Below are 72,089 nucleotides of genomic sequence, written 5' to 3'. Positions count from 1 at the left end.
TGATGGAAGATGTCGCGTGTATAGGCGTCGTGGTGAACGTTATGCGGCAAACTGCGTGCAGGAAGTGGACAGATTCGGCGGGGGTAGTGTCATGGTGTGGGCAGCCATCTCACACACTGGCAGAACTGACCTGGTCCACGTGCAGGGCAAACCTGAATGCACAGGGCTACATTGACCAGATCCTCCGGCCACACATCGTTCCAGTTATGGCCAACGCCAACGCAGTGTTCCAACATGACAACGCCAGGCCTCACACAGCACGTCTTACAACGGCTTTCCTACAGAACAAACAACATTAATGTCCTTCCTTGGCCATCGATATCACCGGATTTGAACCCAATTGAGCATCTATGGGACGAGTTGGACCGACGCCTCCGACAGCGACAACCACAGCCCTAGACCCTGCCCGAGCTGGCAGCAGCCTTGCAGGCCGAGTGGGCCACCATCCCCCGGGACGTCATCCGTACTCTGGTTGCTTCAATGGGCAGGCGGTGCCAGGCAGTTGTCAACACACGCGGAGGCCACACCCGGTATTGACTCCAGATGACCTTGACCTTGGTGGTGTGTCCTATCACTTACTCACAATGGACTAGAGTGAATTGTGAACAATCATGCAACATTTGGTAATTATCGGACTCACCATTCAATAATTAAATCAATTCTCCAAATGTTACGACAATGTGGTTTTGCGTTTCTTCTTTTGAAGAGTATATATGCACTAATTAATTAATTCATTAATTCATCCATTCATCCATTCATTCACTAATTAATTCATTCATTCATTCATGCAGCGGCATTCATCCATCCATCCATTAAATCACTGATTTATCCATCCATCCAATCACCCACCCACATATCCATCCTTTGAGCCAACAATCCATCTATCCAACCCATCCTTACGAATGTGTGTGTGTGGAGCGCGCGCGCGCGTGTAATCGCATGCGTATATCTATGCTTAGGGGCCTGTGTATGTGCGGTTATTTGTCTTCGTCGATGCCATCCCCCCCCCCCCACCCCCCCCCCCCCCCCCCCCCCCCCCACCCCCACCCCCCCCCCCCCCCACCCCCCCCCCCCCACCCCCCCCCCCCCCCCCCCCCAACTATTGTGAGTATTTGTGAAACATCCCTTTGATAATAACTACATACAAAACAGGCCTGCACATTGAAAAAGCACGCTTTGTTTGTTGGCTGAGTTTTTTTTGTTTTTTTTTAAACTTGGTGCACGAACATCCTGCAAAATCAAGATGTTAAGGATCATCTTCCTGTGAAACGTTTCCCCGTTGGTTAAAAATAATAGGAGAAGATAACTCAAGGAGGATAATATTTTACACGAACGCCCAGAAAATATTATTTGTCATCAAGCAGTAAATGACATTACCGATACAAATGTTTAACGGATGAATTCAGAAATTTTGAAGTTACAAAAAGGATATGTTAATGTATTAGACATCCACTCCGACAAATTGATTTTTGTGATGTGGAAAATAGTTTTTAAAAACGGAAAACCAAACTAAGCTGGACGGATATAATCTTACAACTTTCGATTTCAGACAGAATTAATAATTTCTGATTGGATGTAATCAATATTTAATCAAAATGGAATGTACAGTTTTGCATGTGAAATGTTGACAGAAAATGCTGAGTGAAAATGTCAAGGTCAGTTATTTTTAAATTGAATAAAGAACACATCTCTGTAAAACTTCATACAAACTGAGACAAATCGTATTTCAAGAATAAACTTCAAGGTTTATTACATCTGATTTCTATAATGAGTACAGTTGTCATGGAGACGCTTCAGGTGTGCATTGTGTTTTGTTGTACCTGTATGCTGCAGGTTTTCGCGTGTCCGCAAGAATGCATGTGTTCAGAAACACACGTCAACTGCTATGGGAGAAAACTCCATAACATTCCTCTTGACAATCCAACAGATACAACAAAATTGGACTTTGGAAATAACGAAATTGAACGAATTGACTCCACGAGATTTGTAAGCCTGACAAAACTACAGGAGCTGGTGCTAAAATACAACAAAATTACCTCACTTGAACTGGAAACATTTAAATATTTGAAAAATATGGAAAAACTTGATCTTGGAAGCAACAACATACAAATTATTGAAATAGGTGTTTTTGATGATGTTCCAAAACTGAAAGAAATCGATTTATCGGAAAATTTCATCGAAAATATCGACAATGTGTTTCGTGGTTTACAAAATTTGGAGAGAATTGATCTAGGCAGCAACAAAATAAAAGTAATTACCAAAATGGCATTCAGGGATTTGAAACATCTCAGCTACCTTCTTCTACCGAACAACGAGATAACCAAAATCAACCGGTTTGCCTTTCGACCTCTTCAGAGCTTAACATGGATCACTCTGACGAGAAACCCGTTAAAAAATGCAAACGCTCTATTCGTGAAAAACCAACAGCTTTTGTATATTGATCTGACGCAGTGTGCCCTAACGCGCATCCCAAGGAAGTTCCCGCCGTCAGTTCAATATCTACAGCTGGGCAAAAATAACATAACTCGAATAAAGGCGTGTGCTTTTTCCCGTAATACAAAATTAAAGATTTTAGTGCTTGCCCAAAATGAAATAAATGTTATCGATAAGGGAGCATTCGGGTCATTGAAAGACCTGTGCGAATTGCGGTTGAATGACAATAAATTAACGAAATTCCCATCGCCATTTCCATCAGCCGTGAAGTCTGTCTATATATCCAGAAACAAAATCCAGCAAATTTCGTACAACGATTTTCCTGCCAATTCCCAGCTTACTACCCTGTTACTTAAAAGCAATGAAATTTCAAAACTACAACCAGGTACATTTTGGAAGCTAAAAAATCTACACAACCTATATTTGGACCAAAATAAAATTTCAGTCCTGAAAAATAAAACATTTTCCGGACTTGATAAACTGTCTGTTTTATCGCTGAGTAAAAACATTATTACACGTATTCAAAATGATGTTTTCATTGGTTTAAAATCATTATCAAAACTCGAAATGGCTTTCGTACCGAAAATGGTTCAAAGAACTAAAATAGATGGGAATATTTTTTCAAGGATACCAAATCTCATTTCACTAAATTTACAACATAGTTCTGCGATAGCAAAACAAGTGGTTGAACGTGACATGTTGTCGTCTGCAGTGCATCTCAAGGATATTAACCTTATGGACAATAACTTATCCACCCTGAACCCGCAATTTCGTAAATTCTTGAAAGACGCAGATGTTGTAAGAATTTCTGGAAATAAGTGGCACTGTGATAGGCAGCTCTTGTTTCTAAAGAAATGGATGAACTCAAATCTAAGAAAGTTTTTTCTAAGCAGTCAGATCACGTGCTCCTCACCAGACATTCTTAGAGGGAAACGAATCTCAGAGTTAAAAAATAAGGAATTTGTTAAGATAATGAATATTCCACAACAGACCACAGCTATAACAACAACGACTACAACAACAACAATTACTACTACTACAACTACTACACCAGCTAACTCTTCCTCGAGAACTACAAATATAAGAACTAACAAGAGAATGGATGTTTTTCCAAGCGTATCAACGATATCTACATTAAAATCCCTATACTCGACAAATCTCGCTGTAAACAAACAAACAACTTCCAAACACGAAGTCGAAACAAAAGTGTTTACAACTAATGATTCTAAAAACACCTTATCTAGAAAAGTAACAACAGTGACTCAGAAGACGAACGAAACCGCAAACAAACAAAAAGAACTGAAATTTGACACAACTGTAAAACTTAATACAAGAAAGCAGAATAATAAAGCAGAAAGCTCACTTAGAAAAGTAACCACGGAAACTCAGAAAAAGAAAGGAAAAGCAATTGATCAAACAATACAGAAATTTGGGACAACAAGACAACCAAATATACCAACAGATAGTTCATCTACAGAAGTAACCATGGTAACTCAGAAAAGGAACCAATTGCAGGAAGCACGAGAACAAGGTGTACAGACATTTGTTATGACTACAAACATGCATAGAGAAACACGTGATATGCAAACAGAACGCCCACCTAAAGAGGTAACCACGGTCACTCTCAAGTCAAATGATAAAACCATCAAACAAAACGTACTAAAATTTGGGGAAACTACAACCGTGTATGCAAGCAAATTGAATGTAAAAACAAATAGTTCGTCTGGAGAAGTAATAATGGTGACTCAAAAGACGAAAAAACAAGCAACTGATCAAGGTTTACAGACAACTATGGCAACTGTAAATTTGTATACACGAAAGCTGACTATAAAAACGGAAAACCCATCCAAAGAACTAACCACGGTAGTTCAAAAGATGAACACAAGTGCAAATAAACAAACTGTACACAAATTCAAATTAACTGTAAAAGTGTATACAGGAAAACCAAATATAAAAACAGATAGTTCAACCATAAAAACAACAACGCTGACTCAAAGGACAAAAAAAAAAGTTCCGAAATTTGGAACAACTGTAAAAGCGAATACAAAAACATTAAATATAAAAACAGAAACAATTCGACACTCGACTAAAAGCGAAAAATCGGGCATTTCAACTAAGCCAACTGACTTATCACAATATACAACAGAAAGCTCAGACATTAAAACAGCTACTGTATTTACTGACAACAAGGAAACAAAATCCGGAAATGTTTTGGAATTAGTGACGACATCCGCTAATCTAGTCGATACAAGTGATAAAGGTATGGCTTCAGATCCAACAGTTTCTGTGATTCAGGATGAAGGTAGCTTTAAATTACCCCCTGTCAACAGAAGAAATAACGAGAATAGCGTAACATTACCTTCCATCAGTGGAAGCAATGACGAGAGTAACTTAACATTACCTCCCATCAATGAAAGAAATAAAACTCATCAAACATTGAACATCCCAGAAGACGAAGTATACTTTGATACTGCACACACCAGTGAGAACGGTGAGAAAAAAGAGGGAAATGTTAACATAAATAATGGTCGCAGGAGAAACAGTTCTGATTTTCCAAACGACCGGTATCCATTCCCCAAAGAAATCCCGACAAAGGTATCCGGAAACAACGAAAACACAGACGTTATTGTCGTTTTTACTTTTGTTTCCATATTTACGCTGATAGTAGTGGTTCTCGTGGGCGTTTTAATGCACAGGGAATATGGCGGCTTAACCAGAAGAAGTTATGTTCCATCAAGGCAAGTGTAGCGACAAGACTGAAGTGGTTTTTTATTAATTTAAATATATATATATATATATATATATATATATATATATATATATATATATATATATATATATATATATATAATTTAATTTAATTAATTTAATTTAACATTAAGATTAACATTAAATTAATTCAAATTAAATTTAATTTAATTTAATTTAAATTATTTTGTGTTGTTATTTGGTAAAACTGTAAGCACTACAACGAAAACAGACCAATGGCACAACAGATGAACTGTAACACGTAAGATAACACAGTTATGTCCCTTGACATAAGATGTTGATAATGATATATAGAATTGTGTCCCTTTATAAACATTATGGCGCACAATTATGTCCCTTAACATAAGATAACTATGCTAGAATGATCAAATATGTTTATGTACATCAGCCAAATATTTATTCAGTTCATTGCATTATATCATGCAATATACCAACAGGTACATATAAGTAAGTGGAATATAATACACATTCATTTCTGCATTTATGTGGTCAGCTGATGAAGAAAATCGTTTTACATCTGCCTTACAAAAACCCTCTATACAATCCCAAATAGATAACTTACTAGAAATTATACTAATACTCAGTCTGTTGATTCTGCTGTAGACTCTCTGACTTATTATATATAATATATATATATATATATATATATATATATATATATATATATATATACACACACCACACACACACACACACACACACACACACACACATATATATATATATATATATATATATATATATATATATATATATATATATATATAAACGCCGCTAATATTGCTGGCTTAAAACGAAAGAAGCAACGTAGGACCAATTTTAAAGAGAACTCAAACAAACAAAGCAGAAAATCAAAACATTGGTATGAATCAGATTGTGCAATCCTTAAGAAGAGTTTGAAATTATTATGCTCCAAATTGCATAGAGACCCATTCTCTCCTCAGTTATTATATGAAATCAAAAACTACTCGCTCTAAATATAAAAAAAATGCTTAATAAAAATAATTTATATCGACAAGGTATACTAAATCAACTTAAAACTTTGCACGAAGTAAACCCCCCTTTTTTCTGGAAATTATTCAGTAAACTAAAATAATTGAAAACCAGCACTAATTCAAATCCATTTCCTATCGATGAATGGGTTACTCATTTTAATCAACCTATGGAGAAGAAATTAACTCTTGACCAGTGACAATTCAAATAAGGATAAAATATTCAATGAATTAAATAAATCTATATCTATACTGAACATTGTAAAGGCTATTTCAAACTTAAAATACACAAAAAAGCATGTGGTCGAGATCTTAGTTTAAATGAAATGCTAAAAACTGGTCAATCACAAATGGTTCGTGTGCTGTGTAAGATCTTCAACCTCATTTTGGTGAACGGCATTTTCCTAAATTCATGGAGATGTAACACCCCTTCATAAAAAAGGAGATAATACAGCCTAGTTGATTACAGAGGTATCGCTGTAGGAAGCAATCTTTGTAAGCTGTTTTGCAGTATCTTACATAATAGGTTCCGTGATTTTGCAGAGTCGCACAATCTAATTCCAACTTCTCAAGATTGGTTTAAAAAAACAAAGTCGTACAGCTGATCACATATATGCATTAAAGGAAACATGTCACGTAAACCATATTTGGCACCAACCATGTACAATTAATTATAAATTGAATCACCTAAAAAAAAAAAATATAAAAAATTAATTACTTAAAATATCTCCATAAAAGAACCCCAGATACGAGCTCTTAGCGGAAATTGCCGATCTTTAATGAGCAGGGCAATCACGAGGTCCGTGACGTCAGAGACGCGTCGCTTGATCTGAAGCCTTACACTTAAAAGCATTAGTCCGTACCACTCATAAAGAATCTAAGACTTGCACAGCTTACCAAAACAATGAGTGTTCATTCGCAAAACGTTTTTGCCGTATCAATATGAGCTGTTAGTAAATGAAGAAAGACACACATTTACTTACAACAGTGATACTGAAGAAAAAAACGGATAGCGAGTCGGAGGGTGGAGAAACTGATGGTGCCAGACCAGACCGGTCGATCAATTTACAGCCCGGAGCCCGAAAGTAACCGGAGACAAAATCAAAACTCGGATGCTAATGCCGAGGTGTATACTGTTCATATTTAGCATAAAGATACACCTCGATATGATGTATTTAAATATGTAAAAAATATAAATGTAGGACAAAAAAATTTGGGTGTTTTTTTTTAGAAAATATCGCATTTTTTATGTTCGGGCTGTACATAATGAAATCTGTATGCACAGTGTAAACAAACGCTCTAATTTACGACAAGGCGCTTCACTTTCATTAACCTGGCTTGTAAAACAACATATATGACTTGAGAGTATAATCAACTTTTAAACTAAAATTATTTCTATTTGCATCAATAGAACGAAAATGGGGTTATAGTATCTTTCTCTCATAAAAAAAAGTAGCATATTATTAGGCCTATTGGTAGGGTGCGTTAGAGTAAAAAACGACCACTCACGATACCCAAGTGATAATTTTCTTTTCTTTGGTACTACGTAATTGGTCATTTTGTAATTTAGATTGGAAAGTCTACTTAATCAAGGGTTTTACAGCATTATTTACAGTAATGAAGCAGGCGGCTGATAATGTCCATTAACATTGTACTATAGTCGCGACAGGTTACGCCACAATACCCTGTGATCTTAAAAAAAACTGGCACGTATTTTGTACGTATGTCTGGACCGTGGTAATCACTTACCTGGTCGATACCCTGCAATATACACCTGCCAATCAGGAATCACATGTGCAGGCCACGGAAAGAAAGGACCAATTAACTAAAAACAACACTCCGATTCTCAAGTCAGCCCGTGGATGAAACATAATAGTTATTTCGACACCGACAGTAGTGGGGTTTTTTTTGTATTGAACTTCGTGTTGCTTTGGGGCTTCGGGCGATGAGGAAACGTTTTTGTGACGTATTCCGCCCGAAGATTAAAAACATTATTTAAAATTATTATTGTTTTCTACACATTTTCTAAAAAACATATTTAAATACATCGTACTGAGATGTATCCTCATGCCAAATCCCATGTTTGTATATGCCATATTTAATTACTTATTGACGTTTCCTTCTTCGGACGGTGAATACAGATTTTGTTATGTAGGCCTACAGCCCTAACATGAAAAATCTTTTTTTTCCAAAAAAAATAAATAAATAAAAAATTCTACATTTTTGTTTTAACATATATAAATACATCATGCTGAGGTGTATCTTTGTGCCAAATATGTACAATGTACACCTCGGCATTCGCAACCGAGTACTGTTTTTGTCTCCGGGTAACGTTCGGGCTCCAGGCTGTAATTAGGCTGTAATTAGGCTGACACCAAAGTACTATGCGGTGTTGGTGTCCAATCTTTTCTTTTGCGATAAAATACACGCGTCTTTCTTCGGATACAATCCTTTGGAAAACCATAAAAAGACAATCCCGATCGTTTAAACTGTTTATTTTTACACCCAAAGGCCGCGCAGTACGGCACTGTTGGACTGAAAAGATCGTAAGCCCCTTACTCCATATATAAACAGTTAACAACAATGGAAGAGTACAGCGGCTCTGACGTCACTTCCCTTTTTTTCCGAACGCTCACGAAGAAATATGCATAAATCGTACTTTGATACTGATTAGCGTAATTTCTTCATTTTAAGTTAACTACACGTATTTTATTCTTATAAAGTTATTTGTATATTATTTTTATATCATTTTTCTTTTAAAATGAGCTATAATATGGTCTCGTGTCATGTTTCCTTTAAGGACCTTGGTTGAAAAATATACTAAAGAACCAAAGCAATATTTATTATGTTGCTTTGTTGACTTTAAAGCTGCATTTGATTCTATATCAAGGGACGCGTTGGTGTACAAACTTTTACTTGCAGACATAGGTGGTAGTTTTTTTTTTTTTAATAATACTTTTAAAAGTTTGTACTCTGATATCCAGTACTCTTTTAACTTAATAATTATCACAGCAACAGTTTCCAATCTAACGTAGGAGTTAAACAAGGTTGCGTATTGAGTCCACTACTATTCAGCCTGTATGTTCGTAATGTACCGGATATTTTTACACCAGTAGCATTGCTTTGTTCGTTTGTTTGTTTGTGGTGCACACCATCCATTGATTTTTTTTGGATTTTTTTTTCCATATTGATTTGTTTCGGGGTAGGTGCGGTGCACCATCATAATTTCTTTGAATATTAATATTGAATATTTTGTGGCGTACATCGTCTTTTGATTATTGATGTTTGAATATTTTGAGTGTGCACGATACTTTGTGTATGTTGAGTATTTTTACATGCCCCTATACCACAAAGATTTCGGGCATTTTCATCCCGGGTCCGGTCTCTAGATAGCCAGTGATTTGACCCGGGGCAGAACCCTGGTTTATGTTGAATGTTTTGGGGTGTTCAGTGTTCGACCCTTTAATTATTGATATTGATTTTTTATTTTATTGTACATTATCCTTTTCTTATTGATATTGAATAAGTTAGGGGTGTTCACCATCCTTTGATTATTGATATTAAAAAATTGTTTGAGTACACACTATCCTTTAATTATTTAAGTCAATGTTTTGGGCGCGCACTACTCGTTTAATTATTTATATTGAATATTTGGGGTATGCGTCATCCTTTGATTATAATCAGTACACTTTTAACTAAACATAATCAACACAAAAATTAACATAACTAAGAACTTTGAAAATGTTTTTACATTGTGTTATTTATGTTGGATTTCTTGAAGTGTGCCCAACCCTTTGACTGTACCAATATGTAACTGTTAAAATGTTTTATGTGTGCACCGTCCTAATCGATTGTTTATGTTGAATATTTTGAGGTATTGCACAATCTTTTAATTGTTTATATTGAATGTTTTGGATGTTCAACGCCCTTTAATTATTGATATTGAAAATTTTTGGGGATGCATACCATCTTTTAGTTATCAATGTTGAATAATTTGGAGTGCACACAATATTTTGATTATTTATATATTTTTGAGATGCGCACCATCCTTTGCTTATCGATATTGAATACTTTTGGGTGCACACCATCTTTTGGTTATTGATGTTGATTCTTTTGGATGCATTGTTTATCGAGATTGAAAATTTTTGGGGATGTACCATCGATTAGTTATTGATGTCGAATATTTTTGGGTGCACATTAAGCTTTATATATATATATATATATATATATATATATATATATATATATATATATATATATATATATATATATATATATATAAGATGCGCATCATCCTTTGTTTATTGTTATTGAATAATTTTGAGGTGCACACCGTTTCCTTGTAAATATTGAATATTTGTGGAGTGCACACCATCCTTCAATTTTTGAAGTTAATGTTTTAGGGTGCACATCATCGTTCGATTATTGTTAAAATATTTTTGTAGTACACACCATCCTTTGGTTATCGATACTAATTGTTGTTTTTTGGGAGAAGGGAACGCACCATACTTTAATTACCAATACTGAATGCTTTTGAGGTGCACACCATCCTTTGATTTTTGACGTTGAATGTCTTCGGTGCCATCCTCTTTATTCATATTAAAAATATATTATATGGTATTAAATAAATTTTGAGATGCACATATCCTTTGATTTTTTTTATGTTGAATGTCTTCGGTGCCATCTTGTTTATTCATATTAAAAAAAAATCATATGGTATTGAATAATTTTGAGGTACAGACCATCATTAGCTTATAAATATTGAATATTTTTGGAGTGCACACCATCCTTCAATTTTTTAAGTTAATGTTTTAGGCTGCACATCATCGTTTGATTATTGTTAAAATATTTTTGGAGTGCACACCATCCTTCAATTTTTTAAGTTAATGTTTTAGGCTGCACATCATCGTTTGATTATTGTTAAAATATTTTTGGAGTGCACACCATTCTTTGGCTATCGATACTGAATATTTCTTGGGGAACGCACCATACGTTTAATTACTAATGTTGAATGCTTTGAGGTGCACACCATCCTTTGATTTTTGATGTTGAATGTCTTCGGTGCTATCCTGTTTATTCATATTAATATATTTTTTAATGTTTGGCTTACCGATAATTTAACACTTTTTAACGATATACATGTAGACAATCGCAACAGGCATTGTAGGCATCAGCAAATGCCAGCATGTGTATAGAAATGGAAGAAGCAGTTATATACAATTCCTTTCAACTGGGACAATAGTTAGAAACTGCAAATCCCCACACCTACCCATCCTCCTTAATGTGACAATTAGTTATTATCTTTAAAAATGTGTGTTTTTTTCTTGTGCTTGCTACTGTTATTTGTTTAACCATACCTATGGACATTTTAAAGTAAGGTAATTTGATATCAACATGGTCATGTCAAGAGATCGAGAGAGAGAGAGAGAGAGAGAGAGAGAGAGAGAGAGAGAGAGAGAGAGAGAGAGAGAGAGAGAGAGAGAGAGAGAGAGAGAGAGAGAGAGAGAGAGAGAGAGAGAGAGAGAGAGAGAGAGAGAGAGAGAGAGAGAGAGCACGAAGCATGTTATTTTATTACAACAATGTTATTAACAGCTGCTAAAGAACTGTGTGAGTTCAGAAATGCATTTGAAGTATTGTAATTAATACTCAATATGTCGGTGTTTTAAAGGTAGGGTCAACTCAAACAAGAGCCTTATGTGTTGGAAAGATGCATACCCGGACCACCAACACATACTGACACTTTAACAAATGAAAAACGCGTAATTTTAGAGTTAATAAAAAAACATGATTATTCCAAACTGGGGGCTACCATTTTGTTTCGTTTTTGTGACGTCCGGTGGTATAGCTTGGGGCGAAGTGATGTCAGCTCCGTCCATCTCCTCTATGCAGTGTAAACAAACGTTCTAATTTACAAGGCGCTTCGCTTTCATCAATCTGACTTGTAAAACATAAATGACTTGATAGTATAATAAACTATTTAACTAAATATATTTCAGGTTACATCAATGGAACAAAGAGTTATAGCATTTTTCTATTTTTAAAAATACAAAGAAAAAATGCATACTATTAGGCCTGTTGGTAGGGCACGTTCGAGCAAAAACGACCACTCACGATACCAGTGATATTTTTCTTTGGGACGACGCAATTGGTCAGTTTTGTGATTTTAGATGGGAAAGTCTACTTAATTAAGGGTTTTACAGAATTACAGTAATAAAGCAGGGCGGTTGGTAATGTCCATTGCGATTTGAGGTGTATCCGTGCTGTTATCACACAATACCCTGTGATCTTCATAAAAAAAGGCACGTCTTTTTAGTGTGTCACACCTGACTAAATATACACCTGCCAATCAGGAACCACAGGTACAGGCCACGGAAAGAAAAGACCAATTAACCAAGAAAACACTCCGGTTATTGTTTCAGTACGTGGGTTAATTTATGTACGAAACATAATAGTTATTTCAACACTTTGACAATGGTGCTTTATTTTGTATTGAAAAAAAAATATATAATTGGTGCTGGCTTACTAGGAATGGAATTATTACAGAACATTGGATGCATCCGCAAAAATCAGGTATGTTTTGTTTCTTCAGTTATAAGACTAATTCCTGACATGACACGTTAAGTATTACGTAACCACCAGCTCGCCCGAGGGCGTATTCACTGGGATGGTACAAAATGGCTGCGCCCGTTATATATAACAGCAGTCACATTTAACCGTTTTATTAATTAACTATACGATTATACTTGTCGATATTAAACAATAATGTGCATTATATATCGTTGAATATGCATACCAGGCCAAATGCCTCAACTGTTCCTTCCTTTAAGGTAAAATGTTTCCAGATCAGCATTTTTGTACATACTTTGGGCACATTTATTATCTCAACATTGATGCAATCAAGCACCCTTATTCGGAACGGGAACCGGAACCGGAACATGATAAAACCAATAACAAAATTAGCTGTACAAATTTTTATTCTCATGAAAACTTGGTGTTTAGCACACCACAATATCACAGTTCAGTGTTCCACATCTACTCACACAGCCCCGTAACGGGTAATGTACCCAAATCCACTCGCCTCTTGCACTGTACATCGCCAAATTCATTTAACTCGTTACCACATATTACCAAATTCACTCTACATCATGCATTGTATTACCAAATTCACTGATTTCTTTATTTTATTATCGAATTCACTCACATCTCGAAATGTATTTCTAAATTCACTCACATCTTTCATCGTATTACCAAATTCACTCTACATTTTGTAATTTACCAAATTCACTCACATCTCGAATTGTATTACCAAATTCACTCACATCTTGAATTGTATTACCAAGTTCACTCGCATCATGTACTGTATTACCAAATTCACTCACATATACTGTATTACCAAATTCACTCACATACTGTATTACCAAATTCACTCATCTCGAAATGTATTACCAAATTCACTCACATGTCGTAATGTATTACCAAATTCACTCACATCACATATTGTTTTACCATATTCACTCACATGTCGTGCTGTATTCCCCAATTCACTCATATTTTGTACTGTTATTCTCAATTCACCCACATTTTGTTCTTTATATTACCAAATTCACTCTACATCTTACAAATCTCTAAATCCACTCTTTTGTACCGAATATTACCATTACAAACTACTTGTACTATATCAAAATCTCCCATACTGTGACAGTCCCAACTTGTATGGCTTTTGTACCACATTTTATAATTCAACCTCTACACAGCTGTGATGAGTGATGAACATAAATTAACTTGAGTGATGTACATAATTGTACTGAACTCTTTTGTGTCATATACATTGGTTACTATGGCAATATACAACACGGTGCTAACTCCTATGCCCACTTTACTCTAGATGCAGTTCAGTGTGTAACACCTATGCACACACATCACTACTGAGACAAATATTATATACTATGATATTTCATACATCAATAATATGTCATTTACAGTATACATAAAGTCTTAACTTGCACATTTTGTACTACGGTACACAACCCACAAAAAACTAAGTCCACCCTTAGTTGGTTTTTCGAAGTTGATTAATTACTCCAGCCCTTGAGTTAAGATCTTCTTACGACAGTAATTTAGTACAGATAACGAACAGCGTTAGACAAATCCACCAGCCCTATCCCGGCAAGTGAATCTGTGGTCTGGGCTATTGTATATTATCATCTATATTACTATAATATACATTATAGGGCACTAACCAAAACTTATGCGAGGGCTTGTGGCTTTCTCAAACATTTGTTGAACACTAACAAAATAAATAGCCTACACGATGATAAAAAAAAAAAGAGAAAAAAAAAAGAAAAAAAAGGCAGTTGCTGATCAATTTCGGAACAGCTGTTTATGGTGACACTGTCGATTGCCATTACAATTTTTCTAGAACTGTTACTTAGCTCCTAGAACCTTTTTTGGCCAGCTACTTTTGCCACTTTACTATGGCAGGTAAACCTCGGCCCAGCTGACCGCACAGTTCGTTTGTGTACTGTAAACAGGATACTTTGTTTAACATTATCTACATCAGTGTGTGATTTTGGTTAAAAACTTTTTTAAGTGTCATAAGGTCTCCCTGTTTGCAAATCTTTAAAGCCTACCACCAACCCAGTGAGCCATGCAATGAGTCTCCAGTAAAACAGAAGACACACTAAATGTTTGCATGAAAATATGGAAAAGATCGCTATTCAAGACTGGTTTCCTAGGATTTTGATATACATGTTGACACTGTCATTTCAAAGAATCTGTATAAATAATTTTTACGAGCTATGCACACTCATATGCTAGGCAAGCTAGAGTCCTATATGATTTTTGCGAGCCTCAAAATCGCACTCTGTACATACATACATAACTGTGATGGGAGCTGTGTATTAATCCACGTAACACTATCAGTCTTTCTTCATGCTTTCAAAGCACTTACAAATTCACAACAATACATGATTTTGTTAAAAAATATTCCAGTCATACATGGTTGCATGAGCACTCTATAATTATTTTAGGAGTGGAGTGGGGAGGGAATCAACTCTTAAAAGCCAAGTGATCTGCTTACCATGCTATGCAATTAAAAAAAGTTATAATATTTTACATTACAGATAGGTGAAATTTGCACTTGGTATAAAAATACATTAACATGCACACACAAATGTGAATTGGTACACGATTTTTCATTTTGGTTTTCACTTTTAAAAGAACGCTGCTTCACTTTAAATAATAATAAACACATCAGAGCCATTTGTTATAGTCAAATATTAGTTTTTTGAGACAGCACATCGGCAATAAAAGGAACAAAATTGACTTGAGGATTAAAAAACCTGAAATACATATATATATATAACATTTTCTTTCAGTAGCTAACACTTCAAGATGCGACTAATTATGTAAATGTTTACTTAAATATACAAAGATTAAAGTTTTATGTAACAACATCGTTAAAGTATCATAATTTATTTTATTTTTGATATTCAATTTGAAAAAAAGCACCTTTGCATCACTTTCAGTGTCACATTATGATTTTTTTTTTCAAATCCTCAATACAGCAGTTTCAGAAAATTGGACATAGACATACGATGACGGTATCATGTAACAATTTAAAAATTGAAGTTTTCTTTAACAAAATCGCTAGCAAAAAAAAGCTAAAGTTTGTTTTGTTTAATGACACCACTAGAGCACATTGATTTATTAATCATCGGCATGTGACACACGTTAATTTTGACAGTCATAGAGAAGAAACTCACTACATTTTTCCATTAGTAGCAAGGGATCTTTTATTTATGCACCATCCCACAGACAGGATAGCATATACCACGACCTTTGTTACACGAGACATGGGGCACTGGCTGGAACAAGAAATAACACAATGGGCCCACCGACCGACAGCGTGTCAGGTGTGCATTTTACCACTGGGCTACGTCCCGACCAAAAAATGGTTAGAGCACATTGATCAACACAATTTAACATCCACAGAGAGATGAATCCATATGCAAAATCCACTGTTATACAAAATGATTCAATAGTGAAATTACCTCAAATTAATGCCAGTACGATTACTTAAATAAACGTTACTACATTCTCCCCTCATATTAAAAAAAAACCTATCTTAACACTACAATATCACACTGCCACAGGCCATCATGTCAATATGGTGTGTATGTATCTTATAATGTCATAGCAACAATGGTTTTTCCAATATCTTAGCATTAAGATACCTTTGAAAATCTGTAGCCAGAACTGTTACTTTAGCTGTTAAAATTTTAATGCTGGTTTATAATGTGTCCTCTAGTGCCAGCAATAGATAAATTAACTTCCAGTGATTGCATTTTAACCCGAATCCTCAATTAACATTGTAGGGCTAGCTCAGTGTCAGCAGAAAATTTTGTCTAATTATCTATTACACTTCAAAAAAAAAAAAAAGTTATTTTGTAACAAAATATTAATTTTTATACAAAATTATTTTGCCAAATTAAAATAAAATTTTCCAATTGTTTTCGAAATTGGCAATAGGTGAATTTAGCAAGTGCCAGAGTAAGCATTGAATCATTGGTAATAGGGCAATTCAGAACAGTGATCGCCAATAGGAGCACTTTATACACTCACTCATTTATATAGAATTCAATCATTTCGTCACATTCAATTCAAAATGTACCATAATTCATATCCCATGCTAAGGTGTTTTACAAGTCCAGACATACATACATACATACATACAGACAGACGTGTCTTAACAATATTTTGTTAATAATTTTTGAAACTTTTCTTCTACAACAGCACGCAAAATTATCTCAACCACAGTAACATACAATTACGTTTTCTATCAGGTTAACAGCAAGTTTCACAACTACAACATCATTACGGGTCTCCTTTTCCGTCTTTCCACCATTTGTTTTTAGTGGAGTGCTTTCAGTGTTGTTTTACCATTGAATACTATTAATAGAACAGTAAACAAAGGACACACACAGTAAATGTACATTTTCAAATGTTCACACTGAAATTCACTTCATACACAGCAGAAAGTATTCTTTAAGATTCTTGTTGTCAAATTCTAGTTCAACTCAGTGAATATACATTATAAAAAATTTGAGAAAAAAAACCCCAACAAAAAAAAAACCCACCACAGCTTACGAATTTTGATCACCTTTTACTGGGATTAAAAAACAATCACTGCACCCACACTGTAAACACAAAAAAAGAAAAAAGAAAACAATCCCCCAATACCCCCCCTCCCCCAAAATGTATTCAAGTCACATTTAAAAATAAAATGAGCTAGTTATGGATGTGAAACTAGTCCATGTATGGTTTTTACAATCTTTAATTAGATTTCTTTACCAGCTTTTTCCATGTTCAGGCCTGTGAGAATTGAAAATGTGCGCGACCCATTTATCTGTTACTCAAAGTAAATCAAGGTGACCCATTTCGTTTTTGCCCAACTTGTTATATCCAAGTAAATGGTGCTCCAAATTTTGTGCGAACAAAAAATAGGTTATGCAAAATTAGATTTGCGTGAACAACACGCAAACAGAATGATCGTGCTTGCAATTTTCAAAGGCCTGATGTTAAATGTATCCACTGTAAATAGGAATGTATAATTATTTTAAAAAAAATCTTTATTAAATATATAAAATTCAAATGTATGCTTTTGAAGAATTAAAAATGAGTCAAACTTGCAGAAATCTAACAAAAGACAAGGAATAAATATTTTAAAGCTATTTTGCTATTAAATTCAAACCAACATTTTAATTTGTGTGAATCTATAGGATTACAGGGTCTAATCGACTGTTAAAAATACTGAATATGAACGGAGGCAAACTAATTTGGCACAAAAATGAACTTCTACTTCATAACACGGCAGTCTTCTTTTCTAACCTGTATTAAATCTCCTTTTGCAGGTAGGGCAAAAGTTAACACTTGTCAAAAAAAGAAGACAAAAAAAAGAAAGAAAAGAGATCAGTTAATATATTTGTATTAAATTTGAAAATATCAAACATTTCCACTATTATTAGTTACTAATTTTTTGCTTATTGAATAGTTTTACTTTATACACACCATTACGCATAATTTTGCGATTAAAATAATGAAAAGATAAGTGCAAGCTTATGTTACAAAAAAGAAAATATTTTTTTTTTTTTTTTAAATCACCCACCTGAAAAAGCTCAATTAGTGAGGTTAAAAATGTAAGATTTTTTGTTTTAGTTTTTTTATTGGGAGGAGGGAGGGGGATTACATCTTGTTTAGAATGGGTTTTGTTATTTTACAATTAAATATGACCATTGAAGCCTCTACATGGATTACTTGTTCAAATCGATGTTGAAAGAACCGTGTAGTCATTCTATATTTAAAGGGTTTTTTTTCTTTTCTTATATCACAAATACCGTTTTTGTTTTAATATTAACAAGTGTAAAAGATCACATTACAATATACTAGATGGACTTATGAGCTGTAGTCAGCTGGTGTACATTAAACAATTATACATGTAAACCACTAAACAAAACAATAACAGTACTTTTTGTTCTTTGCAATAACCATCTTAAACATAGTTGCTCTTGGGTGAGGTACTAATGTATACCGACAACATGGGCGACAAATTTGTAAAAAATGTATACAAAATTCTATATTAAGTGTAATAAGAATGTGATTAAGAACTACTTATGTTAACATAGAGTTACATAGTGTTTAGTAAAGAATTTCTGCCAGAACATTTTAGGGTATGTAATAAAAAATCAGATCATAAGTGCCCCAACTAGGTGGTTGTGTGTTTAAATAATTTTTAAAATGGAAAAATTTAAATTGCATTTCTTTCACTATAATCTATCTAAAAAATTATAAAAATATATCCATTATTTTTTTTTTAACATTTTAGGGTACATAATTTTACCCTCTGGCAAAAACACTGCTATCAAAATTTAAAGAAATAATAAAAATAAAAAAGTAATAATAATAGGACCCAAACGAAATACATATGAACTGTGATGCAGTTCGGATTTACTTCCATGTGCACATAAAGATAAAATTAGCGAAATTTGTAAGCTCCACTATGGTGAACTCATACTATAATCAATCTAAAAATTATAAAAATAAATCCATTTATTTCCAAGATTTCTATGGCACATAATTTTACCCTCCGAGGGTTTCTGCCAGAAGGTAAAATTAGTATGGCGCCAATTTTTTTTTTTTTTTTTTTCAAGTTAACCGTGTGATATATTAATTACTCTCATCATTACTGCATGATTTTCTTAACCCTAACCCTTAAACGTAACCCATTTTCTTCTTGAGGGAGGCCCCACATACCCCATGTCGATTGGTTGCATTCAATTCCATAGCATCTAATCCAAAAATTTCACCAACTCTGTATGCTCAGGCAAAAGCACTGCTAGTAAAATGAAAAAATGTGTTTCAATTTTACTTCCATGTGCATGTAAATATAACATTAGTGAAATTTGTAGGCTCCACTATGGTGAAAACGACAAAAAGCAAGATCCTAATAAAAATCAAGGCTCACCCTGTCAACTGCCAAATTGGATCATTCGCTAATTTTCATGCAAAGTGGCTGCATTATTTTGTATTCACTAGTAAAGTTTTCTTTAAAATGAACCACTTTTGAATAATTTTTTAAGATATGAAACTTGGCTCAAATAAACTTATTTCCAATGTAAGCCCTGCCAAGTTGATATATATTCTAACAAACTGTGTGATCAGAAGTTGATGGGCTGGTGCAAATTGATTATACCCGATGACTGACAATGAAATTCTGTCAGCACTCCAGTAATACGTCAGGGCTTCTAGATTATGGTAGCTCCACTCCCATGGCTAGTGATATTCAATGTTGGGCTAGTAAATAACTACTATTGCCATGCCAGACAGCTAGTTAATTTTTTGTGTCAAATGTTTTTAAGCTATATTTCTCACTTTAGACGACATATCCAATTTTGACTATTATTTAGTAAAATTGTATAAACTTAAAGTAGGGCTAATGAATTTTTAATCATGGCTAGTAAATTTTTAAAATCACTGATCCCATGGCTAGTGGATTTTATAAAAATTCTAGAAGCCCCGATACCTTCACCCAAGAACGGCATTGGTAAATTTGTTCCAACACACACAAACACTCACACTCCATAGCCTACTTGTGTTACCAGTAAAAGAATGCACTGCCTTCCTCCACTATTCTAAACAGATGCAACCATAAGAAGCAAACAGTTGCAAACACTAATAATGTATCCACACGGACACCAATTCTATGAGTTTTCCTCAATAGCCTTTGTTCCGTATTTCAATTCATATTTTATCCTAATGGCAAACCGACATGAATAATACATGGTCACCCCCCTCGTCCTTGAGTTCACTCTTCGGCCCGCAGACGACGTGCTGCAAGGACTGGTCGTCCATGGCAACGTGTCGAGGCGCTAATGTGGAATGGTTCGATCACGTGGCTGCTGGAGCTATCACAACGTGCTGTGTAATCATGACCCGACCTTGACCTGAGGTTTTGCACCCGTACCTGGTCAGTCGGTCACGTGACGTCCATTGGAATGATTTTGTTATCTTTGTTGAAACTGTTCACAGAACTAGAATTCTCACAGGTTTGTCTGCAATAAAAGAAAGAACTGTTTTATTTAACAACACACTCAACACATTTTTATTTATGGTTATATGGCGTCAGATATCTGGTTAAGGACCACACAGATATTGAGAGAGGAAACCCGCTGTCGCCAATTCATAGGCTACTCTTTTCGATTAACAGCAAGGGATCTTTTATATGCACCATCCCACAGACAGGATAGTACACACCACGGCCTTTGTTGCACCAGCTGTGGAGCACTGACTGGAACGAGAAATAGCCCAATGGGTCCACCGACAGGGATCGATCCTAAACCGACCGCGCATCAAGCGAACACTGTACCACTGGGCTACGTCCTGCACCTCTGTCTGCAATAAATAACAAAACAATATTAATGGGAGGATTCGTCAAGTATCAACAGTTTTCCCAATGCAGCAAGGCATCATTTATATGCACTTTTCAACAGACAGCAAAGCACATACCACAGACTTTGACCAGTTGTGGTGCACTGGTTGGAACGAGAAAAAATGCAATCAGTTGAATGGATCAACCAAGGTAGTTCGATCCTGCGACACAAGCATCTTAAGCAAGCACTAAACTGAGCTAAATTATGCCCCTGTGAGAAATAATAAAATTTGCAGAAGTTTTTTTTAAATCTCCATTTTTAGGAAGCAAATGAAGAGTTCAGGCGCAAAACGCGATATAAACCATTTTCTTTCTTTTTTAAGTTAAAACCATTTTTTTATGTCAGTAAGGGCTAATCGTAGGCCCGCTGATGTGCTGCAAAACGCTATTGATCATTATGAAATTGTATTAGGTAAATCCCGTTTTTTTCAAAATCAAAACGCGATATACGCCAATTAAAAAACTAACTTTTACTGAAAATGAAAAAAAATTTGTTCCTACTCTTCAAATACACTTGCAACCAATTCTGCCTTCTTCCTGATTAAATTTTTTTTTTTTTAAATTCAACCGAAGGCCATTAGCCATGTTCCCCAAAGATTAAAATTCTACCTCTGTAAACCTATAGATGAAAAGAATGAAATCTCTGCAGTCGGGCTTTTTTTCAGAAAATAAGTTGAGGGTATCCCACAAAATATTTTGTTCAGTATGCACTATGCAAGTCTTAGGAGCTTGTTACACAATTTTAAAATATTAAACAGTAGTTGGTAATCTATTTTCAGTCCACTAGAAATACTACTAATCAAGATTTTGATAACAAAAGTTCCCTGTATCTAATAAAAACAGACCATAAGTGCCCATATATAAGGAGTTTAAAATATTCCCTTACTAAATAGAGAATAATACATGAGTGGCCGTTAGATACCATTTATCTCACGAGCAAAAGCGAGTTTGATATGTTTTTAAACAAGAGATAAATGGTATCTAACGGACATGAATGTATTATTTTATTTCTTACATATCTGCAAAAACCAGGTTTAAAGCAAATTTTAACACCTTTATCGACAAAAAGATATTTACCACCCTCTGCACTTGTAGCTGACTTACGTGTCACAGACACATGATTGCCAGGTTAACTATACGTCACAGTGTTATCAATTTCCACTGTGCTTTTTTTTTATTGGATGTATGGCATTGGTGACCGGGTCATCACCTAGGAGCAACCAGTCGAATGTCTTGAAATTGTTACGTACATGTGTAAACAACTATGTGTTATTAAAAATAACACATGGTGTTCTCACCAACGGGTGTGTAAGAAAATCTATGTAGAAATTATTAAAATATATTCTCTTTTTTTCCAGAATCTTAGGGCAAGTAATTTTACCCTCTGTACGCTATGGAAGAAAGCCTAATAGCATCTAATAAGAAAAACCAAAACCCAGGCTATAGATTTTCAAAGCTATCTTAGCACTACGATATCGTAAAACCATTGTAAGCTATGACGTCACAATGTTGATTGCCATAGCCTAAGGCGGTTTTATGATAGCGCTAAGATAGCTTTAAAAATCTGAGCCCTGGTAATTTTACCCTCCGTACCTTCTGGCAATCTCTAAGGAAGGAAGGAAATGTTTTATTTAATGGCACACTCAATACATTTTATTTAGTTGTATGATGTCAGATATATGGTTAAAAACAACACAGATATTGAGAGAGGAAACCCGCTGTCGCTACTTCATGGGCTACTCTTTTCGATAAATAGCAAGGGATCTTTTATATCACACAGACAGCATAGCACATACCACGGCCTTTGATATGTCAGTCGTGGTGCACTGGCTGGAACGCGAAATGGCCCAATGGGCCCACCTACAGGGATAGATCCCACACAGACTGTGTGCTTTACTACTGGGCTACGTCCCGCCCTTCCCTAAATAAGAAAAACTTACTTGAGAATATCCACGGCAGAAGCTGGTGCGGAGTATTTCAGTATGCTCGTCTTGGGTGAGATGATTTTGTTGTTTGTAGCGATGGTTCGTGTGAGAGGGAGTGTCGTGATGGCAGGACTAGATGACAAAGTGGATGACAGTGAAGATGCTGAAAGAGACGCGACAGGTGCCGGAGATGTCGTCAGTGACGAACACATTGAAATGGGAAAGTTAAGTTGTAAAACATTAGCTGCAGGTGAAGTTGAAAGCCCCGTTGTTTTGTCTGTAAAGAATAAACAAAGGTTGGGTGGGTTTTTTTTATTAACAATACAATGTTAAAAAAAAAAGAAGAAAAAAAGAAAAAAGAAAAAAAACCCCACTAAACAAAACAAACCAAACCTACACCAAAAAACCAGTAAACTAAAACTTACGGACTACCGATTAGCACATATCCCATGTTGAAGACTTATTTCTCAACTCTTCAACAATTTTTGGACATAGCAGGTGAAACAGAAATTCACGTCATAAAACCACACCAAAAATAGCACGTTTTACTTGTTTTAAAAAAGACTATGTACAATATTTCATTTATTATTTATCTCATGCTTCTGTTATAATTTAATTCTGTAATGCGCTGCACTAAAATACATCTTGGAGGTCCTAATTTTTTATACACAAACACTCTCTATCCCACTGTGTTGCCGTACTTCCAGCAGATCATAATTATCCTTAGCAGGCCATATTTCTTTCTGTCACAGAAAAGATTAGTTTTATGTATTTTATGTTAGAGTGGGTTTATATAATAAATGCCCAATAGTTTGTTATATCTGGTAGAGCATGAGCATACTGGGTAATTTGTGAAAACGTCATAACTTTTTATGAGCAGTATATTGAGTTTATTCAGTGGGAAATTAAGCTGCAGGTGAAAAGCATGCAGGCTGTGGAAAAGGTAAATGTCACCCGTCTGTTCATCAGTGCATTTGCCAAGAAGGTTTCCAGCAGGCAAGTCAACTGGGAAATGGCTCTTAGGAGGTATGTGGTTTAGTCTTTTGAACAGATAGTTTGACTATATTTCCCCCCCCCCAAGACTCAAATGCATGGCAATTCAGTTAATTGTAATTTGTTTGTGGTGATTATTAATAGGGTTGTTTATTTGTTTGCATTTAGATATGCATGTAAGTGGTGTTGTATATTAGTGCGTAATTTTACTTTGTTATAGGATAATTGGGTGTGTGTATAGTGTATGTTTTCGGTTGTGTAACTGACCATATTAGAGGGTTAAGCGTAATTTGTGTTGTTGTGTGCCAGGAGTAAATATGGTACAAAACAAGGGGTTACGGTTAATTTGGTTTATTGTGTTACAATAGTTTTTATAAGTGTCAAGACGGGCTTGATAATGAGGTGGTATTGCCATAATTATATTAAGTGAGCCTATTTGTAGACATTTTTGTTTCAGCCTTTGGGTTTGAGCGTGAGCCAGAACCATGAGAGTTATGTGAGCTACGATAGATAGGTTAGCTATGTGAGCTATAACTGGGTGTGAGGGATGACACAGATGTGGCCAGCGGAACTGTAGGAGAACCATCTGCAAGAGATGTCAACAGCCAACCAACCAAGATGTGCTAGTGTCTGCTTGTCATCAAGATACTAATAGTATTCGCAATGACAGTGAATTTCAGATGAGTTTATACTGATACAACTTGAAACTGGTTCAAAATGATTATTTAACTAAGGCTAGAACATTTGACTAGAAGCTAGTTGGCTCAGACTGGTTTACCATGGACATCAGAATACACTTTTTTGGGGGGGGGGGTTTAATTTAAGGTTGGGGTAGTGATGTGTTTGGAGTGATACCATCATTTTGTATATTTGTATTTTGTATATAAATTTGTTAAAATGTTTTGTTGTTTGACTTTTTTCTTGGACAATATGTCTTATTGATAGTCAATCTCTCGTCCATCTGTGACACTCCATGTGTGGTCAACAGTATTGAACATCATGTTTTTGTTTTTTTAGACGAAATGGAAAAGCGCATTTACGCGTTTCCACGTAGCTCTCACATCCCTGCAAGACAAGTATATAGTGATTCACTGACAAGCCGATACAATAAGTTTATTAATTTTGTCACAGTGATGAACAAATTTACACCAGACATTTAACCCTTCAGTACAGCCGCTAGCTAAAATACAATTTACTCACTTCCAGATTTTGGCCCATTTGTTGGTACATGAACCACTTGCGTTGGATTCTGCACCGTGGACTGTATGACCATTGGTGCAGTGGTTGTCGTGGGCAACACTGGTGCCGACACTGGCAGCAACGTAGTTGGTGTGGGAATATTCAATTTTGTTGCACTAATTTTTGATGTTAATGCCGCAACAATTGAACTTGTAGAGGCTGAATTTGATGAAGATGTCAGAGAGTTAGTAGCACCAATATTCACACTTTTAAGCTGAGATGAATTCACGACAGCCGACACGGCAAATTCAGCACTAGCAGAGTCCAACAAAAACTGTGATGATTCTGAAGAAGACATCTCTTCAGTATCGACAGGCATGTCTAGCTCGGACGCCTGCAACCTTTCCTGTTGTTCTCGCTGCATCTGAGCCAGCTGTTCCTGATGAGACTGAAAGCTCTCGAAGTTAAACTCTGAAACTGGAGTGCTCAAAGGTGACGGACAACCGCTGAGTGAGGAAATGTCTGATGGTGGTGTTCTTGGACGAAAGTGAGGACTGAAAGCAAAGCAGTATTTGTTTTAGCACCAGGCCTCTGAAAATCGCGAGTACGCTCGTTTCGTTCACGCAAAACTAATTTAGAGAGAGAGAGACTCCCCCGCAGGATTCTATAATTTTTATAAAATCCACTAGCCATGGGATCAGTAATTAAAGAGTCATAAAAAGGAACCCGCTACATTTTTCCATTAGTAGCAAGAGATCTTTTATATGAACAATCCCGCAGACAGGACAGCACATACCACGGCCTTTGATATACCAGTCGTGGTGCACTGGCTGAATGAGAAATGAAAAGCAGCAAGGCATCCTTCCTATTTATAGGCTTTCAAGTGACAAACAACAAAAAAGTAGGGATAAAAGTAGGATTTCAAGTAGGGATTCTAAGAACAAAAAGTAGGGATTAGTAGTGCTCTTTACTTACCTTTTTGCTGCAAATACATGTTCAATCAATGCATTTAATTAAAACTTTATTATTTCTCAAACTATTTTCACGAAAATATAGGGATAGGACTTTTTCAAGAAAAAGTAGAAGCCTAACAAAAAAGTAGGGAAATATAAGGCCCGCTTGAATGGGCAGCTTAGTACACACCACAGCCTTTCAGTCATTAGCTGTCGAAGATTATTCACAAAAATAAGAGAGAAGTATTACTGCCAGCACAGAGGATAAACGTTCTGATTAATATTATCAAAAGTATTAACAATATCTCAATACTTACATCCTTTTCTCCCTGATATAAGTAACATAGTCTCCGTGTGCTTCTGCGTCTGTCAGATCCAACCGATCTAATGAATCGTCCCACGGCGTGAACCCACGGTCTATTATTACTCTGTAAAATAACATTTATATTTTAATTAATTATTTCACGGTGTGCACCCAAAATCTAATATTATTACTCTGTCAAGCAATATTTATATTTTAATGAATCATTCCACAGCATGAACCTATGTTCTATTATTACCGTATAAAACAATATACAAGTCTGGAAATATGTCACTGGTCAAGCTTTGACAGACACAAACTTAACATTAGCAGTCATTTTGTCCTACAAAAAAGGAAGTATTTCTGTGTTGAAGTTGTCTGAAATGAATGTAGAATTATATTTAGTTAATGTGCGCCCTGCACTAGTGCTGAAGCAGTTTGATGCAGTACGTTTCAAAATGCATATTTTAAAGAGGTAGTGTGATATGAGCATGCTCCGGATTAGCGGTCAGTCTATTTTTCAACAGTATTCTCAGCTTGTGTTGTGGTTCTTACGAATGTCAATTAAGCAATTGAAATTAAATGTGTTTTTATTATTATAAAATTATTTCAGTTTTAAATGTGATTGGAAATTTTGTTTATTTTTTGGTAGTTTTTTTTTAAAGTATATTTAACCAAATGAATTGCATTATTTTATCCATGATTGTAGTTATTTGCCAATTTTATTACTTTTTCTCTTTTTTGGTAAATAATTTGAGTTTGGTTTGAACCCCACCACCAACTAATTTTGTGTGCAATTTATAAAACAATTGAGTCAAAAAAAAAAAATTCCATAGTATAAAAAAAAGGCGTTCTCTGTGGAAAGGAATATAGATGGGTTTCACTACATCATGAATAGATCTACTGGTATAATATAATAGTACAAGATTACTAAAGGACAATAGTAACATTATTTCAACATTTGGTTGACAGGTAGTGTTTCATTTTTGACATGCTCAAGTTGACCGACAAGAGGTAATTTTGACAGGAACCACTAAACATTTTATTTCCAGGCCTGAAAATATATATTTCAATGAATCATTCCATTTTAAACTAAAAATACTGACGTACCTGCCGCCCCGACCGATTCTTCTCCGGCCAAAGCCAACACAGTTTCTTGGTGGAGGTAGTGACATGAGAGAAAACCTATATTTTTTGTCGCCTATACCGCCTTCTTTGGGAGAAGTCCATGCAAAGTTTCCAAGACGATCAAGTAATGGCTGTAAATTAAAAAACAAGCATTCTGAGAGTACTGTTGAACAATACATGTCCCAAATGGCCTAATCCAACAGCATTTTGATGTATCATGTAAGTTTCTAAATCCAGGGATGTGAGACGGGCTGGAACAAAAAAGCTTACTGTGACGGGTGTTCAGGGGCCACTGAAGGATCCCTGAAGGAAAATTGTTGTTTGCAACCCTGGAACTGCCAAAAATTGCAATCAATGCTAACAAATCTAAACTGGTTATAACTTATAGTATACGGCACACATCATAAACTTGAAACCATGAAAACATGCAAATGAACCTAGTGTGGTCAACAGTATTGAACATCATGGGTTTTTTTTTATAGACATGAAAAAGCGAATTTCCGCGTAGCTCTCAAATCCCTGTAAATCTTTAAGATTCTTTACCAAATATTTCTTTTGATCGGATTGGTAAGATCAACCGAGGGCCATATCACTATTTACAGAAAGTCAAGATATATTTTCATTATGTAATAATATACTGCTTATTATATCAAAGGAATTTTTAACCCCACCCCAGCATATTTTATCAAAGTAAGGTACGCATTGTTCGAGATTAAAAATTTTGGCCAGTATCCCAGTTGGATACTAACATTTCAAAATCTGGTATCCCACCTGAGAATTTAGTATTATATGGTATCCCGGTGGGATACTGGGTTCTTGAAGTCTGGTATCCAAAATTAAATTCTGGTATCCCCGGGATATCAGGATACTGTTAATCTCGAACACTGGTATGATATTTGGTCCAAAGACCGAGATAACCTTTACATAATCGTAGTATAAAACAGTAGTCGTGCACTGGTCGATATGAACAACAGTTAAGGATCCACTGAGCAGGATTGATCCTATGACCCTCAAACGAGCAACCTACCGACACACACCCATGCCCAAATGAGGGTTTTCTGTAAATTAATTATCAAAGAATAAGGAAAGAGGACTGAAATTAATAAATAATTCAGTGTTTTTTTTAATCCTGGTACTCACAGTGTAGTAACTGCAGTTTTTCCTTCTCTTAAAGGCATACGGCCCATCCGGATCATTCTCGTCTTCGTGATCAGAAGGAGATAATCCCTGAAATTTAATATTTACCATTAGAAAATATAAAACCTTAGTTCACAAATGTCACACAATGTGGTATATGGAAAGTAAACATTTACTAAATTTTGGGATTTATTTTTAGGATTCCACCTATTATATATAGATATTTTGGGATTGAGCATTAGATCTCAATGTTAAGCTATGGACCCAAAATCTAGGATTTGTTTTAATTTCTTGCTAAATTTCCAGCTGTATAAATAAATGACTGACTGGTATCCATAAGCAACTGTAAACACATTTTTGTTTAACTTCTCTAGAGCACATTAATCATTGGCTATTGGATGTCAAACATTTGACAATTCTGATATGTAGTCATCAGAGGAAACCTGCTGCATTTTTCCTAATGTACCAAGGGATCTTTTATATGCAGACAAGAAAGCACATATAACAGCCTTTGACCAGTTGTGGTGCACTGGTTGAAACGAGAAAAACTTCATCAGTTGAATGGATCCACCGAGATGATTGGATCCTACGATGCAAGCACCTCGAGTGACCGTTTTAAAAAGGAAGGAAATGGTTTATTTAATGACGCACTAAACACATTTTATTTACGGTTATATGGCATCGGACATATGGTTTAGGACCACAAAGAAATCGAGGGAGGAAACCTGCTGCCGCCACTTCATGGGCTATACTTTTCGATTAGCAGCAAGGTATCTTTTATATGCACCATCCCATAGACAGAATAGCACATACCACGGCCTTTGATGTACCAGTTGTGGTGCACTGGCTGGAGTGAGACAGTTTTAAAAACTGATTTGCCATATATTTTAAAACATGCTCAACTTACTGGAGACATGATGTCGTCGTCCGAGCTATCGATATCCTGATGGAGAATGTCCACTTCGTAGTGTGGTGCTGGTATGTGATGCTGTATGTCATGATGCTGTCGCTGCTGCTGTTTTCGCTTCCTGTACGGACGTTTCTTGCGTACAGTGACCACCTCCTCCCCATTCATGCCTTGAACCCACTCGCCTTGGTGGTTCAGGTAAAACGGTGGAATGAATGATGGATGTTTGTGTCGCTCCTCTTCTGCTTCAGCCAACAGTTTGCCTTCGAAGTCGCCACCTTGGTACCTGGAAAGATGAAAATAACACACATCCTGAGTACTGCTAAAAGAAATACATGTCCCCTAACTGACCAACCAAATTTTCGGATCTACGATGTTCAAGGGCCATAACTAATCACAGTCACTTCGTACCACAGCCATTTTGTACCATAATGCCTGGTCATTTCGTACACTTGTAAAAAATTGTTTTGTATCCTAGTCATTTTATACCAGTAATACTGACCATATCATAAAAACCTTAGTTCAACAAATGTTGGGTTAGTGCACACCCACCTAATCTACTGATTTAATCTTATTTGTCTTAACCTTCCGAGTACTGCAGGCGAGATATCTCACCCGACGTCACGTCAATTGACATACTGTAAACTGTATACAGTGCATTCCCCAATTCATATTTCCCGCCATTTTGCACACAACAATCACCGGAAACAGAAATATAATAAAAGAAAAAAGAATATATGTGAGTAAAAATTATAAACTCAACGTGGTTTTTGTTAAAAATTAATCCAGTAGTCTAAAGGTTAAAGAAAGAAATGTTTTTTAACGACGCACTCAACACATTTACGGTTATATGGCGTCAGACATATGGTTAAGGACCACACAGATTTTGAGAGGAAACCTGCTGTCGCCACTACATGGGCTACTCTTTCCAATTAGCAGCAAGGGATCTTTTATTTGCACTTCCCACAGGCAGGATAGCACACCTACCCATCGAGCCGTGTGGAGCACTCACTCAGGGTTTGGAGTCGGTATCTGGATTAAAAATCCCATGCCTCGACTGGGATCCGAACCCATTACCTACCAGTCTGTAGACTGATGGCCTAACAACGCCGCCACTCCTCAAGGTAGTACAGAACCACAGTGCTAGGGTTTTAGGATGAGGTAACTTAATGGTTATGTAAATATAGTTTATGAACTGATTAATTGGTTACCAAAAAAGAATTCATATGTACCTACTTCCGATTACCTAAGATTGTGTATCACAAATACAAAAAAAAAACAACGTATTTACCCTGCTCAATATCACCAGGGGCATAATTCACAAAGCTCTCTTAGGCTCTGCTAGACAACAAAGCATCCTCTTTGCAAGTCTTTTAGCATTGCACTGTGAGATGGCAAAGTTGCGAGACTTTAGTGAATTAGGCCCCAGGTCCCTGAAAATTGCGAGAATGGTCGTTTCGTTCTCAATGTTGCTCGCGCAAATCTAATTTTGCACAACCTATTTCTTGTTCGTGCAAAATTCCGAGCATCATTTACATGGATATAACAGGTTATGCAAAAAGGAAATGGGTTACATAGATTTATTTCTGCTGAACCGATAAATGGGTAAGGCAGATTTTCAGAGGCCTGTATCACCAATACAGAACTACCAGTGAGTAAGTTTACCTTTTTTCCAAAATCTCTATCGTAAGCTGCAACAGTTCCTTCTTAGACTTCTCCCTTCTCTTTATTACTTCAAGCAGGGTTCTAGAAAGAACACAATACAAAAACATACAAACAAATATAATTTCAGGAATGTTTAAATGAGACACTTTAAAATAAATGTTGGTTTCATTGAACACTGAAAGGTATTGACAATGGCATTACATACATACTTTTCTGGGTTTTTATCATCTTCCAAATCAGGCAAGCATTTCTGAAACATATAGACTGCTATTTCTATGGCTTCTCGTGAGGTGCCACATATTTTAAAATAGATACTAAAACACCACACCAGGGCTTACAGAATATGGTAGCCTGAGAGAGAGAGAGAGAGAGAGAGAGAGAGAGAGAGAGAGAGAGAGAGAGAGAGAGAGAGAGAGAGAGAGAGAGAGAGAGAGAGAATTGTTGTTTTTATTACTTTCTAGTATTTATGGTACAAATTTACAGTACATACAGGAATAGGGCTAATAGATTTTTAACTTTTAGATCAAATTAAGTTTACTTAAAAATAAACTTATTTAAAAAAGCTAGAAAATAATATCCCTGAAAATAGGCAGGCTGCAACTTCCGCAGAAAACGACTCTTATAATCTACTAATAATAGTTTAAACTTTGTTTTGTTTAATGAGACCACTAGAGCACATTGCATTATTATTAGCTACTGGAAAGAAAGAAAGAAAGAAATGTTTTATTTAACGACATACTCGACACATTTTATTTAGTTATATGGCGTCAGATATATGGTTACGGACCAAACAGATTTTGAGAGGAAACCTGCTGTCGCCACTTCATGGGCTACTCTTTCCGATTAGCAGCAAGGGATCTTTTATTTGCGCTTCCCACAGGCAGGATAGCACAAACCATGGCCTTTGTTGAACTAGTTACGGATCACTGGTCGGTACAAGTGGTTTACACCTACCCATTGAGCCTTGCGGTGCACTCACTCAGGGTTTGGAGTCGGTATCTGGATTAAAAATCCCATGCCTCGACTGGGATCTGGACCCAGTACCTACCAGCCTGTTAACCGATGGCCTAACCACGACGCCCGTATCGGCCAGTGGATGTCAAACATTTGGTAAATCAGACATAGTCTTAAGAGAGGAAAACCATTAAACTGTTCTATTAGTGCAAGGGATCTTTTATTCACACTATCCCACCCCTGCAATATACTAATGAATTCTGGATAGTTTTTTGTTTTTTTTTAAACTGCCTATGTCTTTTCAAATAATATCTGAACCATTGCTAACATATTTTGGGGTCTAGATTAAACAATGTGTTAATCCACATATAAATATGCCATAGATTAATCTAACAGGCTTATTTTCAGTAACTAAAACTACAAAATTATATTTTACAAGCCAACTGGATAGGGCAGAGTTGGGGAATTCCATTACATCACTTACACAGCTCGACTGAGATCTCTTTTTAGTTTCAGCATCTTCTCATACGACGTCTCATCATTCTTACGATTCTGCAGGGGAAAAAAAAGAAGAAATCATAAAAATATTGAATGTTTGTTACATATTAAAACCCAAATCACTTACATTATGAGCACAGAACAAAAAAGTACATCACCTGTAGTTTACCTTTCAGGACAAACTTATTAATAGTGCTGCAATGGTTTATTTAAGTTTAAAATTAAATTAACAAAAAATTCAACTAAACATTTTATCCCCCCACCCCATGCCTTGTAAAAACATCCATAGGTGCAACTGAAACTAAATTTCATTGTTTAGGGCTGCGTTCAGCCAGCCCGATCGGAAAAATGTCCGCTGGACTGGTTTGTGCACTTCACAGTAAACCAAATGGCCACAGTGTGAATCAATCAAATAGTTCGCGAACGTCAGCTGGCTGAACTTGCCCCAGGACTTTTGTTTGTAGGAAATGGAGCTTGCAAAACGTGACAGTTTTCACTAAAATAGTAATATCTGTGTCTTACGAGACAAAATGTAAGGACACACACCACCCAAACTAAGATTTCTGGCAAAAAGGTACATCACAATTTTCACTAAATTTAGTTTTCAATTGCTTTTGCTTTCATTGTATTCAAATGGAAACACTGGATCTCATATTTAATCATCATGACCAGTAAAAAGAGTCCAGCTTACAAATTTTGGAATTACGAGAAAAACACGAGGGGAATTATGCAAGTTAAGCACTTTTCAAAACAATTTTCCCAATGGCACTTTTCGACAAATTCAAGTCTTTTTAATTACGACCTCTCAAATTCAAGCACTCTTCAAACCTGTATGATTAAAAGTTTGTTTTTTTACGATACAACTGGAGTACATTGATTAATTAATCATCGGCTACTGGATGTCAAATATTTGGTAATTCTGACAATGCAGCAAGGATCTTTAAAATACACTTTACCATAGACAGGAAAGCACATTACCACTGGTTGGAACGAGAAAAAACCCAATCAGTTGAATGGATCCTCATCAAGGTTCTTCGATCCTGTGATGCAAATACCTCAAAAGAGCACTCAATCGACTAAGCTAAATCCTGCCGCTATGACCTCTCAAAATTCAGACTAGTTTTCAAACCTGTATGAATGCCGAACATTATCAAAATGTTTACCTGAATAATCAAGTCAAAACAATTGAACTTACTTTTCTGGTTTGCATCTTTTCTGTTCTCCTCCTGAACGCAACGTAAGGATTATTGGTTGTCGTTCCATCCCGTTTCTCTGTCTTTACAGTTGGTATTAACGTTTGTTGCTAAAACAGGAAAGTACATTTAAGATGAAGTGCAAGGCAAACAAGTAAAAGTAGACAACAATCATAACCCTACCAAAAATGTTTTAAGGTTAACTACACCTACACAATAAAAAATCGAGCATAAAAAAAAAAAAAGAGAGAAAAAAAGTACAGACAATGACAGAAAACCGTTTTGCTAGCTGTAGAAAATAAAAAGCTTGATTATAACTCTTATAAATTGCGAACTGTAAACTGTATTCTAATAAGAAATTTCCCACAAAATCAAGTGGAGATCATATTCTGTTAAAATATTTTTCTTCAATAAATGTTTTTAGGGATGTAAAAGCAAGAGAAGAAAGCCAGCTAGATTATAAAATTTGATATTCCAAATTAACAAAGGCTATTTTCAACATATCTTGCAAAATCTGATGCAAAAATTAAAGCACTTTGGAACAATTTTGATACCCCACTCTCATACATGACAAGGCTTCCCCACTGACAGTACATATATCATTTTTAAGACCACAAACGCATACTTTTCCTGATCTAAACTAAAAGTGTACAAGTTGCAGGTAATATGTACCACTTTGAGTCGTTTGTTGAGCCAATAATCGTAGACCGAAATGATGAGATCATCATCTTCTTTCAACAGCAGCTTCGCTTCTTGTAGTGTAACAACCTGCAAAATCACAACTTAATAGTTCATATACATTTGAAAGAAAGAAATGCTTTATTTAACAATGCACTCAACACATTTTATTTATGGTTATATGGCATCAGACATACGCATAACCTTCTGAGTACTGCAGGCGAGATATCTCGCCCGACATCATGCCAGTTGACATAATGTACATTGTATACAGTACATTCCCCAATTCATATTTCCCGCTGTTTTGCACACGACACTCACCGGAAACAATTTAGTAGCTTCCAGTGTCTTTAAAATTAGATTTTTCAGTGTAAAATGGCTTGAAATTTTGAGTTCAAAAAGTGGTTTTCGGCAAGTATTTTCGCTTGACAACAATGAAGGCACCTCGCGGTCATTTTCAGGGATCGATTGCTGATTGTGACAGCTATTTTGATCGTTTTACCAACAATGTAAATCACGATATATTGCAATATGAATCGTAGTTCGTTTTAAAAAGAAAATTCTGGTCAGGAAGCCACTGTTATTGGGAATAATGGTCATAAATACTGGACTGCCGTAAGTAGACGCGACTTTTTCGATTTTTTGCCTAATTTTAATCAACAATAACCGATCTAAAATAACATAAAATTAGAAAAATACACAAAAAATAATACTTACCGATTCAAATATGAACTTTATTTTATGTATTTATAAAACATTTAAGTGAATATATGTGAGTAAAAATTATAAACTTGTACCCACTCAACATGATTTTTGTAAAAAATTAATCCAGTAGTCTAAAGGTTAAGGACCACACATATTAAGAGAGGAAACCTGCTGTCACCACTTCATGGGCTATTTTTTTCGATAAGCAGCAAGGGATATTTTATATGCACCATTCGACAGACAGGGTAGTACATACCACGGCCTTTGATATACCAGTCGTGGTGCACTGGCTAGAACAACAAATAGCCCAATGGGCCCACCGACTGAGATAGATCCCAACATACATTTTCCACTCCAAAAATGGAGGACTTCAATTTTAAAAACTACTAAAAATAATTAGGGCGAGATCACTCTTTAACAATTAAAGTTAAAGTTTGTTTTGTTTAACAACACCACTAGAGCAAATTGATTTTTTAATCATTGGCTACTGGATGTCAAACATTCGGTAATTCTGACAGTCTTAGAGAGGAAACCCATTATATTCTTCCATTAGTAGAAGGGATCTTTTATGAACACCATCCCACAGACAGGATCGCACATACCACAGCGTGTGACATATCAGTTGTGTTGCACTGGCTGGAACAAGAAATAACCCAATGGACCCATTGACAGGGAAACAGGAAGTAAAATATGGCCTCCTTCTTTTCTTTTTTTCTTAAAATAGCAGGTCAAAAGAATTATGTCTTGCTAAGAAAGAAATATGATCTGCTGGAAATAAGACAGCATGGGGTGAGTGATGATTTGGGATAGCGAGTAAAATATTAGGACCTACGAACTTAAAACAGAATCATGAGCTAAATAGCAGAAGAGATAATCCTACATACTCTACTTCTCTTGAAAATGATCTGCGAGTTTTTAGTTGACATAGCAGGCGAAATTCTAATTCTAAAAATGGACATGTTCGCAGGCCACTATTTCTAGCCCTGAGTTGTACCTGTTGTCCACTTCCTTTCTCTAATCTGTCCATCATCTCTTCAAACTTGAGCGGGGTTATCTCCATCTTCTTAACCTGTTCCTTGAGCCACGAGTCGTCATCACTGTCCATGTCATAGTCCGGTATCTCTTGATCCATTCCAAATGCTAAAACAGTCACAAATTAAATTTTAAAACCTGTGTATTGGGAGTTTAAACTGGGGGGTGGAGGGTACCCAAATGCTAAAATAAATACACAGGGCTTTAGATTGCACCAAAGTTGAGGCAGTAAAGAGTTTGCCCAAACTAAGTATAATAAAGCTAATTAAATAGATCCATTTTCACCATAACACTGAATGTTAAAAAGTAGGTCTACAATATAATTGTGACAGGGATCGATCCCAAACCGAGCACGCACCAAGCGAGCGCTATACCACTGGGCTATGTCCCACCCTCGGTATAATGAAAGTTAAAAACTAACCTTGAATATGGACATACTGCTTCCCAAGTTTGAAGTCCGGTTTATAGTACTGTTGATACTTTTCACGGATATCTTCAACCTCAGGAATCGGTATAACCAATGCCTCAGACGTCCCATACACCTGCTGTGCAGACAGCGCCCTTTGCAGATGATGCTCCTGTTAAATGTATATCAAAATGAAAATAAAACAGAATAGTTCACAAAAAGTTTTCTTTACGTGATTTATAGCAAGTTTTAGCCAAAGTGGACAATTTAACATAGGAAAAAGCTGACAGTTAACTAATGCACATACATTGATTAAGATGTGTAAAACTAATATCAAGGTCTGCAAAACAATACACTATAAGTATAACACCCAAAAAAAAAGGTATTATAATCTTGGGTCCATTTTTGTAAAGTGCTAATTTTGTTCCATTATTAGAATTATTTCAGAATAAATTTGCTAAAAACTAATGACAAAATTGGCATAATTTATCAATATATAGAGGCAGATCTTGGTGTGTGTGTGTGTGCACGTGCAGTGTGCTAATTGTGTTCCAACATTAGAATAATTTTAGAATTTGCCAAAAACGAACTACAAAATTGGCATAATTTACGAGTATATAGAGGCAGATCTTGGTGCGGGTGTGCGAAGGCAACCAGGGGACATGTCCCCTCTTAAATAAATTCAAGTGCCTATTTCTGGCTTTTGATAAAGCTTGCATTGATTTGACCTTTTGACAAGTTTTTCCCATGTCCACCCACAGAAAGAATATTTCCTGAATCCTTCCCTGAGTATATGTGCAATTGGTCAAAGATTAGAGATTGGACAACAAAACTATTCATAGAAACTGTGTCCATCAGCTAAGTTAACCGACGACACAATAATTTGAAGAAAAAAATGAAGAAAAGAATACTGTGACAAGTTCACCATTAAATTAATATGAAAGTTGTTTCACTTTACCACAAATAGTTTGAAACACGATTTCATAGTAATATAATTCAGGCACTGAAATTGGGGCTTTGTTTTTATGATTCTGCCATAAAATGTAAAATGATGCAATTAATATAGATATTTGGGTATTCCATCTCATTATCATTATCTTACGAGTCAAGACGCAAAATTTAGGATCTGTGGCAGCCTGGAATTCTACTAAATTCAGTCTGATAATAGCAACATACAACCCAAAGTAATCGCTAAGAGCGACAGTTCATACATGTGACCTATGGCACAAATCACCTGTAAATCACATGCTACTATCCATGTTTAAGTAATATACCTTTTCTATTACAGGTTTTTAAAATGAAACACAATTTTCTTTCATGCCGAGGCAGGCATAAAAGGTAGACCAATCTGCGAATTTAGCAGGATTTCACGAGTCAACAAACTGCCAAATTTGGGGATGTAAATAGTACAAGCAGATTTTGAGATGGAATGATCCAAAAATAGCTGTAGTACATCATTCTTACAATTTTAGAGCTTGAAAAAAAAAATCTGAAATTTAGAGCATGTACAACTCTGAGCTTGTACTATCAACATCTAGAGGCACTGATTTTCCGTTTCAGATTTTTCCCCCCGTTTCCGTTTCATAATGTTACAAATTCCGGTTTTTTTTCCGTTTCAGTATTAAACAAATTCTGTTTTTGTTTCACTCACACATGCACCGCAATTAATTGCTGGTATAAAATAAATAAATATGCAATGAGGTTTAAATTTAAACACGAATACACCACGACACAGACTTCAGACGTTTTCGGTTTTCTTTACGATATGATCACGCTCACACTATAAACCACTTCCCTTGTATAATTTATTTTGAACAAAGCCTGGCATACAATATGCAATTATTGCATTCCTTTGTGAGATCGGAAATATGGCAATGCCGCAAATGTTAAAAATTAATAAACAAACATAACATAATATATCTTCCACTTGAGTAAATATCGGACAATTTTAGCTCACAATGTTCGGTTTTCCCCGTTAAATAGCCGGGAATAAGCAAAGAAAACATGACTGGTAAAACGTTTAGATACATTTGGCGTAACATACACAAGTACTAGTGTCGTAGCGTAGCACAGGCAGATGTCGGTGTCCATAGTTTCTAGTTCGAAATATAAATTTTAATTAATCAAATGCGCTATTTAAAGTTAAATGTTTTGGAAAAAATCGGGAATTCCGTTTCAGATAGGTATTTCCGCGATTCCGCGATCGCGGAAAATCAGTGCCTTTAAACATCAAGTTGGAAGCTGATCATTTAAAATGAAGTGTCCCCAGCCAACTGGGGAAATACCAACTATCTCAAGCAATGTAGTAATTACTGTGATGTACACACTATACTGTACACCATGCACAGAAGGAACAGTATACATACATACTGAATGCAGAGACTAGAATCCACCAGAATCATAACAAATATGTCAAGTCAAAATATGGGATTTGTAGAAGCATGGAATCATGATAATTGCTTTCAGTGTAAAAAGTTAAAACAGCCAATGAAATTCACCAGTTGCCACTTATTGTAAGAAGCTTGACCGAACTTTTATATCATAAACAAGCTTGGGCTAAAGCTGAACCACAAAATTTAGCAAAATACTTTAAAATGCCAAATAAACATACAGACCCACCAAGAACAATTATTTGGCCAATTTATTATAAAATACATTTGCCAAATGGCATGTGCACTTGGGTTATTTTAAACATGCTAGGTACAGGTTTATAATGATCAATGTAAAAAAAAAAAAAAAAAGTGAAGTTCAGTCCCATGCATAAAAACCCTCATTTTGTATGATGGCCAACAGCAAAGTCACTGTGACCTTATCAGTTTCAGACCAGGTCAAGTAACATTGATCAGACACTAAGAATGGTCTAGAATGGTAGACCATCTTAAATACCAGAATAGAATTACAAAATGTAAATCATCCTGAAGGTGGAGCATATCCTGTGGATGCATTCTGTAAGAAAAAGGCCAGGGTGGGGCAATCTACCACTGTATAAACTCTAAATTATTTATACAATTCTTTCCCCTGTTATATTCATGTAGCAAACTTTCTAATAGTAGCAGTTTGTAAATCATAGAAACATTGTTAATATAAATTATATACATATGATGATCAGCCCAAACCAAACAGGAAGTTAACTACCCAGAATGGGATTTCCCCACTTTTAACAGCAATGTTAATTCAAGATATTAACAAAATCAGGAATATAAAGACATATATTTTATTATTTAGTTTGGTATTTGTGTTCATTACAATATCTTATAAGCAACTGTTTTAATCAAATTTGAACTGTCAATCTTCCACCATCTAGTTTCGACCTAGTTTGTTCATTTGTAGTTTCCCAAAACGGAAAAATGCCGGAAGTCACGTGTTCATCAAGTTTTTTCTGTTTTAGCAATAAAACTTCAATTGGTCCAGTTTTGTTTCAATTTGCAATAGACAATTTCAATTTTGATAGCCAAAAACGCCAGTCAAGTTATTATCCTGCAAATATAATCAAAATCGACGTTGAATTTTTATCCAATGCAAGGTGAGCGAAAAATCCAATATGGCGGCCAAACCCAATATGGTGGACGGGAGAAGTCCCCAGCGGAGGTGGGAACGTACCGTTTCTTCTTCTTTTTCCATCCCAGTCGGCATTTGGGGCACGGATCTGTTGATGGTAGCAAAATCTGGCAGGTCAGGGATTTCATCTGCCCGGAATACTGGCATGGGCTTCGTGGCGTCCAGCGCCCGAGCCCGAAACGACACCTTGCTCATCTTTCCTACCCAGATAGGCTGTGACCTAGTCCGAGCACTTTCTTATGGCAAAAGTGACGGTAGGAGGTCCGAAAATCGGACTCCACCGCCTTAACTATCCAATACACAATCAGTACATGGTTTCAACATCATCAAACTACTGTACTAGTTCTTCCTTAGTTTACACCAAGTCCGCAAAACAAACGTATTCACTACAAATTTCATGTTTCATCATGGCGGACTTGCCAGTCCATGAAGGTATCCCAGGATGCAGTGTAATTAGGTCATGCGCGCGCATATGTTTTCATTCATTTATTTTGGGCTGCCTTTACACACAATTTACTATAAAATCCAGTAAATCTATACATGTTTCGCATGAGTGAGTTTCCCTGGACTTCATAGAAATGGATTGTTTGTCGGTTGCTCATGATTAGAAAACCTTCATAATTCAAGCTATAACTTGTAGGCCTATGTCTTGAACTACGTTTGTATGCCGTAAGTATTGCAACAGGACAGCATTATGAGCATACATGGGGCGTGGTTATTTGAACACGTGGTTTTGAAGTTTTTGATGCAGTTCAAATAGTTGATATTGATTGTTCAATTTTATGTGTTATTGTGTGAACTTTTCTGATACTTTTTTCTGTTATGTTTTAATTTTGTTGAAAATAAAAATAGGTTTAATATATTTATTTAAAAATATTTTTAAAAGTGCCTGAACTCAGTAGGCCTAATAAGCAGCGTTCTCTGGTCGTCCATCATAAATCCCTCGTCTTTTTTCTTTTTTCTTTTTTTTTTTTTTTTTTTTTCTTTGGGGGGGGGGGGGCATTTAAACGTAGGAAACACTTTTTTTGTATGTATGTGTGTATATATATATATATATATATATATATATATATATATATAAAATAGCTGTTAAATACATAAAGTAAAACGTAACTAATTATCATAATACAGGGCCGTAGCTAGAATGTTTTTTTGTGGACGGGAAAGAGGGGAGGGTGCAGATGAATTATTGGAACGAACGGGCATGTCCAAGGCCAAGGCGCATGACACTACGGGGGGGGGGGGGGGGGGGGGGTCCGGGGCGCATGCTCCGGGCCTCTGAACATTTTGAAATTTAGAGGCTCTGAAATACCATTTTGCAGCCATTGCAGGGAGGTTACATCCTTCAAACGTCAATATCAATAACCAGTAAGTTTTTATTATTTTTACCAGATTTAAAATATAATAATAATATAAAAAATTAGTGGAGGGGGGGGGGGGGACTGCCCACTTTCCACCACCCAACGCTAGCTACGGCCCTGTAAATATGATGTGAGGAAAAAAACCCATGGTCGGTTGGTGTCAGAATAAAAAATCGATGTCGGCTGAACTTTGAAGTATGCCTATATGGCATGGGCGTCGATCGGTGGGAGACGGGGGATGCGTCCCCCTCACTTTCAACGCCGGGGGATAATCTATATAAATGTCCCCCCCCCCCCCACCTTTTCGTTTAGCAAAAGCAACAACACCAACAACAACACCAATTTTTTTTTTTAAACGTTTAACCACTAATGTACACACACACACACACACACACTAACACGTCCACCCCACTTTTAAAGCCGGATTGACTTCCATGCTATATGGAGAGATGCAACGTCAAAGGAAACAAAAAGAAAACATTAAACCTACGTTACCAAGAAGTGAAGGGGTGTGTGTGTGGGTCGGTGGTGGTGGTGTGTGTGTGTGTGTGTGGGGGGGGGGGGGGGGGTTGGCAGGACGTAGCTCAGTGGTACAGCGCTCACCTGATGCGCGGTCGATCTAGGATCAATTCCCGGGGCTATTTCTCGTTCCAGTCAGTGCTCCATAACTGGTGTAACAATGGCCGTGGTATTCTGTCTGGGATAGTGCATATAAAAGATCCCTTGCTGCTAATCGAAAAGAGTAGCCCATGAAGTGGCGACAGCGGGTTTCCTCTCAATATCTGTGTGGTTCTTAACCATATGTCTGACGCCATATAACCGTAAATAAAATGTGTTGAGTGCATCGTTAAATAAAACATTTCCTTCCAAGAAAGGGGTAGCATCTATGCGTGAGAGAGAGAGAGAGAGAGAGAGAGAGAGAGAGAGAGAGAGACAGACAGACAGACAGACAGACAGACAGAGAGAGAGAGAGAGAGAGAGAGAGAGAGAGAGACAATGAGAGACGGGGAGGGAGATGGAGATGTGTTTCCAATGAAAAAGAAATCTAAAAACCACAGGTTCATTTTAAATTCGTGTTCGTTAGATACCATTTAGTTTACGACTCGTTTAAAACGTTTCGAGTTCGCTTTCGCTAGTTAGATACGCTTTGAAACAACTCGTAAGATACATGTAAAAGTTTTGTTTTGTTTAACGACACCATTAGAGCACACTGATTGTCAAATCGGCTATTGGATGTCAAATATTTGGTCATTCTAACACGTAGTCATTAGAAGAAACATTATATTTTTCCTAATGCAACGAGGGATATTTTATATGCATTTCCCCACATTCATTTCATTTCAACTTATTTTCGTGCTTATATCCAATTACGGTTCAAGCACGCTGTCCTGGGCACACACATCAGCTATCTGAGCTGTCTGTCCAGGACAGTGGGTTAGTTGTTAGTTGGTTAGTGGTTAGTGAGAGAGAAGAGAGTGTAGTAACCGTACACCTACCCACTGAGCCCTTAAGAACTCGCTCTGGGTTGGAGCCGGTACGGGGCTACGAACCCTGTACCTACCAGCCTGTAGTCCGATGGCTTAACCACTGCGCCGCCGAGGCCACTATTTCCCCACAGACAGGAAAGTACATACCACGACCTTTGACTAACTGTACCTTTTATGACACCCAATAGCCGATGTGTATTTTTGTGCTGGGGTGTCGATAAACATTCATTCATTCATTCGAGAAGTTGTGGTGCACTGGTTGGAACGAGAAATAAATCGTAGGATAAATGAGGCGTTTAACAATTACGTAGCTATATAGTACAGGATACCAGTTACGAAATGTTTTAGGAGATGGAGGTGTTTGTCACGAGTTAGTAACGTAAAGTTTAAACAAAAATGTCAGATTTTTTATTTATGAAGAAAAATGCGGAGTTATAGGTATGCTTTTTTATATCTAGATTCATTACCAAATCAATCGAGTCTAAAAATAGAAACAAAAAATCCTATATTATTGATTAAATTGCGTCATATTGCAGTGTTTCTGTCAGAAAGAACATTTTGGGTATGGCGCTATGGAATTGAATGCAACCACAGTCAGGATAATTCGGAATGTTTTCAAATTATTTTTAAATCACTGGCAGGATTCTGCAAGTAAGGTTTTGATTGGTGGACATGAGCTCCAACTGGCTGGTGTTAGATCCACATGTAATAGTGGAGCTAATTTTAATTAGATTGAAAAAAACCTTCACTTCAAAACAAGCGGAAAATGTTGAGCCATGCTTGCAAGTACAACTTTCACGTTGTCGCTTTGTTCCACTACATACACGGTGTGTAAAATCGATAAATTCTGACACTCAAGGTGACAAGAGAATATTTGTACTTCATTTTCAGTGTTAACTGATTTCTAAAAAACCCAACCCCAAAACCCTAATTAACATGTTTGAAAATCGGAAGTTTCTTTTCTTTGGTCCAATAATCGTAACCGATACGTTAAACTGGCATTATCATTTCATCAAATGTAAGCAGATGTAATGCAATATAATGATCTAAAGAAGAAACCCGGCCCCCTTAGCTACTTTATACGCTATTTTAAAGGCATACTGTCACATACCACTGACCTGTTTTATGGCCTAACAAATTATTACTTATATATATATATATGATTTGTCCCTAAATGTACTTTATTCAACCATCTATGTAACCATCATACAACACTTATTAATGATATTTTGTAAAAATAATTGAATTATGGCAATGGTCCATAATTCAAAAAACTAATATTGCTGAGAGGGTTGACATGGATTTTACTCCATCATGATGTAGTTAAAGTGATGCAATAGTTAGATTTGGTCTGTAAAAATTAATGTAATTTTTATTTATTATTCATTAAAAGAGAAATAAGGTCCTTAAATCTGTGACAGTATGCCTTTAAATGCACCATTCAACAGACATTGTAACCTAAAAAGTTAAAGTTTTGTTTTCTTTAACGGCGTCACTAGAGACATTGATACATTAATTATCGGCTATTGGATGTCAAACATTTGGTAATTCTGTCATATTCTCTTAGAGAGGAAACCCGCTACATTTTTTAATTTGCAGTTAGGGATCTTTTATATGCACTTTCCCACAGACAGGAAAGTACATACCACGGCACTTAATCAGTTGTGGTGTACTGGTTGGAACGAGAAAAAACAACAACAGTTGAATGGATCCACCGAGGTGGTTCGATCCTGCGACGCAAGCACCTCAGGCAAGCGCTCAACCGACTGAGCTAAATCCCACCCCCACAGGTCAGGTTAGGTCAGTGTTTAATGTGCACATTCAGAGCAAGCTGTTGTAGCGCACGCCAGTTCCTCCGCCCATGACAGAAAAGGGTTGGGGTGGGTGGGAGAGGGGACCGCCTGCGCTGGCAAGTGCAAGGGATTACCAGCAGCCCGACCAGGGTCGGTAACAGGCGGAGGTGTGTTTTAGTCCTATGGAATTTTAACGTCCCGTAAGGGGCGGGACGTAGCCCAGTGGTAAAAACGCTCGCTTAATGTGCGGTCGGTGTGGGATCGATCCCCGTCGGTGGCCAGAAAGAAATGTTTTATTTAACGACGCACTCATCACATTTTATTTACGGTTATATGGCGTCAAACATATGGTGGACTACACAGATGATAGAGGAAATCTGCTGTCGCCACTTCATGGGCTACTCTTTTCGATTAGCAGCAAGGGATCTTTTATATGCACCATCCCACAGACAGGGTAGTACATATTACGGCCTTTGATATACCAGTCGTGGTGCACTGGCTGGAACGAGAAATAGTCCAATGGGCCCACCGACGGGGATCGATCCCACACCGACCGCGCATCGAGCGAACGCTGTACCACTGGGCTACGTCCCGCCCCACGTTCCAGCCAGTGCTCCACAATTGGTGTAACAAAGGCCATGGTATGCACTATCCTGTCTGTGGGATGGTGCATATAAAAGATCCCTTGCTAATCGAAAAGAGTAGCCCATGCAGTGGCGACAGCGGGTTTCCTTTCTTTATATCCGTGTGGTCCTTAACCATATGTCTGATGCCATATAACCGTAAATAAAAATGTGCGTCGTTAAATAAAACATTTCCTTCCTTCCTTTAAAGTCCCGTAGGATTAAAGCCAAAGGGAAAAAGTGCGCAGTTTGAATTAAGGAAATTGAGCGCATTTTTTTGTGACCGGTCTGCTGAAAGTCAGAAGGAGAGCTACATGTGATTTTGAACTTAGTATGCCAAGAGTAGCTCGTCCGCCCCCACACTATATCCTGTGCATTTATAGGCCAACGTACACAGCTAAATTCCACACTAGAATGAACACTCTTTTACACTCCTGTAGATGCGATAAATCGCGAGGAGATATCGCAAATAGCACGCATTACCAACGCATCACTCAGTGTGACCCTAGCCTTGGGTGTGGCCTAAGCAGGATCTGGGTGTGGCCTAAGCAGGATCTGGGTGTGGTCTAAGCCGGATCTGGTTGTGGGGTTGTTGCTGCTGTTTGTGTGTGTGTGTGTGCGCGCGCGCGAGAGAGAGAGAGAGAGAGAGAGAAGGATGGGGAGGGTCGTTATCTCCCCCCCCTTTTTAAAAATTAGTTTTGGTATTTTTTATTATTTATTTTGGGGGGGGGGGAGGGGGGAGGTTCTTGTTTCTTGGATTGCTTTCAGTTTTGTTTACCGATTTTGCCTGATACCTATTAGATACCGTAAGCATAAAAGAAGAAAAATCCCAGTAGATGTGACATTTCTTAACATACACTAGAAATGTTGCAGTGTTCGTTTTTAATTGTTCCTCCAGTTCTAATGATGGAATTGATACATGTATAAATCTGTTGGGGATGGTATTTGTTTTCTTGTAGATATATATATATATATAAATATATATATATATATATATATATATATATATATATATATATATATATATATATATATATATATATAAAGAAAAAGATACAAAAACGAAAAAACAAGGTACAGTGAGCGATTTGTACAGTATACTAGTAGTGCAGTAAGTCACTACAAGGTGATTGGTGCTTATAATTCAAATCCTTCTTACGTTCAGATATTTATAACCGATTGTACAATCGAAAGTTAAAAGGTTTGTGCAAACCGATTATAAACAATGATCGTTTGTTTGTTTGTTTGTTTAGTTTAACGACACCACTGGAGCACATTAATTAATTAATCATCGGCTAGTGGATGTCAAACATTTGTTCATTCTGACTCTTAGTCATCAGAGGAAACCTGCTACATTTTTTCGAATGCAGCAAGGGATCTTTTATATGCACTTTCCCACATACCACGGCCTTTGTCCAGTTTTGGTGCACTGGTTGAAATTTAAAAAAAATTCCAGTCGGCTGAATGGATCCACCGAGATGGTTCGATCCTGCGACGCAAGCACCCCAAGCGTGCACTCAACCGACTGAGCTAAATCCCGCCCAAAACAATGGTCTATGATGAAATCCCAACCGATTTCCAACACCAACATACACTGGACACATACATTATCTCACCTGTATAGAGTTAACTTCCACCCCTAACATACGTTGGAGAACAAACACTTTTGAGATTTGTGATTGATTGCTCCATGGTGATGATACGGTCGACATAGTCATACTATCCAATAAAATAAGCACGACCAAAACTGATTGCTCTGTAACACAAGTGCTGTGAATAGACAGGAAAGCACATACCACGGCATTTGACCAGTTGTAGAGCACTGGTTGGAACGAGAAAAATCCACCGATCTGGTTCGATCATGCGACGCAAGTACCTCAGCCAAGCACTCAGCTGACTGAGCTAAATCCCGCCCCAAAATTAATTTATATATATATATATATATATATATATATATATATATATATATATATATATATCAATCAATTTACGCGCGATTGTGTTGTGCGAGGCTATATAGCTATATACCTTTCCCCGTAAGGTATTGATTTCGAATAAGCTTAGCGCGGTATTCGAGAGAAACGCAGACGCATAAAGTTTGTTGAATATGAACTATAGAATGTTGCGCCCTTTACACAGAGAATACTATAACATTTTACTTCGATACCCAACGGCATTTTTTGTGTTAAACATTCATTCAATGCAATCATTATAGAGAATACTACATGAGTGGCCGTTAGATACCTTTGTTACCGTGATGGTAAATAGTCATATCACCACGGGATTAGGATACCATAACATTGGAACATGTCGCATGTATGTTATGTCATTATTAATTTATTACATAGACGTTAACTGATTAACGGGGGCGGAACGTACTCCATTTGGTGATGCACTCGCCTGGTGCGCGGTCGGTCTAGGATCGATCCTCGGCGGTGAGCCCGTTGGGCTATTTATAATTCCAGCCAGTGCACCAGGACTGGTATATCAAAGGTCATGGCATGTGCTATCCTGTCTCTGGGATTGTGCATATATCTTTTATATTATAAAAGATCCATTGCTACTGTCACGGGGATCCTATAATACCCGTAACTGAATGAAACACGATTGTCCAAATATCTCTCCTAACTGTATATCTATTAGATCTCTCTGTAACGGGCAGTTATTACCCGCATGTGGCTCGTCTAGGTATGATTAGAGATAAGATCTTATATAAAGTATATTTATTATAGCACGTTTAGTTCACTAAAACACACAATACACTTTGGAATCTGTATTAACCTACGCTGACAAATGTACTGCCGCAGTAGTTAATTAACAACAACAAATAATAACAACCCAGAACTGATCACTTAATTAGTTAATCTCTAGGTGTCTAGTTTACACAATATGCTAATCACTTCACCGTGACACAACACCCACACGTGTGATGGTTGAGAAACGCTTCCAGGAGAACTTAATTAATAAAGGAATTACCACTCTATTCCTAACTGGTTAATTTTTAATTAACCCTTACTACTCATTCAGTAACCTTGTAACACAGAATTAATACTGGTACCTATCACAATAAAGACAATAACCTACAGTTTACCTAGGTCCTCTAGGATGACTGGCTAAGCTTTATATATTTATTTAGACAGCGAGCCTACAGTTTACTGCGTCAGATGACCGGCAGCACCGTCTAAGTAATATTGGTATAATACAGTATTAAAATATTTAAAGTCACATCAATCACATCAAGGTTATACACAGAGCAGAAATAAAATCATTTACCAGTCCGGACGGACAGCGATCCCCTGGAGCCTTCCTTATGTTTCTCTCTGATATCTCTAAAATCCTAGATATTTATTCAAAACTCTCAGAGACAGCGAATATCGCCTGGGGGTACAAGGCGGTACCTCACGTATCATCTGATATTTCCACCTCTCCCAGAGTCGGTATCTTTCCTTAGATGACCAGACATTCTGTCGCCAGTCGCCAAAATCACGGTTGTAAAAACCGCACTCGCGGAGGTATTACGTAACTACTGGCCACATGGCCTCCACAGCTGGACTAAGTGCATATTGGAATGCACGGTTGCGCGAAGGTATTATGTAACAAGTTGCCCATCTGGGCTAAGTGCATTTGGAACTGCACACGGTCCTCTAAAACAATTAATATCGCCACAGGCGAAAAGAAATTAAGAGCATGTACCGTCACAGCTACTAATGGAAAAATGTAGGTTTCCTCTCTGACTATATGTCGACATTACCAAATAATTGGCATTCAATGATTAGTAAATCAATGTGATCTAGTGGTGTTGTTAAACAAAACAAACTTCAACTGATTAACTGCGCATCACTAAAAGTACGGTAATAACCTAGTTACTCAGTTAAAAAAAGTGTCTTAACTCAATTTTGATCTAAACCAACAATTGCCAAAAGCAAAATTAGCATTTTTACCCATCCCCCTTTGTAATGTTAAGCCCATGCCCCTCTAAAATTACGTAACGCTCTTTAATACCTCCTTCGCGCTTTCTCTACTGGCGTTGCCAGAGGGAAGAGCATGGAGTCACACACACACACACACACACACACACACACACACACACACAAACACGCACGCAATCACCCCCCCCCCCTCCCTTTACGCGAATCATAGACAGTGAGGGTGTCCCCCCACACCACCACCAATGTTGGTTCTCCAATGACCCACCCCCCCAACTAAATCCTAACTACGCCTATGGCTTCCCCTGTGAATTATACAGGTTTCTGCCAGAGGGTAAAACGGGTATGGCACCATACCCAAACTATTTGCAGATGGGGACATTTTGACAAACTCAATGACTCTTATCATTACTGTATGATTTTTTTCAACCCTAACCCTAAACCTAACCCATTTTCTTTCTGGGGGAGCCCCCCCCCCCCCCCCCTCCATACCCCATGTTGACTGTGGTTGCATTCAATTCCATAGCGCCATACCCAAAACACTGCAATATGACGCAATTTAATCAATAATATAGGTTTTTTTGTTTCAATTTTTAGACTCGTTTGATTTGGTAATGAATCTAGATATAAAAAAGCATACCTATAACTCCGCATTTTTCTTCATAAATAAAAAATCTGACATTTTTGTTTAAACTTTACGTTACTAACTCGTGACAAACACCTCCATCTCCTAAAACATTTCGTAACCGGTATCCTGTACTATATAGCTACGTAATTGTTAAACGCCTCATTTATCCTACGATTTATTTCTCGTTCCAACCAATGCCCCACAACTACTCGAATGAATGAATGAATGTTTATCGACACCCCAGCACAAAAATACACATCGGCTATTGGGTGTCATAAAAGGTAGTTAGTCAAAGGTCGTGGTATGTACTTTCCTGTCTGTGGGGAAATAGTGGCCTCGGCGGCGCAGTGGTTAAGCCATCGGACTACAGGCTGGTAGGTACAGGGTTCGTAGCCCCGTACCGGCTCCAACCCAGAGCGAGTTCTTAAGGGCTCAGTGGGTAGGTGTACGGTCACTACACACTCTTCTCTCTCACTAACCACAAACCAACTAACAACTAACCCACTGTCCTGGACAGACAGCTCAGATAGCTGATGTGTATGCCCAGGACAGCGTGCTTGAACCGTAATTGGATATAAGCACGAAAATAAGTTGAAATGAAATAAACATTCAAATTATTTTTAAATCACTGGCAGGATTCTGCAAGTAAGGTTTTGATTGGTGGACATGAGCTCCAACTGGCTGGTGTTAGATCCACATGTAATAGTGGAGCTAATTTTAATTAGATTAGCAGCCCGGTACCGGCTCCAACCCAGAGTGAGTTCTTAAGGGCTCAGTGGGTAGGTGTAAGGCCACTACACCCTCTTCTCTCTCACTAACCACTAACCAACTAACAACTAAGCCACTGTCCTGGACAGACAGCCCAGATAGCTGAGGTGTGTGCCCAGGACAGCGTGCTTGAACCTTAATTGGATATAAGCACGAAAATAAGTTGAAATGAAAGAAAACCTTAGCGCTAATATGACCGTAACTGTGTAACTAGCGTATGCACTTAAGGTGATCTTAGTACTACGATTGCTTCGTGGAATGGGGCCCAGCCCTGGAGTAGTGTAGAGAGACCTGTAAAGCGTCGACTCAACCCGCCGTCGAACCTCAATGAACTTCGACAAGCATTGATAGAGCAATGGAACAATATTCCACAGGCAGAAATCAACAGTGTATGCGGTGGCGGCCATGCAACGCGGTCCTCAAATTGCGAGGTGGTCATACCTTAATGTGTGGCTTTTAGTTGTGATCCCTACCATATTTTATGAAAATCTTCTGTCTGCTGCCGTAACATTTGGGCTATATTTCTTTTCAAACAAATGCAGCATTTCAATATAAATATAAACATATATGGTTTCTTTTTAACCTTGCATAATATCTGCTGTCAGTGTTTCTGCCAGAAAGAAATTTTTGGTAATCGCGCGCTATGGAATGGAATGCAACCACAGTCAGCCAGAAAGAAAATGGGTTAAGTTTAGGGTTAGGGTTAAGAAAATCATACAGTAATGATAAGAGTAATTAATTTTGTCAAGACATTAACTTAAAAGTTTTTTGGGGGTATGACGCCATGCCCGTTTTACCCTCTGACAGAAACCCTGACTGTCAAACCTACCGGAAGTATTTCTTTGTTTTTCATTGGATGGCGTGGCACTGCCATCACCTAGGAACAGCCAATCGTATGCCTGGAAATTGTTATCACACGTATATGTGTTATTAGTATGTGTTATCAAAACAACGAATGATGTTCTCACCAACGGGTGTGTAAGAAATTAACATGTTGTGCATTGATATTTAATCCATTTGTAGTACTTTTGTTTTAATTCACAAGGTCATGGTCGTCTAAAACAAAATTCCATTTCAGGTAAAATGACCTCTGCATGCAAAGTTGCCATAGTTCCGGCAAACGGTTGCTATGATGTTTATAATTGCTTTTGGTACGGCTGGCTACACAAACAGTTGACTCAAAGCCACGTTCACTGCGTTCTACGTTCCATGCCGGAACCAGACATTGCCAGAGAATCGATTTGGATTCCTTTCATGCGCAATGACCTCGAGTGCGACGAGCAGACGATAATCGTCGGTCACGTTTTAGGAGCGGAAGCGGCCATGCGATTCGCCGAGAAGTACAAGGTCAAGGGCATTGTGCTGGTGTCAGCGTGCGTCACGGACTTGGGCATCGCAAGAGAGCGCGAGAGCGGTTACTTCGACAGACCCTGGAAGTGGGTGAAAATAAAATCGAACACCGATTTTGTGATGCAGTTTGGCTCCAAGAACGACCCCATCATTCCCTGGAAGGAACAGGAACGTATTGCCGACGCCCTGAACGTTGACCTGCATATCTTTAAGCGAGGTCATTTTATGACCTCCACATTTCCAGAACTTCTGGAATTAATTATTTCAAAGGTAAAAATCAGTTGATTCGTAGAATAACGGGTAATCAAATGTAAATCTACAATTTTAACAGATAAAAAAAAAAAAGAAGAGACACCAAAGATATGAATAAATTGCTGTTTGTTGTTTGTTCATCAAATTTCGTCGTGTCCTGTTCTAATACTGCATCATTCAGTGGCGTGGAAAAATATTCCAAGTATGATTTACTTGCGCTAATTTTCCTAATTCCATCGGACATGGGACCATGGCAAAATATCCTGGATAAATCCCCGCCTATATCTCCTGAACGGTCGGTTTCAGACCTTTAAATGTATTAGAAGTAGATAGAAATATGATATCAAAGAATCAAATATATTGTTAAAAATACACTATGACGCACATATGACGTCTTATTGCGTCATCAAGACGGAAACATGGCTTTCATTGAAGATAAAAATTGTAGTTGTTATCAGATACTATCAGATTTACCTACTGACTTCCCAATAATGCTTAATCTGTAATGATGTAATATTGAGGGGCCCGACGTAGACCAGTGGTAAAGTGCTCGCTTGATGTGCGTTCGGTTTAGGATCGACCCCCTTCGGTGGCCCCATTGGGCTATTTCTCGTTTCAGACAATGCTCCACAACTGGTGTAAGAAAGGCTTTGGTATGTACTATCCTGTCTGTGGGATGGTGCATATAAAAGATCCCTTGCTGCTAATCGGAAAAGTGTATCCCATGAAGTGGCAACAGCGGGTTCCCTCTCTATATATGTGTGGTCTTTAACCATATGTCTGACGTCATATAACCGTAAATAAAATGTGTTGAGTGCGTCGTTAAATAAAAACACTCCCCTTCCTTCCTTGATGTAATATTGAGATCATAAAAGATATTGTCAGGTTCAGGTACATTTTGTCAGAGGAAAGTGAATGTGTCTAAAATTATGCCACTAATTTCAATAATGTCCTGATGTACTATTTCATATAATATCGTCAGGCCTCTGTTGTATTTATTCAATAAAGCAATTCAAATCATAATCAAACCACACTTTGGTCCAGGCCATCTAGGTATCTGGTTTCTACCCAAATATTCTTGTAACTGACATGTTTGCAATCACCTTATGTAGTAGAACATCCAAGTGCATGTTTTAGCAGCTGTGTTGTTTACAGTCGCAAACACCTTTACTACACTTGCACCTGAAAACCATTAGTTTAGGTTCACAAGTTGTCCATGCTTAGTTTTTGGCTTCAGATCACCCACTTTTGCCAACCAAATTTGAACCTGATGGTATACGGTACGTGACAAGTGTGATACTTGACTGCATCTGATTTTGGCGGAAGGTCTTGTACTTTCTCAAAAAATATATATATTTGTTGTTGACTGATGCACCTTTCCCAATTACAAATAATCGTCTTGTAGTACTACAACCACAAATGGATTTTTTAAAAAGAAGAAATGCGAACATTTTCCCTTACAAAGTGACTGTCCCAATCCAGATACCATTTGAAAAAAATAAAATGTTTTGTTCAACGACATCACTAGAGCACATTGATTTATTAATCATCGGCTATTGGATGTGGAACATTTAGATACCTATTGACTATGTGACATAACATAAAGATCCTGCTTGAGCTGGCCTAAAAGATTCCATTTTCTTTATTTGTATTGCAAATGTTGGTACGACAGTAAGCATTACCTTTGACACAAAATCCCCCTTTACACATCTGTGATATATTGCACCTTTAGTTGTTGGACCAGTGTATTTATCAATACCTTGAATAACTCGGTCCGGAAAACATAAATATTCGAAATAACATTAGGCTCCAACTGAACTGTAAGAATAAATGAATGTATTCAGCTTTCTAATAGCCAATTTTCCTTTTATATCGAGGAAATGTATATTCATTCTGCTCCAGTTTCTGCTTCTGGAATACATGGTCATTGTATTCAAAGAATACCATATTATTTTGGCACAGAAGTTGTTTAATCAGGATTGTGACATTCAACAAGAAGTTTGGTTTGTTTAACGACACCACTAGAGCACATTGATTTATTAATCATCGGCTATTGGATGTCAAATATATGGTCATTTTGACACAGTCATAGAGAGGAAACCCGCTACATCGTTCCATTAGTAGCAAGTGATCCTTTATATGCACCATCCCACATAGAGGATAGCACGGCCTTTGATATACCAGTCGTGGTGCACCGACTGTGACAAGAAATAGCCCAATGGACCCACCGACGGGGATCGATCCCAGACCGACCGTGCATCAAGCGAGCGCTTTACCACTGGGCTACGTCTCGCCCCAAAATAATCGTGTGACATTCAAAGACTCACTGATGCTTTGCAAACGTTTTATGGGAGTTATTTAGATGCTCATTCCAGATATGAGTTTGACCAAAACGATGTCTGAGACATACTTTTTCACCTTTTTGTGTGAAAATATTGCACATATTTGTCATCGTTCAGTAGGCTGTGCTCATGTTTGGTGTCACAGTTAGGGCAGATATGCTAACACCCGATATCACCACTCGTTTAACAGTGACTCATCATGATTACATGCCGTCACAGCTGTGTGAATATGTCTCCTGTCGTGTGTGTGTGTGTGTGTGTGTGTGTGTCTCTCTCTCTCTCTCTCTCTCTCTCTCTCTCTCTCTCTCTCTCTCTCTCTCTCTCTCTCTCTCTCTCTCTCTCTCTCTCTCTCTCTCTCTCTCTCTCTCTCTCAAGAATTTTAACGTAGACCAAGGCACTAAATTACTGTAAAGACTGAAGTTGCTGATATTAGCACTTAAATTATACATGACATTGGTGAGAACACTAACTTACACTGTACTGTCACCATGCAAAGCCATTAACAAAGGGTCTTTATTTCATATTGAAAACATTGGTAGCTAGTTATCTGGTTTGGTGCAATCTTTATTAAGGGATAATTTTGTGAGGAATGTTTACAAACTGCCTGTGTGTACATATATATATATATATATATATATATATTGTGAGGAAATTTTACAATTCGATAGATAGATAGATAGATAGATAGATAAATAGATAGATAGACAGACAGACAGACAGATAGATAGATATACTTTCTGTTGTCACGACTTCTAAGATTGTCCATGGCCAGTTGCTAGTCAGTAACATCGCTCATACAATTCGATTCTCGTCGTATAACCCACTCTGAGCACACCCGTCGTAAGTCGGGAGTTGGGGAAATTAGAACGCAAACGTTGAGTTGGCCAATTTTATGTAGGCAGTTGGTAGTCTGATCCTAGCATTACATAATTTACTAGGCTATTTCTCGTTCCAGCCAATGTATCACGACTGGTATATGAAAGGCCGTGGTATGTGCTATCCTATCTGTGGGATGTTGCATATAAAATATCGCTTGATACTATGAAAATATGTAGCGGGTTTCCCCTCTAAGACTATGTCAAAATTACCTAATGTTTGACATCCAATAACCGATGATAAATAAATCAATCAATGTGATCTAGTGGTGTCGTTAAACAAAACAAACTTTTACTTTTTCTGGTTCAGCAGTGATGTTTTGTGGTTTTTGTTTTTTAATTTATCACAAAGATATAATATTGCTTGTTGGGCTGACACTTAACTCCTTTCACTCAAGAAATTAATAATGTGGAAGACGTATACAGTCAAACCTGTCTGCTTTGAACTTGCCCCGTGTCCATGTTGGTGTCCCCTACAGTGATTTTAAATTTCATATTAACCAATATATCTTTTCGACTTGGCAAGATGATTGGGACGATGCGGTTGCGAATAAGCTTCATTCTGTCAAGGCAGTCCTAGGAGAGTGGCAGTCATCCTACAGGCGATGCAGGAAGGATGAAGTAGTCTTATGCCGTGCCCGCATCGGCCATACATATTTGACGCATTCATTTATTTTAAAGAAGGACCCTCCTCCTCAGTGTGAACACTGTCAGTGTACACTGACTGTGCGGCACATTTTGGTGGAGTGTGATCATCTCAAGCCGACAAGAAATGATATATTTGGCAACAGAAATGTTTTGGAATCGTTTAAATTCCATCCAATGTTAATTGTAAAGTTTTTAAAACACTTTGACTTCTATACAAAAATTTAAGATATACCCCCCACAGCTCCTTACACTGTGGTTTTACATGAGTCTATATAAATATGTTCATATACTTACCATTTGTGACACCCAATAGCCGATATGTATTTTTGTGCTGGGGTGTCGTTAAACAAACATTCAATCAATTCAATCAATCAGTCCTAGCGGCCACCTGTAATCAACGATCACCTGTTGTAAGCGGCCAATTTTCCCCTCCCAAACGATTTTTGATGTATATGCACTCGTAATAAGCGCTCACCTGTCTAACGCGGCCTGCGGCCATCTAAATCAGATCCCAAATCGCTAAAATACCCGTATTAAGCGGCCACAATAAATGTTTACTATTATATAAAAGGGATATGTTTAACAACAGCGACAAAGTGGAGCAAATAACAAATATTCACACCTTCAGGAATACTATTACCCATTTAGACCCGACATCTCTTCTGTGTATCAATTAAGATAGTAATGCTTTTAGGTAGACTAAGCTTGACATTTGTAGATTCACTTACTACGACACAACGCCGCATGAAGTAGAAATTAAATAATTAAATGGGGCAAAAAAAGAAAACTTATCGAGAACGGATACATTCCAATTACACATTATTTCTGAAGGAGGTGACATGTCAAAAGTTGATATACAGCAGGGCTCGCGCTGTCGGTAGCCAAATTAGCCATTGGCTAATTTTTACAAAAAATGGCTAATAAAATTTGCAAGTGGCTAAAATTTTGGCTAAGCCATTTTCTGTCTTCTGATGTGAACAAACGGTTACATAATCTATCCGACATCTCAAACATAATAATACTACCAAATATTCAATTAGCGTAATAGCGATCTCGCGACCGGTAACGAGAAACGGTGTCATGCAGAATACAGCATAAGCCTTATAATGTTTGCTTATTTTAATAATCACGGTTATTAATTTTTAACGGCATGCATTCAACATGTATGACAGGAATGTCTGGAAGATCTGTAACTTGTTATTTTTACTTTGTAAAATCTTTGAACCAAAGTAATAAAAACAGACCGACAATGCGTGTCAATTTGAATTACACATGCCAGTTCAGGGCCAAAAGACATGTAGGGCCATCTCAAGGTCTGAGTTCAGCCAGACCGAGCGAAAACAAAACGTTCGTTAGACTGGTTTGTGCGCTTCACGTTAAACCAAATGGACACGACGAACACCAATCAAATAGTTCGCGAACGTTAGGAAGAACGTTCGTTGGCTGAGGACAGCTCTCAGCGCGAATATACGTCACGCTTCAGAGTCACACCCGCGTGTCAAGAGACATCGTTGCGGACATTAAACAATACGATTACGCAAAAATAAATCTTGATGTAAATTTGTAGAAAAACAATAGTTATTCGCATCAATGAATACCTAACTGCAGTTTTTGTTTATTCCTTTGTCTTTGTTAGTTTCGTACCCATGGTCGAGAGCACGCATGCAGATCGCGATCGCCGGAAATGAACATGCAGTATTTAAATTAAACAAATTGCAGTTAAATGGACACTGAATAAAATTAAAATAGAGCTCATTATTTCTTTAAAGTTTAAAGAAATAATGAGCTCTATTTTAAAAAAGAGAAGAAGATTACTGGCTCTAAAAATTTATTAATATCATAGGCCTTAGAATTTGGGGTGGGTGTTTGCAGGGGGCACTGGCTTCCATCTCTGCATATCCCCCCCCGCCCCCTCCCTGAAAAATCAAAGTAATATATTAACTGCTCCTACCCCCATTGCTGTCTTTGATTTTGATCAGGGAATAGTTCTGTTATTCAAATTTATTCCAGTTTGTATATAATTAGCTGAAAAAGATGTATTTTCATATTCATATATAAATACTCTATACAATACTGCACAAAACAATTTTGGCTAAAACATTTTCATTATGGCTAATAAAAATCCCATTTGGCTAATTTTTTGGCTACAGGTATTTTTGATCCAGGGTCAGCCCTGATACAGTACCGTAAACTACGGAGCACACATCCATTAATTAGCAATATAGACGGTAAAAAGAGAAACCACATACATTTTAAAGACTGTATATGTGGCAACCTGTAATCAGCGCCCACCTGTCTGAAGCGGTCGCTTTTCTCTACCCCATTGTGTGATCTAGATTTGCTCGGGCTTCGTTTATATAATGTGTAACGGAGTTGAATCAGCTGACTTTTAAAAATAATTCCGTTTGCATAATCATGTCACTGCTCATAAATAGTAGGCCATGGTCAGACCCCCGTCCGCGGTAAAGATGTCCGCTGCAAGGGGGGAAATAATGCATAATATTCATATCAAAGTTCAAGTCTTTTATAAAAAAGAAATGTTTTATTTAACGACGCACTCAACACATTTTATTTACGGTTATATGGCGTCAGACATATGGTTAAGGACCACACAGATTTTGAAAGGAAACCCACTGTCGCAACTACATGGGCTACTCTTTCCGATTAGCAGCAAGGGATCTTTTATTTGCGCTTCCCACAGGCAGGATAGCACAAACCATGGCCTTTGTTGAACCAGTTATGGATCACTGGTCGGTGCAAGTGGTTTACACCTACCCATTGAGCCTTGCGGAGCACTCACTCAGGGTTTGGAGTCAGTATCTGGATTAAAAATCCAATGCCTCGACTGGGATTCGAACCCAGTACCTACCAGCCCGTAGACCGATGGCCTAACCACGACGCCACCGAGGCCGGTAAGTCTTTTATAAAGACTTTTAGGCTATTTACAATAGTAATATTTGTAGAATTTAAGGGTCAGACGATATTTTCGACATTATTTTCTGAATGTCAATTATATTAGCTAGACCATAATGTCACGCATGGTATTGTTCCATTTTGACGAAAGTGGGTCTAAGCAACCCATAAATGAATTAAAATCCACTGTCATTGACACTGTCGACTAGTTCTAATGGCGAAAACATGCTTACATTTGCACGTAAATTAGGGCGAAAGCGAAAGGTCTGCTAAGTGCCCATAACTTGCTTTTTCACAAAGCGCTTCATTTGCACGCTTTGCACGTGTATTCCATGTTCCCAATGCTGAATTTCTGTATAATTGGAGCTTGCGTTCGTGTACGGTGCACACTCCAAATTCGACAATGGTACGACTTCAACTGACTATCGAAGATCGAGGAAGGGCTATTGCTTGGCTTCAGGATGGCAATACGCAAAGAAATGTTGCTCTGAGACTTGGTGTCAGTCAGAGTGTCGTTGGCCGACTGTGGCAACGGTACCAAGCAACGAATTCTGTTCGACATCGTCCACGTTCGGGAAGACCCCGAAGCACTACAAATAGAGAGAACCGCTACATCACCAATATGGCTCTACGTCAACGCACAACCACTGCACGCCGATTACGTGACAATCTGCGGACTGCTACTGGAACTCGAGTGTCTGATCAAACCATACGCAATCATCTGAGAGCCAATAATCTACGCTGCCGTCGCCAGGCTGTTCGACCACCACTCCTACCACGTCACAGAACGGCCAGACGTCACTGGTGCACGCTTCATCTGCGGTGGCAACGTGTTCAGTGGGGTCGAGTGATGTTCACTGATGAGTCCAGGTTTAGTCTCCAGTTCAACGACGGTCGGGTTCGTGTCTACAGACGTCCTGGGGAGCGTTTCGCTGACGTTAACGTTAGACAACGTCACCGTTTCGGTGGTGGCAGCGTCATGGTGTGGGGCGGCATCTCTATCCACCACAGGACCCCCCTCTATGTGGTGGATGGCAATCTGAATGGAATCCGCTATCTGAATGAGATTATCCGGCCGTTGGTTCTCCCAGGCCTTCAGCAGATTGGCGGCGGGGCAGTTCTGCAGGATGACAATGCCAGACCCCACCGCGCCAGGGTGGTAACGGACTTTCTCAGACAACAAGGTATCGCCAGGATGGATTGGCCAGCATATTCGCCTGACTTGGCCCCAATAGAGCACGCCTGGGACGAATTAGGCAGGAGAGTTCGGGATAACCATGCCCCTCCGGCCAACCTTCATGATCTGGGTCAACTTCTTATGGCAGAGTGGCAGGCCATTCCCCAAGAGTTCTTCAGACGTCTGATCAACAGCATGAGGCAACGATGTGTCGAGTGTATTCGCGCCAGGGGTGGATTCACACACTATTAAACGAATCTTCTAATGTGTAAAATCCATGTTTGACAACCTTCAACTTTGACAGCATGTCATGTGACTTTCTTGTATACAGTGACGTTTATTTGTGGGGTTTTTTGTAAATATGGAACAATAAATAAAAAATTTGGTGTAGTTTACATCATCAATCTTCATCATCTGAAACTTATTTGGTTATAAATTTTTGACCCTTAAATTCTTTTGAGTAGTATATATAAAAGTTTGTTTTGTTTAACGACACCACTAGAACACATTGATTTAATAATTATCGGCTATTGGATGTCAAACATTTAGTAATTCAGATATATAGTCTTAGAGAGGAAACCCGCTACATTTTTCCATTAGAAGTAAGGGATCCTTTATATGTACCATCCCACAGACAAGATAGCACATACCATGGCCTTTGACTAGTTGTTGTGAGATGGTTGGAACGAGAAAAAAAACCAATCAGTTGAATGGATCCACCGAGGTGGTTCGATCCTGCGACGCAAACACCTCAGGTGAGCACTTTACTAATTTGGGGTGCTTGCGTCGCAGGATCGAACCATCTCGGTGGATCCATTCAGCTGACTGGATTTTTTTTAAATTCCAACCAGTGCACCACAACTGGACAAAGGCACATGTAATATATAGACCTACTATTTATCAATCACTTGAGTTGTGTCAGTCTCCTTGTAGTAAAATAAAATGTTTATCAGTAATGTATTTGTTTTAATGTATATGTATTAATCAAATCATTGTCATATTTAAAACGCATTTGGAAGCACGTGAACATTAAGGGGCGGGGGTGGGGTAACTGACGTATAGAGAGCATGCATCCCCGATCTGCTTTGAAAAGATGTTGTTCTATAAGTGAAATCCATCATGCATTATTTTTCCTATTCTCATCCATAAATGTAGAAAGAGTAGATGTCCGGAAATGATATTTGCTACATTCTACAAGTAAAATTCACAGCACTGACAAAAAAAAAAGACAAAAAAAAAGAAATGTTTTATTTAACGACGCACTCAACACATTTTATTTACGGTTATATGGCGTCAGACATATGGTTAAGGACCACACAGATATTAAGAGAGGAAACCCGCTGTCGCCACTTCATGGGCTACTCTTTCCGATTAGCAGCAAGGGATCTTTTATTTGCGCTCCCCACAGGCAGGATAGCACAAACCATGGCCTTTGTTGAACCAGTTATGGATCACTGGTCGGTGCAAGTGGTTTACACCTACCCATTGAGCCTTGCGGAGCACTCACTCAGGGTTTGGAGTCGGTATCTGGATTAAAAATCCCATGAAGATAAGTGCAACAGCCTCTGGAGGATATTACGTGTATATGGAGTTTCACCACATATCGTGGATATTACTGAGCTATTCTGTGGGAACTATACATGCTCCATAGGACAGTCCAGAGGCGAATCGGGGGGGGGGGGGGGGGGGAGCAGGGACCCGCCCACCCCTAAATTTTGTAAGTTATAATTTTATTATATATATATATATATATATATATATATATATATATATATTTTACGATCCCTCTCCAAAACTCCCCCAAAGTTCCCTTGGCATTCCGTCTCATGTCATCTCCCCCCCCCCCCCCCCCCCCCCCCCGCACTGCAGTCGGATATTGCGTTCAAAGTAAAGTCAGGGGCCAGACGAGGATGCGTGATGTCGGCAGTACTATTCAACCTAATTATAGACTGGATTATGAAGAAAGCAACAGAAGAAAAGTTAAATTTAGTAATGGGGCTAATAACCAAATGTCCGTCTAGCTCTCTTACAGAGTATTCGGGCTAATATAAACACAACAATTATAGGGGGGGGGGGGTCTACAAGTAAACAAATTTATGACAAATTCGGGTAAATATAACAAATTTTCACGATGTATAATTTTTGTATACATGTGTGTATACTAAAGATCACAGTCATATACCAAATTGCTCAAATAAAATAAAAATAATCAATTCGTTACGTAACTTACAACCGCTTATATCATGAATATCTATCATTTTACAATATATTTTCAAATTACTATGTAGGCCTATAGGACTTTCAGTTTGTATTAAAAATTTTAACTCAACCGGTTTGACTGCCTTTGTAATGTGTTTTTGTTAATTATAGGAGGTGAGGGCATGACACCCAAGAAAATTGCGAAAAATAAATGTCCTTGTCCGGATAAATGCCAATAATACTTCCCACATCCCCCGCTTCGCCGTGCCTGACACACATACACACTTTAGTTGGAAGCTTTAAGACATAACCCAATTACATTACTAAAAGGTCACCCCATCCCCACCCCCGTCACAGGCGTTACGCCTTCGATGCTCGTCTAGTCGGGCTACGCCCTCTAGCCTACACGAATTTCGTCTGCTTCAAATCGATCGTCCACACTTGATACATTGGCTACGGGCCTGAGGCCTAACATTTGAGCTTTTAAACAAACTATACATTTGTATGCACTGTGTATTCACTGCATTACGTCAGCTGAAGTTGTGAAGTCGTACTACTGGGACATGTCTAATGAACACATGGGATAGGCTACACATTCCCCCTTATTTTCAATTTGAAAAAGTCCCAAAATGTAATTGTGAATTAAAGTGTTACCTTATTTTGCACACGTTTTTGTGATATTGTACATTATTAAAATAGAGACTAAATGATTAGGTTAAGAAAACAAATTCACGTGGGACAACAAAACATCACATCATACTATGTGTGAAATATAATACTCCACGCTCTAATAATAAAACATTTAAAATGATGTATATGCATGAAAAAATATATATAATTTTAGGACCTATTATGCTAAACAAGGATCCTGCTTGTGCAGGTGCGGTATGTAAACTTGTTTATGATCATATATGTATTAACCAGTTTAGTATCCTGTTTGTACCATGCTTGTACAAATATTACGTTTTGCATTCAGTTCCAAATGTGGAATGTTTATATACAATAAAAAGTAAGGTTTGTTTTATTTAACGACGCCACTAGAGCACATTGATTTTTTTTTTTTTATCTTATCATCGGCTATTGGACGTCAAACATATGGTCATTCTGACACTGTTTTTTTTAGAGGAAACCCGCTGTCGCCACATAGGCTACTCTTTTACGACAGGCAGCAAGGGATCTTTTATTTGCGCTTCCCACAGGCAGGATAGCACAAACCATTGCCTTTGTTGAACCAGTTATGGATCACTGGTCGGTGCAAGTGGTTTACACCTACCCATTGAGCCTTGCGGAGCACTCACTCAGGGTTTGGAGTCGGTATTTGGATTAAAAATCCCATGCCTCCACTGGGATCTGAACCCAGTGCCTACCAGCCTGTAGACCGATGGCCTAACCACGACGCCACCGAGGCCGGTTTATATACAATAAAGTTTATCTTATCTTGTTTGGGTCGGGATTTAGCTCAGTCGGTAGAATGCTCGCCCGAGATGGTTGCGTCGCAAGATCGAACCACCTCGGTGGATCGATTCAACTGATTGGATTTTTTGTCTCGTTCTAACCAATGCAACACGACTGGTCAAAGGACGTGGTATGCGCTTTCCTGTATGTGGGATCCCTAGCTGCAAATGCAAAAATGTAGCGGGTTGCTTTGTTGACTACGAGTCAGAATTACCAAATGTTTGAGATCCTTATGTTACTGAAAAATTCATAATCTACCGAAGTGTTCCGAATGGTTCTAAATAGTGTCCGAACATTTACGATAACTGAAGGGCAAATAACTCTAATATCGTGTGTGGAAGATTACCGCCAAATTTGTAATGATATTTAATAACACCACATGACAGAAGCAAGTTATTGTTTCTAACGCAGTAACGGTAACCTAAATTAATTAATTAATTGTGTTTATACAGAAAAAGATAAAATATTTTTTGATCTTTTTGATTTTTGCTTGTGCCTTTTGTGGCATACAGTGACAGTCGGAGCAATCTTGGCATTTTTTTGCGTTCTGACATCATCACATGATGATGAACTCTATGATTCATTTCGGATTAGGCTATCATTTCATTTTCAACTTATTTTCGTGCTTATAGTTATACCCAGGTACGCTGTCCTGGGAACACACCTCAGCTATTTGGGCTGTCTAACTAGGACAGTGGGTTAATGGCTAATGTAGTAGTGTCTACTAGTGAGAGAGAAGTCGGAAAAATATCCGCCCGGTCCCCCCCTCCCTAACCCTAACCCTAACCTTAACCCCAACCCCAACCCCAACCCCAACCCTAACCCTAACCCTAACCCTAACCCTAAACCCTAACCCTAAACCCTAAACCCTAACCCCTAACTAAAAATAATAATGGAGGGGACCGGGCGGATATTATACCGAGAAGTCGGTGTAGTAATCTTAAAGTTACACCTACCCACTGAGACGTTGAAACTCTGAGAGGGAGTCACCTACCAGTCTTAGGCCATGAGAATGAAAGTTATAGATTGGCGTCCGAACAATTTTAAAAACACATGAGGCTTTTTTTTCAATTTTCATTATTCATTATTTTTATTAATCTATTATTTCCATAGTACATTCAAGTCCAAATGAGGTCTTTTACATCTTTGAAGGTGGAATATAAACTATTGAAATTTTTAAATTTCATTTTAATTGAGCTCTAACTAGCTAGCTAGGGCCTATATGATTCAGTGTCTCCTTTGGATTAGTGGATCAAGGCAGTCCTCGCACTGAGGATAGGTATCTGCTTCATCTTCGACACCATCATAGACCATGGAGGTATTCTCCACACTATACAGAAGGGCTCATATCCACAAGCACAGTACAGCTTCTCTATGTGGTCGAGACAGTCATGATCCTTCACGATCATTAAATGCCTTTTTTGTGCAAATAATGATTTTGTAAATAATGAAAATTTTCAGCGGTACCTTTCACGGCATGCAGGCGGTGGACGCAGATCTATAACTTTCATTCTCATGGCTTTAAGTTCAGTGTTGTGACACTGTCAGTGAAACAGATATCTAAAGTAGCATTATCTTTTTTCAGATTTAATTACTATCCCAAAGAAAATCCTCATAAAGGCTTGTTACTAGGTTTCTTACCTAGATAACTGATTGTTAATTTATTTGAATTAATTACTAAGTTACTTGCCATTTGCAGGACTTGAATTTAACGATGGCACCGATAGCAATTGCCGTGGTTGGGTTATAAATTGCTGTGGGTTTGAAGTATTACCGATGGCACATTTCTGCCTCTGGATAAAAATTACTGCCAGTGCACGAGTGTAGGAAGGTGCCAAAAAGTGTGTGTGTGTGGGGGGGGGGGGGGCACTTTTATATTTACACACTTTTACACTATTATAAAGCAAATATAAAGCAAAATATCTGAAAAGTGGGGGAGCACATGCCCTATTTGCCCCCCCTCCCCCCCCCCCATTTCCTATGCCAGTGCAGTGCCGTCAGTACAACAACGCAACAACAGCAAAATGAATATATCTATATCTGTCTGTGAAAGTGAAATTAATTGTTGCTACTAACAAACTCGTCTTGTGTGGGCGGGATGTAGCCCAGTGGTACAGTGCTTGCTCGATGCGCAGCAGGTCTGTGATCGATCCACGTCGGTGAGCCCATTGGGCTATTTCTCGTTCCAGCCAGTACACCACGACTGGTATATCAAAGGCCGTGGTATGTACTACCATGTCTGTGGGATGGTGCATATATATATCACTTGCTGCTAATTTAAAAGAGTAGGCCATGAAGTGGCGACAACGGGTTTCCTCTCTCATTATCTGTCTATAACCATATGTTTGATGCCATATAAATGATGTCATGATGTAAATAAAATGTGTTGAATGCGTCATTAAATAAAAGATAGCTTTCTTTCTTTTGTTCAGGTTTTATTTAATGACGCACTTTATGAGTTCATCAGGTGCTTGAATGTAAAATGTTTGCTTGGTAACCAGTAACCGGGTGTTTGCATTACTGACATGTGACCAAGATGATCTGTCAAATTAAATATGTTGCCTCATATAAAAAATATTGTACCCAAAGCCTCATATTCATATGTATTTAAAATTAATTAACACAATTAGTTAACTCCTAATTCAGTAGTTAGTCAAAATAACCCAAGGTTAATAAGAATAAGGTTTTTGTTTCCTCAGAGCTGAACCTGATTGTGGGGTGGGGTGGAGCCACAGGGCCGTACCCTCTAGGGGCAGGGGGGGGGGGAGCGGGGGGAAGTTTCCCCCCTGAGAATCTCACTTTTTTTTTTTACTCCAGCATACACATCTCGGGATTTAATTTGTATATGGTTACGGTACAGGGTATATGACCCCATTTCATTGTGGAACAGCCCTAGGCTAAAGTTTGGTTTGGTTTCTTTAATGACACCAGTAGAGCAAATTGATTTATTAATCATCGGCTATTGTATGTCAAACATTTGGTAATTTCTTTTATATGCACTTTCCCACAGACAGGATAGCACATACCAGTCGTGGTGCACAGGCTGGAACGAGAAGCTCTAGGCTAAAGGTGAACTGGAACATAGTAGAAACAATAATTGAAGACCACTTACACTTACAGACAATGGATTATGTTGAACAGACCAGAATTTTCGTAATTATTTACTTTGCAATTACATTAATTTACAATGAGCAAAGTGAATATATATTGATTCTTTACTTGAGAGATAACTGTATAATGTATTCTGTTACAATTTTCTTTTTCAGAAATAGCATAGGCGATTACCAAATACCATATAATTACATTCTGTCACCATGGTGATGCATGTGGAGCTCCAAGCGACTTGCAGTGCCCTTGGTTACCAGGAGGGTGACACCTATGTCAAAGAACCGGATTGTCTAGGTAAGATTTCAGTGTCCTTGGTTACCAGTAGGGTATGTCAAAGAATCAGATTGTCTGGGTAAGAATTCAGTGCCCTTGGTTACCAGGAGGGAGACAACTACGTCAAAGAACCAGCTTGTTGGGTAAGAATTCAGCGATAGTGGCACATACAGTGTCCATTTTGTTTCAATATACAGGGTTTTTACGCCATGGTCCCATGTGTGATGGGATTGAGAAAATTAGTACAAGTAAATCAGGGGCGTAGTGTGATCAGGACCTGAAGTGAGGTTCGAATATGAAGCAAGTGGGCCCTTTTTCTATTTTGTTTTGCACCACCAGAAACTTAATATGTATAAACCTGTGTGTTTTAGTTCTGAAAGCTACGCCCCTGTAAATCATACTTTGGACATGTTTTCAGGCCACTAAATGATGCAGTAGACTATTGTTAAAATAATTTTATTAGAACAGACATTTAAATATACATTTAGTGCAGAAACGGGGAATTTTCAGTACCACTTCGTTTTAGGAGTGGACTTATATTTGGACCCACAGAATGCTGATAAATCCCTGCAATTTATTCCGTATTTATCCTGTGTTTTTTTCCAAATATTTTTTCAGAAACCGTGAAGGATCTCATTCGCTTTCTGAAGCGTGAGGATGACACGCTTGACATCCGGCGTCAGCTTGGCCACGCCCAGATACTACAGAATGACCTTGTACCCATCTTGAAGCAGTACCACGCAGATGCTACTTTATTTGAAACTGTCCTCAGGTGCTTGTTAGACTAGTCCTAAACCGGTCCAACCAGAGGAGACTATAACTTTCGCCTTCATCTGTCTGCAATTTTTTGTCGATTGATTTTAAAATTATTGCAGTCAGTTGAAGGGACTATATTTTTAGTTTTTGTATTTGTTGCAAAAGGGCCATCGGTCTACAGGCTGGTAGGTACTGGGTTCGGATCCCAGTCGAGGCATGGGATTTTTAATTCAGATACCGACTCCAAACCCTGAGTGAGTGCTCCGCTAGGCTCAATGGGTAGGTGTAAACCACTTGCACCGACCAGTGATCCATAACTGGTTCAACAAAGGCCATGGTTTGTGCTATCCTGCCTGTGGGAAGCGCAAATAAAAGATCCCTTGCTGCCTGTCGTAAAAGAGTAGCCTATGTGGCGACAGCGGGTTTCCTCTCCAAATCTGTGTGGTCCTTAACCATATGTCTGACGCCATATAACCGTAAATAAAACATTTCTTTCTTTTGTTGCAAAAGTTACTGATTTCAAATTGCAAGAGGCAGGCTCAAAATTGTAGTTGGTGAGCATTTTGCTTGTGGCAAAAAACATTTCACAATTGCCGTAGGTAAGAAATTCTTAAGTTCGAACCCAGTGTCCGTCTTGTCTCTTACATGTTTTTTTTTCCGCAATGCCTCAAGATTTCCAGCTAAAATTTTGTTATAGTTGTTTGTTTTGTTTAACGACACCACTAGAGCACATTAATTTATTAATCATTGGCTATTGGATGTCAAACATGGTCATTTTTGACACAGTCATACAGGAAACCAGCTACATTTTTTCATTAGTAGCAAGGGATCTTTTATATGCACTATCCCACAGACAGGATAGCACATACCACGGCCTTTGATATACCAGTTGTGGTGCACTGGCTGGAACGAGAAATACTTCAGTGGAATCACCGACAAGGATTGATTGTAGACCGACCACGCATCAAGCGAGTGCTTTACCACAGGGCTACGTCCTGCCCCTTTGTTACAGTTGTATCATGTATAATTACAAATCAAGGGACGGGACATAGACCAGTGTTAAAGCGCTAGCTTGAACATTGGTCGGTCTAGGATCGATGCCCGTCGATGGGCCCATTATGTTATTTCTCGTTCCAACCAGTGCACCATGACTGGTATATCAAAGGCTGTGGTATGTACTATCCTGTCTGGGATGGTGCATATAAAATATCTCTAAAAATTATAAAAATGTATCCATTAAAGGCACAGACCCTAGTTTCAGCCTGTAAAAATGGACACTAAGTTTAGTTAATTTACCAATCTAATTAAAATTAGCTCCACAATTACATGTGGAGCTAACACCAGCCAGTTGGAGCTCATGTCCACCAATCAAAACCTTACTTGCAGAATCCTGCCAGTGATTTAAAAATAATTTGAAAACATTCCGAATTATCCTGAGGGTATACGACGTTTCGTGTGAATTACGAATGACTTAAAACATGTTTTATTTTATAAAATAAATAATTTGTAATGTAAAACTGAAGGCTGATTTAGTTGGGTTTTTTTATAAATAAATAAATAATTTTTAATGTAAAATTGAAGACTGATAACCCATCCCGTACGTATTGGTATAGTTCGCTGTACTGCGGCCACTAAAATAGACTCGCCCGATATTTTTAGAATTTGTATGCTTCCAAATAACGTTATAAAAGGCGAAGTGTGATTGGTCAATATTTAAATTATTATTTACAGACGAAATGTTACCTGGACATCGGGGACTACGCAGAGTTGTTAGTTTTAAATCACTGGCAGGATTCTGCAAGTAAGGTTTTGATTGGTGGACATGAGCTCCAACTGGCTGGTGTTAGATCCACATGTAATTGTGGAGCTAATTTTAATTCGATTGTTAATTTACAAACCTGCAGACGACATTTAGATAAGGTTATAACAGAGAGAAGCTAAAGTCTGTGATGTTTTAACAGGGAAATACCATCAAAAATAACTAGAGTGTGTCTCATTGACCATTACTTCTTAGACGACATTTGGATATGGTTATAACAGAGAGAAGCTAAAGTCTGTGATATATTTTCGAAACAGCGGAAAAACCGTCTAAAATAACTAGAGTGTGTCTCATTAACCATTGACTTCTTAGACTACATTTGGATAGAATGGTTATAACAGACTAGAAGCTAAAGTCTGTGATATTTAAACAGGGGAAATACCATCAAAAATCACTAGAGCTCGTCTCAGTAATTTTATACAATTTCTACTAATACGACATTTGGAAATGGTTATAACAGAAGAGAAGCTTTAAAGTCTGTGATATTTGAGGCTTTGCAGGAAATACCATTTACAAAAATATTTCACTAGCCAGCATGACAACAATAGTATTATTTAAGCCCAACTCTAAATATCTTAGACATGGGAGTAAGGCTACCATAATCTAGAAGACCCCTTGATGGTTTTACGATTTCTTAGTACTAAAGTCTGTGAAATGTTTAAACAGGGTTTTACCGTACAAAATAACTAGAGCTCGTCTCATTGACCATTACTTCTTAGAGACATTTGGATATGGTTATAATGATTAAGAGAAGCTAAAGTCTGTGATATTCCCAACAGGGAAATACCATCAAAAATAACTAGAGCCATCATTAACCATTACTTCTTAGACGACTCCCGGATGACAAAACCATGAGAAACTATGCTCTCTGTGATATTTACAGAGTTACAGGGTGTGTTTTAAAATCAAAAAAAAGGTTACCTAGAGTTCTCATTAACCATCAGAAGTAGAATTAAAATGATTTTCACACTTGCAGAGTTATAAGGAGGTATGTTTAAAAAAATAATAACAACAAAATTGCTGCCTGACTTTGTTTAAATTAATATCAGAAGTAGAATTAAAATGATTTTCACAATTACAGATTCATGAGGTATGCTTAGAAGTAGAATTAAAATGATTGTTATAATTACAGAGTTGTAAGGAGGTATGCTTAGAATTATATAAATAATGATGACCAGTTGGTTTAAATTGACATCAGAAGTAGAATTAAAATGATTTTCACAATTACAGATTCATAATAAGGTATGCTTAAAAGTAGAATTAAAATGATTTTTATAATTACAGTGTTGTAAGGAGGTATGCTTAGAATTATATAAATAATGACCAGTTGGTTTAAATTGACATCAGAAGTAGAATTTGTAGAGTTACAAGTAGGCATGTTTAAAAATTTTGTTGTAAATAATGCCAAATTTAGTTTAAATTAATATCAGAAGTAAAATTAAAATGATTTTCACATTTGTAGAGTTATAGCGAGGTATATTTAGAAAAATTATATAATGATGCCAGATTTTGTTTAAATTAATGTCAGTTGTAGCAGTAAAATAATTTTCTTCGATTATCAGATTAAGTGGACAACAAAATAAGGTATAAAAATATATTTAATTACATTCAACCTTTTCTGGCAATTAAAGGCATATTGTCACAGACCACTGACCTATTACATGGCCTAACAAAGTATTACTTAAAAATATATATATTTGATTTGTCCCTAAATGTACTTTATTCAACCATCTACGTAACCATACACCACTTATTAATGATATTTTGTAAAAATAATTGAATTATAGCAATGGTCCATAATTCAAAAACTAACATTGTTGAGGGTTGACATGGATTTCACTGGACATGACATGGATCATGGTGTAGTTAAAGTGATGCAATAGCTAGATTTGGTCTGTAAAAATTAATGTAATTTTGATTGATTATTCATTTTTAGAGAAATAA

The 72,089-nt window shown here is 37.5% G+C and overlaps 4 protein-coding genes across 5 annotated transcripts in view; 3 read left to right on the top strand and 1 right to left on the bottom strand.

Annotated features, from left to right (window-relative positions):
• Window positions 1-1,767: 1,767 nt before the first annotated feature.
• On the top strand, window positions 1,768-6,752 carry LOC121385531 (decorin-like). Its single transcript, XM_041516239.1, has 4 exons — window positions 1,768-2,818; window positions 3,896-4,041; window positions 4,729-5,028; window positions 6,738-6,752. Exons 1-4 carry the CDS (start codon window positions 1,768-1,770, stop codon window positions 6,750-6,752), a joined length of 1,512 nt encoding a protein of 503 aa, XP_041372173.1.
• A 9,850-nt stretch (window positions 6,753-16,602) lies between these two features.
• Window positions 16,603-40,600, bottom strand: LOC121385233 (enhancer of polycomb homolog 1-like). The gene is made up of 14 exons (XM_041515816.1): window positions 40,435-40,600; window positions 36,850-37,006; window positions 36,391-36,536; window positions 34,686-34,781; window positions 34,016-34,123; window positions 32,807-32,874; window positions 31,369-31,449; window positions 29,704-29,989; window positions 28,800-28,886; window positions 27,642-27,790; window positions 26,548-26,658; window positions 25,299-25,831; window positions 23,121-23,382; window positions 16,603-20,803 (listed from the first exon to the last, which is right to left on the bottom strand). The coding sequence occupies exons 1-14, from the start codon at window positions 40,585-40,587 to the stop codon at window positions 20,728-20,730; spliced, it is 2,313 nt and encodes a 770-aa protein (XP_041371750.1). The 5' UTR covers window positions 40,588-40,600; the 3' UTR covers window positions 16,603-20,727.
• A 281-nt stretch (window positions 40,601-40,881) lies between these two features.
• LOC121385232 (serine hydrolase RBBP9-like) lies at window positions 40,882-52,695 on the top strand. 2 transcript variants are annotated; one of them, XM_041515814.1, is made up of 2 exons: window positions 40,882-41,061; window positions 52,057-52,695. In XM_041515814.1, exon 2 carries the CDS (start codon window positions 52,062-52,064, stop codon window positions 52,611-52,613), a length of 552 nt encoding a protein of 183 aa, XP_041371748.1. In that variant the 5' UTR covers window positions 40,882-41,061; window positions 52,057-52,061; the 3' UTR covers window positions 52,614-52,695. The 2 variants fall into 2 exon arrangements, with proteins under 2 accessions (XP_041371748.1, XP_041371749.1); XM_041515815.1 differs by lacking the exon at window positions 40,882-41,061 and adding an exon at window positions 41,648-41,760.
• A 14,779-nt stretch (window positions 52,696-67,474) lies between these two features.
• Window positions 67,475-72,089, top strand: part of LOC121385530 (protein timeless homolog) — a 99,486-nt gene continuing 94,871 nt past the window's right edge. The window contains exons 1-2 of the mRNA XM_041516238.1: window positions 67,475-67,591; window positions 68,189-68,349. Coding sequence (XP_041372172.1) covers window positions 67,504-67,591; window positions 68,189-68,349 — 249 coding nt within the window. The 5' untranslated portion in view covers window positions 67,475-67,503. The remainder of the gene's footprint in view (window positions 67,592-68,188; window positions 68,350-72,089) is intronic.

Source organism: Gigantopelta aegis, chromosome 11, assembly GCF_016097555.1.
Source record: "Gigantopelta aegis isolate Gae_Host chromosome 11, Gae_host_genome, whole genome shotgun sequence".
Lineage (NCBI taxonomy): Eukaryota > Metazoa > Mollusca > Gastropoda > Neomphalida > Peltospiridae > Gigantopelta > Gigantopelta aegis.
The sequence above is the reverse complement of the archived record's forward strand: the minus strand, read 5'-3'. Positions and strand labels throughout refer to the sequence as shown.

What these genes read in the sequence shown, in the direction of transcription:
- LOC121385531 (XM_041516239.1), top strand. Translation starts at nt 1,768, where the DNA reads ATGAGTACAGTTGTCATGGAGACGCTTCAGGTGTGCATTGTGTTTTGT. An exon ending in AATTTCAAAACTACAACCAG is followed by an intron (nt 2,819 to 3,895) that starts GTACATTTTGGA and finishes ATATACCAACAG; the next exon opens with ATAGTTCATCTACAGAAGTA. An exon ending in CAGAACGCCCACCTAAAGAG is followed by an intron (nt 4,042 to 4,728) that starts GTAACCACGGTC and finishes TCTGTGATTCAG; the next exon opens with GATGAAGGTAGCTTTAAATT.
- LOC121385233 (XM_041515816.1), bottom strand. Translation starts at nt 40,587, where the DNA reads ATGAGCAAGGTGTCGTTTCGGGCTCGGGCGCTGGACGCCACGAAGCCC. An exon ending in GCAGTATGTCCATATTCAAG is followed by an intron (nt 36,537 to 36,849) that starts GTTAGTTTTTAA and finishes TGACTGTTTTAG; the next exon opens with CATTTGGAATGGATCAAGAG. An exon ending in AGAGATCTCAGTCGAGCTGT is followed by an intron (nt 31,450 to 32,806) that starts GTAAGTGATGTA and finishes TGTTCTTTCTAG; the next exon opens with AACCCTGCTTGAAGTAATAA.
- LOC121385232 (XM_041515814.1), top strand. Translation starts at nt 52,062, where the DNA reads ATGACCTCTGCATGCAAAGTTGCCATAGTTCCGGCAAACGGTTGCTAT.